The 71,499-nt window shown below is 45.8% G+C and overlaps 3 protein-coding genes across 3 annotated transcripts in view; all 3 read right to left on the reverse strand.

The window, feature by feature from the left end:
* Positions 1–9,752: 9,752 nt before the first annotated feature.
* GOLPH3L (golgi phosphoprotein 3 like) lies at positions 9,753–34,959 on the reverse strand. Its single transcript, XM_077841155.1, has 5 exons — positions 34,850–34,959; positions 33,493–33,694; positions 20,555–20,686; positions 17,980–18,094; positions 9,753–15,912 (listed from the first exon to the last, which is right to left on the reverse strand). The coding sequence occupies exons 2-5, from the start codon at positions 33,673–33,675 to the stop codon at positions 15,485–15,487; spliced, it is 858 nt and encodes a 285-aa protein (XP_077697281.1). The 5' UTR covers positions 33,676–33,694; positions 34,850–34,959; the 3' UTR covers positions 9,753–15,484.
* A 5,197-nt stretch (positions 34,960–40,156) lies between these two features.
* HORMAD1 (HORMA domain containing 1) lies at positions 40,157–58,602 on the reverse strand. Its single transcript, XM_077841367.1, has 14 exons — positions 58,570–58,602; positions 57,151–57,295; positions 56,941–57,004; positions 54,566–54,602; positions 54,031–54,051; positions 53,896–53,922; positions 52,488–52,555; positions 48,398–48,549; positions 47,406–47,662; positions 45,209–45,275; positions 43,621–43,697; positions 42,356–42,439; positions 41,111–41,209; positions 40,157–40,237 (listed from the first exon to the last, which is right to left on the reverse strand). Exons 1-14 carry the CDS (start codon positions 58,600–58,602, stop codon positions 40,157–40,159), a joined length of 1,212 nt encoding a protein of 403 aa, XP_077697493.1.
* A 5,329-nt stretch (positions 58,603–63,931) lies between these two features.
* The window catches only part of LOC144279453 (cathepsin K-like), a 10,047-nt gene continuing 2,479 nt past the window's right edge, over positions 63,932–71,499 (reverse strand). Inside the window, exons 4-7 of the mRNA XM_077840965.1 lie at positions 70,141–70,365; positions 67,780–67,945; positions 65,411–65,516; positions 63,932–64,166 (exon numbers count right to left, since the gene is read on the reverse strand). Coding sequence (XP_077697091.1) covers positions 64,067–64,166; positions 65,411–65,516; positions 67,780–67,945; positions 70,141–70,365 — 597 coding nt within the window. The 3' untranslated portion in view covers positions 63,932–64,066. The remainder of the gene's footprint in view (positions 64,167–65,410; positions 65,517–67,779; positions 67,946–70,140; positions 70,366–71,499) is intronic.

Here is a 71,499-nt window from a genome sequence, read left to right on the forward strand (position 1 = left end):
CACTCAGCCCCGGGCTGGGCACTGCCAGCTGCCTCCATCAAGGCATCTCGCATATGAAGGGCAGCTGAGATTACACAGGGGATTTTGCCATTGTGCTCCAGGGTAGAAGCTGAACAAACACCAGCTGGAGGATGAGTCCTTCCCCCTTTCACGGTATGGGGGTCAAACAGGGCTGTTTCTTAGCAGCTCAGCAAGCCAGGGCTGGTCCCTGGAGGAGATTTGCCTTTTGCACCTGAATTTCAGCTTCCATTCATATATATAAATATATATATTTCCAGCCCTCCTGATTCCAAAGGAAACCTTCTCAATGTGCCTGGTGCAGCCGTGTCTGCCGGAGTCTGCAGAGAGCCTGAAGCAAAAGCTTCGAGGCCGGTGAACGGCCCCATTGGGGTGTGTAAGCTCTGCAGTGCAATGGTGACAATTGCTATGTTTATAGTAACTATTTCACTGCCAATCAAAGCATGCACTTAAGAGGAGGAAAGATCTTATTAAGAAGCTCTCCACAACCTACTAGGGCCCCAGGACAAGGGAGCGCATGGTTTGGGGGTGGAGTATCACTGTTCTCCCCCAGTTTGAGCTCTGGAGAGCGGGGAAGGGTTATACCTCCCTCGAGCCTGGTTTCAATAGTTGCTTCGCCTGGCCCTGTTGCAGCACCGCCTCCCCGCACCCGGTGTGTGTAATGCTACAGATCACTGCTATAGCCCCTTCCAGATGAGGCACTCCGAGGGCTTTATGAACTTTCAGCCCTCTCCCCAGCCCAGCATCTCCGTGATATGTCTGTATAATCATCCCCCCCCCCCCCCCTTTACAGGTGCAGAAACTGAAGCACAGAGAGGTGGAGTGACTTCCTCTGGGTCACACAGAGAATGGGACCCAGAAGTCCTGACTCCCAGTCTACTGCTCTAATTGCTAGATCACATTCCCTTCCCAGAGCTGGGGATAGCAACTGAGTCTTGACAGCCAGCTCCCCTGCTCCAACCACGAACCCTCCCAGAGCTGGGAAAAGAACCCAGGAGTTCTGATTCTAGCCCTCCCCCACCCCACAATCTAACCATTAGACCACATTCCCCTCCTATAGCAGGGATGCGAAACCCAAGTCCCCTGACTCGCCAGCCCATCTGTTCTAATTACCCTTCCATACTTAAAATTAAACTCGGGCATGCTGACTCCCAGGCCTGGTCAATAACCATTTGGCTGAACTCCTGCCAGAGACTAACGCACCTGGGGAAGGGCCCAGTCCTGGAAAGAGACACTCATCTGTATTTCTGTGGGGTACTGCCTGTCTCTGGAGGAGGAAACAGCTGGTTCTTGCCCTGCTGGGCAGGTAAGGAGTGAGCAGACAGTGAGTCCTCATCAAGCCTGACCCCTCTGACCTCCCAGAGCCCAGGCCTCCGAAAAGGGAGGGAGCCCAGGCCCAGCGGAGGGTGGCTTACGCCCACATGGGGCTCAGCTACCATAACAAGGGACGTTGTCATTTGTCTGGTCTGATCTTGGAAGATGTACTCAGCTTTCCCTGCCGGCTTCTGATACTGGTGGCTGCACTGGCTCGCCGGGCTGACGGGAGCTGTCAGCACTCATGCTGCTAATCAAAGCAGAAGGGCCCAGGCTGGAGCAGCATGAGCTAAAATCATCACCCACTAGCCTTTTAACTTGGGACTAAGTTGCAATTAGAGCTTCCTCCTGCAATCAAGGGCGAGTGGTGTGTGCGGCTGGAAATGGGATGGGGAGGGAATTTGTTCATGGCTTGTATTCATCCACTTTGCCGTGGGCTGTGATTCCAGCTCTGCCACTGATTGTCTGGCCTTGGGCAAGTCACTTTCACCTCTCTGTGAAATAGGGATGATACTTATCCACCTTGGCGGGGGGAGCGGCTTATTATGTGTGCCTAGAGGCCCCACCTGAGATCAGGACCCTACTGTGGCTACCTTAATATGACTAATAATGCTCATGCCAAAATGGGGCCCTGATCTCAGCTGGGGACTTTAGGTGCCACCATAATACTATTAACAATGCACACGCACCTAGAGCCCCCCAGATGAGATCAGAGCCCCATTATGGTATGTAAGTAATTAGTAGTACGACAGTAGCATTTCACGGCCCCACTGAGCTACATGCGAGAAGGTGCTTATGGAAGACAGGCAGTGTGGTCTACTGGGTCGGGCACTGGATTAGGATCCAGAAGACCTGGCTTCTATTCCCTTCTCTGCTACTGTCCTGCTAGGAGACCTTGGGCAAGTCACCTCCCCTCTCTGTGCCTCAGTTTCCCCTCCAGTCTTTTGTCTATTCAGACTATGAGTTCTTTGGGGCAGGGACTGTCTATCACTTGTGTCAGTGCAGCACCAGGCATGAAGGGCCCTGATCTCAGTTTGGGTCCCCTAGGTGCTACCCTAGGATGCATCACAGTCAACTGATGGATAATTCAGACTACTGGAGAAGTCTGAGACTCTTGATAGCTGAGGGTGGACAGGGAAAATCAAGGTGAAATAAGCTGAACACATTCTTCGCTGCTGCACTAGCCCCAACCAAGATTGGAGCTAGTTGCTGCACAGACAGATCGGGCATGTGTACACAGCCCGCGAGCCTCCCACCTGGGCCGACAGACTCGGGCTCGTGGCTCTCCAGCTAGCTGTGTACACAGCACTTTGAAGTCACAGCTCCGGCTGGAGCTCAAGCTGTGAAGCCCTCCATCCCCTCATGCTGCAGAGCCCCATCTGCACAGCTAATTATAGCATGAGCCCCAGGCCATCAGCCTAAGCTGGGAGGCTCACTGGCACCATGGGCTGGGTAGGCAGACCCATAGCACCAGGCAGTGCCTGGCCTGAAGAGCTCACAGGCTAAACAGACAAGGTGTGGGAGTGGGAATGGAGCCCCAGCCAAGGGAAGTGACTTGACCAAGGCCACCCAGCAGGTCAGGGGCAAAGCCAGGAATAGAACCCAGGTCTCCTAATGCCTAATCCAGGGCCCTATCCAACAGGCCACACTGCCTCGCCACACGGGGAGCAGGAGAAACCAGGGGCTTCTGCAATGCATTATGGGGGGATGCTCCCTACCTGAGATTCCACTGATGAGTCACTGCTTGCTTCCCCCAGCTAAGGAATCCAAACGGAAAGAGAAAGACAGAAACCAGCTGATAGCCTGAGGGAGCTCCTCACCCTAAGAGCCAGGAGCACCCATGCATCGCTACAGGGGGTGGGAACCCAACAGCATTTCCAGCCCTGGAAATAACCCTACTAATGCTGATAACCAGACATTAACCAGCTCAATGCAGGAAACCGGGCGTATTCTCCACCCTCTCCATGTTTTGTTCTGAAGGTTTTAGGCTACAGGTATCATCTTCAGGCAAAGCCTTTCCTTTCCTGCCAGCAGAGCTCCAGGTCATGCGTAGCGACAGGGCCTGTGGCTTTCCTCTGATTCTCAGCCATGGCAGATGGCTCAAAACAAGACCAAAACATGCACCTTTAGTTAAATTCCTCCCCCCAAGAAGAGATCAAGCAACAAAGAGCACACTCCCCATCCATCTTCCCCTGTGTGATTCAGCCTCTGGGCTAGATCCTGCTCATTTACACTGGTATAAATGTGGAATAACTGCAGTGGGGTCAACTGCAGATTTGCACAGACAGATTTGCCCCCTGCACTAAGGTGAGTAGAGGTGAAATCTGAGTCTCGTGGCCCCTGAATTTGCCCTCCTCACCCGAGTGTCCCAGGGTGTAAAAGGACATTAAGAGCCATTGGAAGCTGTGAGGGGCAGATCCACAGCTGGTGTAAATCAGTGCAGTTACAACAAAGTCAAGGAAACGCTGCGGATTTACAATAGCCACCAGCTGAGGATCTGCCTCTTCATACCAAACCCCAGCCTCCTCTTCCTCATCATCGGGATGCCAGCTGACTGGAGTAGCCAGAGCAGGGCAGGGAGTACACTGAAGCACTGGTAATTGACTGGCTGCTGTCATTTGTCAAGGCCTAAACCCAGCTCCTCTCAGCCTGGCTTCTATCTACACTGCGGGGTAAACCCCACTGGGTCCTCTGGAGCCGCTCCCAGCTGCCAGCCACGTAAGTGCAAGAAGCAGCAGGCCCTAGGGCGGGAAAATTCAGACTCAGAAGGTTAGTTTATGGTTCAAGAGGGAGGTGGAGAAAGCCAGTTTCTGGCCCAGGCACCTGTGACAGGGGATTATGCTCCAGTTTCTGATTCTTCTCGCTAACACCAGGGAAACTCAGTGGATTTCAGTTCAATGGGTCATCTCCCCCACCGGCATGAACTGGCCATAGCGCTATTGAGTCAATGGGCCAGATCCCCAAGCTGGTGTAAATCAGCACAGCACCACTGGAGTCCAGTCACTTCTTTACACCACTGTCACTGAGATCAGACTCTGCCCTGGCTGGGTCTGGGGAAAATGAAAATGATTTTTAAAATCAGAATAATAATAATAAAATCCCATGATTGTATCCACTGCTCCTCTCAGCAACAAACAGGTATTTTATTCAAGTCGTGCATTAGAAATCTGGAATGCCAGCTTACTAGCAGGGTTCTGTGCATAATGTTACAGATTTTTAATGGCTGTCTTGAGCAGGCCTAAGTGTTAACAGGGACATTACACGAATTCACATGGCTCAGGGCACTTGCAGTCCTTGAAAGCGAGAGGTTGCCAGTGTAGTTGCAGTTTTCAACTCACCTCCGTCCCCACTAACTTGTCACCAGCACGTATTACATAGGGAGGAGGATGACGATAGAAGGACTGGGCTGAGACCTGACCAATTAATTGCACAATAAGCCACTGAGGGGGAGGGATAGCTCAGTGGTTTGAGCATTGGCCTGCTAAAACCAGGGTTGTGAGTTCAATCCTTGAGGAGGCCATTAAGGGATCTGGGGCAAAAACTGGGGATTGGTCCTGCTTTGAGCAGGGGGTTGGACTAGATGACCTCCTGAGGTCCCTTCCAACCCTGATAGTCTATGATTCTATGACTGAACATAGCTGCAGACGCAACTATCTGAGTATAGGTTTGCTGTGCTGTCATCTGAGCCTGATCCTAGGATCAGGACGCCTGGGTTCTATCGTGCCATGGGGTCGGTGTGGGATCCTGGTCGATGCATTTCACCTCTATCTAAGGTACTTATCTGACCCTCCTCACCGTAGCCTCTGAGCACCTCAGTGTCTTTGATGTATTTCTTCTCACAACAGGCAGGGCAAGGCTATTATCCCCATTGTACAGATGGGGAAACTGAGGCATAGGGCAACAGCGCGATTTGCGCACGATCACACAGGGAGTCCGTGACAGAGCAAGGAAGTGAAGCGTGGTCTCCCCAGCCAGCTGAGCACCCTAACCGCTGCTTCTTCTTGGGTCCTTGTCACAAACGAGATGTTTTTCCAGAACCATGCACAAGCAACGGCTCTTTCCATTGCTGCGGCAAGCAACTCCTTCGTACAGGTCTTGCCATGGAGTCAGCAAATGAGCAGGCGGTCTGGCCTTCCCTGCACTTGCATGCGTTCGTGGCATTAGACCTTAACCCCTGGGCCCTCTTTGCCATGCAGGTCACTTTCTCCATCCATAGCCCCAGGAGTGCAGTGTTGACTCACAAGTGCTTTGAGATCTATGGGTGAACAAGCCCTCGGCCAATATTAAAATGTGGATGCCTGGAGCCAGACCTCTACATAAACCGTCCACCGCTCCCACTGACAAAACGGGCACCTCTGATCACCCTCAGTAGGTGCCTCATTTTATGCAAATGTTTTCCCAGACCTCCAGTAATTAGACCAAAACACTCATTAAACTTTGTCTCTGCCCAGTTCTCCCCCCACCTAACTTTTGGCATGGTTTTGAAAGGCCATCAGCGCCCCCCAGTGGCAGGCTGAGAGGTAGCAGCATGCCAGCCCTGTATCTGCAGGCCGTTAGTTCTGCTCAGGCATCGAACGTGTGGGAATAAATCGTAATTTAAAAAAACCCAGGCGCAAAGTCTCAGCTGCCGTACGTCCATGAAGCAGGGCTGTTGGCCATGGGGCTGAACCCGTTTACATCCACTGAGGAGCTGCTCTGGGGTTTTTGGTGGTAATGAGGAGCTGTTACTCAATATTGAGTCAATATCAAGTGCCAAAAATTAGGCTCCCAAAGCCATATTTAAGCTCCTAAATTCAGGCGACGCATTTGTAGACACCCAAGATGGAAAACTCGGGCCTAAACTCCCGAAAGAGGCAGCACAATTCACTGAGCTGGGTCTTGAGAGACAGGAGAGCTAGTCCCACTGCTGCCGCCAACCTGCTGGATGATCTTGGGCAAGTCACATCCCTGCCCTTGGTGCCTCAGTTTCCCCACCTGTAAAATGGAGATGATGATACTGACCTCCTTTGAGATCTATGGATGAGAAGCACTGGATAAGAGCAAGGGATTATTATTAAATACCTAGCACTTTTCAGGCCTGATTCTGATTTCATTCACACTGGTGTAAATCAGAAGGGACTCCACTGAAGTCAATACAGTCAGCCTGAGAGGAGAATAAGACCCAATGTATATGCGAGGCAGCTATTAATCCTGTTGTGTGCTGGCTCTTTACCCCACGGTAAGAATATGGGGAAGCCTTACTGGAAGGATGAGACTCCAAATAACCATGTTTATTAACTATGTGCAAATATACCAGACTCAGGGCCTGGCGCCAGGGGGCCATTTGGGCAAGCTAACCTGAATTAATGAAAGGGGTGAATTTGAAGTGGACTAGTTAAGCTGCTGTGTGTGACCACCCTCATTCCAAATTAAAGTGGCCTTAGTTGGGTTTAGCTTCATTCACTTCCAAAATGAATTAAACATTCTGGCCTCTGTAATTTTGAATAACAGCATTCACACAGGAATTTCATGTGATTTAAACCAATCCAAATTCACACCTTTAGTTAATTTGGATTAATTTTCCTAGATGGTCGTGTGTAGATAAACCCCAACTACCTAGGTATGTGGCTGCTCTGGCAGGGTTCTGGTAGGTCCAGCAATGGAAGACAGCAAGACCCTATAGAGGGCTCCCAAACTATTTAAAGGGATATTACCCAATTCTTCAATACTACAAACCCCATTGTAGGGGGTGGGGGCGGGAAATGAGACACGGGACTGAGCATCCACCATTCCCACTATGGTCAATGGGATTTGTGGGTGCCTGAGGTCAGCCCATAAGTGACTAGCCCAGATCGGCAGCATGAGGACTCAGATTCTGAGGTCAGAGGGGAATCTGATCATCCAGTTAGACCTCTTGTAGAGCAGGTTGGAATCACTGGGGAGAACCGTCTGGCATCGGGTGCCTTTTTGGGGCAGAGTCCATAGTTTTGTTCTGTCTGTACAGCACCTAGCACCCTGGTGCATGGCTGGGGTTCCTAGGTGCTACAATAATACAAAAATAATAAAAACTATTTGGCTAACCTAGTGAGGAGGGCTTTAAACTAGGTTCACCGGGGGAAGGAGACCAAAGCCCTGAGGTAAATGGGGACGTGGGATACCGGGAGGAAGCACAAGCAGGAGAGGGCTCCTGCCTCACACTAAGAAGGCAGGACAAACAGCGAGTTATCTCAAGTGCCTATACACAAATGCAAGAAGCCTAGGAAACAAGCAGGGAGAACTGGAAGTCCTGGCACAGTCAAGGAATTATGATGTGATTGGAATAACAGAGACTTAGTGGGGTAACTCACATGACTGGAGTACTGTCATGGATGGATATAAACTGTTCAGAAAGGACAGGAAGGGCACAAAAGGTGGGGGAGTTGTATTGTATGTAAGAGAGCAGTATGACTGCTCAGAGCTCTGGTATGAAACTGCAGAAAAACCCCGAGAGTCTCTGGATTAAGTTTAGAAGTGTGAGCAACAAGGGTGATGTCGTGGTGGGAGTTTGCTATAGACCACCAGACCAGGGGGATGAGGCTTTCTTCCAGCAACTCATGGAAGTTACTAGATCGCAGGCCCTGGTTCTCATGGGAGACTTCAATCACCTGGATATCTGCTGGGAGAGCAATACAGCGGTGTACAGACAATCCAGGAAGTTTTTGGAAAGTGTAGGGGACAATTTCCTGGTGCAAATGCTGGAGGAACCAACAAGGGGCAGAGCTCTTCTGGACCTGCTGCTCACAAACTGGGAAAAATCATGGAGCAGGTCCTCAAGGAACCAAGTCTGAAGCACTTACAGGAGAGGAAAGTGATCAGGAACAGTCAGCAAGGATTCACCAAGGGCAAGTCATGCCCGACTAATTTAATTGCCTTCTATGACAAGATAACGGGCTCTGTGGATGAGGGGAAAGCAGTGGACATGGACTTTAGCAAAGCTTTGGACACGGTCTCCCACAGTATTCTTGCCAGCAAGTTAAAGAAGTATGGGCTGGATGAATGGACTATAAGGTGGGTAGAAAGCTGGCTAGATTATGGGGCTCAACGGATAGTGATCAATGGCTCCATGTCTAGTTGGCAGCTGGTATCAAGTGGAGAGCCCCAGGGGTTGGTCCTCGGGCCGGTTTTGTTCAATATCTTCATAAATGATCTGGAGGATGGTGTGGATTGCACCCTCAGCAAGTTTGCAGATGACATTAAACTGGGAGGAGAGGTAGATATGCTGGAGGGTAGGGATAGGATACAGAGGGCCCTAGGCAAATTAGAGGACTAGGCCAAAAGAAATCTGATGAGGTTCAACAAGGACAAGTGCAGAGTCCTGCACTTAGGACGGAAGAATCCCATGCACCGCTACAGACTAGGGACCAAATGGCTCGGCAGCAGTTCTGCAGAAAAGGACCGAGGGGTTACAGTGGACGAGAAGCTGGATATGAGTCAACTGTGTGCCCTTGTTGCCAAGAAAGCCAATGGCATTTTGGGATGTATAAGTAGGGGCATTGCCAGCAGATCGAGGGACGTGATCGTTCCCCTCTATTCGACATTGGTGAGGCCTCATCTGGAGTACTGTGTACAGTTTTAGGCCCCTCACTACAAGAAGGATGTGGAAAAATTGGAAAACGTTCAGCAGAGGGCAACAAAAATGATTAGGGGACTGGAACACATGACTTATGAGGAGAGGCTGAGGGAACTGGGATGTTTAGTCTGTGGAAGAGAGAATGAGGGGGGATTTGATAGCTGCTTTCAACTACCTGAAAGGGGGTTCCAAAGATGGATCTAGGCTGTTCTCAGTGGTAGCAGATGACAGAATGAGGAGTAATGGTCTCAAGTTGCAGTGTGGAAGGTTTAGGTTGGATATTAGGAAAAACTTTTTCACTAGGAGGGTGGTGAAACACTGGAATACGTTACCTAAGGAGGTGGTGGAACCTCCTTCCTTAGAAGTTTTTAAGGTCAGGCTTGACAAGGCCCTGGCTGGGATGATTTAGTTGGGGATTGGTCCTGCTTTGAGCAGGGGGTTGGACTAGATGACCTCCTGAGGTCCCTTCCAACCCTGATATTCTATGCTTCTATGGTTCATTTCTGCTATTCCTCCTTCCGGTGACACGAAGGCCAGGTAGCTTTCCTGGCCTACATCCCAGCCTAGCAGCACCATCTTCTCCACCTTGCCTTTGTAGCAAGCTTAACCTGAAAAGGAGACCAGCTGTCTCCATGGCCCATCCTTGACTGCTCTGCTAAGACTAGTTTGAAACCTACCTGGGTGTACCAGCAGCAACAGGTCAGGAAACAGGCTGAGACCCAGAAAACTCATTGCACAACGTGCTACTAAACATCACCATTTCTTCATCACCAGAGCGAGTGCCTGCCTTGCTGCTGTGAAAAGTGTGGAGGCCAACAACCAGCCCGACACCAAAATTTAAATGTTTATTATTAAGAGCAGTTTAATCCACAGCAGCTAAACGCTACATCTGAATTACCCCACGAGTCCTTGGTGCTGCAAAGAAACTCATCCACAGTCACGCAATAAAAATGGAACAACAAAGAAGGGGTCAGGGAGAAGCATTAAATTTTGTTTTTTCCCATAGAATTTGAGTTACTATTACGCCTGCAGAGTGAATCTACTACATACGGAAGGATTGTGGCCGTTTAGGGATAGGAGTCACCCAGAATAGTCCCCAGCTGGGGGGGGGGGGGGGGGGGGGCAGAAGCACCCGAGAAAGCAAGAAGGTGTGGATGTAGATGTTAAACTGAAATCAAGTCTGCTTTACACTAGAGCAGAATCGGGAATCTACCGTTGCAATGAACCTACAATTACCATGTTTCGTAGATGAACACTCAGCCAAGAGGAAAAGTTATTTAGGTACAGTTGACTTTATAACACAAGCCAATCAGACCCCTTTGTGTCTAATCTATAGTCACAGTTTTAGGGGTTGGGATTTTTAAAGCACCCGTAGTTAGTGTAAGAGTTCGGTCACCCCTGAAAATTTCACCTTCAGGCCCAGAGCCTGCAATCGGCTCTTTGGGGCAGGGACCAACTCTTCATTCTAGCACCATGGGGTCCAGGTCCATGCCTACAGCCCCTACCTAGGCACGATCACAGTACAATTAACGATCCCCACCTCTTATCTAGCGCTTTTCACCCTCGATCTCACAGCACTTTACAGGTGGGGAAACTGAGGCATGGGGTGACATGACTCTCAAGGTCACCCAGCAGGCCAGTAACAGAGCCAGGAATAGAACCCTGGTTGCCCAACTCCCAATTTGGTGCTTCACCCACTAGGCCACAGACTTCAAGAGCCCCACAGCTCCATCCATATGGATCTGATTGCGAGTTGGGGGCCTTTGCAACTACACATTTTGATGAAGGCAGCCTGGACTCAACAGTCATTTCCCTGCATTTACCATCCCCTCACCAGCTGAAGAGACACCCCACAGCCTAAAACACTAAGTCGTTTCAGAGCTTTCTCCCTCCTGGAGCACTAGTGTAAACTGGGGATGTTTTACAATCCCTCTGCTATTCTGCAAAAGTTCTCTCTCTGCTGCGCAAGAGACCCACGTGAGGAAAACAACGGCCCCAATCCTGCCATTGGACCCATGGGGATGGATCCAAGTCCAGCCCCACGAGCTCCCTGGGTGGATCTCACTGCAGAATCTCAAGGCCAAATTGGGACAAAAAGTCAAAAAAGTGTTTGCAAACTCTGAAAAAACATTTTGGTTTAGGTCAAAGTGTTTCGTTTCCATCTTGACCAATTTTAACTTTTTTTCCCCAAAATTAGAATTTGCGTGTATTTCAAATTGGAAATCGAAAAAAAAAAAAAAAAAACAGAATTTTTTGTTTTAAAATGCCAAAACGTTTAGCAATTGCTGCTACGCCCCCACCAAATCTTTTCGAGGTGGCAAGGTTCCTGGGGAAAATTTTGGTTGACAAAATTGGCATTTTCCAACAAAAAAAAGCATTGTGGAAAAAGTTCCTGACCCAGCGGTAGCGCTCGCACCTTCACTGGAGAGTGTGCGTGTTGTGGCCCAGTTTTTGTTAGATTTTGATGTTAAACCGGTGTCAGCAAAAGCCAGACTGCTTGAAAGAGATGGCCTAAAATAAAATCCTTCTGCTTGCAGTTGCTCAGTCTCTTGCAATATCGTAATCAGTCATTCTCTCTCCGACCTTCATCACCAGAGCAAAAACTTGTAAAGTAAGAATCATTTTAATACAATGCATTCAGGCGTTCATCCATCACTAAGCAGCCCAAAAGGACACAAATCCCAACTTCTCCCCGACTTTGCAGATCACCTTTAACTGCAACGGCACATCCCCTTGCTGGTTTGCAGTTATCCTAAGGAATTACACCCGGATCCCCTGGGGTCGCTTAAAAACCCAAAGGAAGATGCTCAGGTTCTCAGATGTGTGGCTGCACTGGAGGTAAAATTCTAAGCAGAGTTCAGGAGGCTATTTCAGAGGAGAAACAAAAATATATACATGTGGATTATGCATGTGCTCTGCAGGTCTATGACCGAGTCCATGGGATGGGAGCACAGACCTGGATCTATCCTCTATAAAAAGTGAGCGGTGGTCAATCAGGGATATCATTAGCACCTTATTAGGACAACACCACACAGCCATTCTACAGAACCTTCCATCCAAGATAGCATGAGCCAAACCCACCCAGTGTAGTGTTCTCTCTCCCCCGTTAATGGTGGATGGGCCACATACACAGCTGACGAGCCTGCTACACCGCTGGCTAATAGGGCAGGGACTTCTAGCTCAGGCTAGGAGACGCCTGGTTTTAGACACAGAGGTTCCATTCCCGCTGCTGTCACTGCAGCCAGGGGTATGGTATTACAATAGCAAAGCGCCTCACAGCTCCCCGACAGGGTCGGTACAGTGAATATTATCATCCTTCTATTAGAGGGGAGCTTCACAGATTCTAAGGACACGAGGAACCACTGTGATCATCTAGTCTGACCTCCTGTACAACACAGGCCAGAGAACTGCCCCAAAGTCATTCCTAGAGCAGATCCCTTGGAAAAACATCCAACCGCGATTTTAAAAAAAAAATGGCCAGCGACGGAGAACCTGCCTTGACCCTCGGGAAATTGGTCTGATTGTTCATTCCTCCTGCCTCATTGCCAGTTGAAATTTGCGTGGCTTCAACTTCCAGCCATTGGATCGTGTTCGACCTCTCTCTGCTAGAGGGAAGAGCCCATTGTTCAATATTTGTTCCCCATGGAGATGCCGAGGGAGTGTAATCAAGTCACCCCTTACCCTCCTCTTTGCTAAGCTGACTAGACTGAGCTCTGGAGTCTGTCACGATGAGGCAGGTTTTCTAATCCTTTAATCATTCTTGTCGCTCTTCTCTGAACGCTTTCGAGTACATCCACTTCCTTCTTGAACCGTGCACATCACAACCAGAGTCCATACTCCAGTAGCTGTTGCACCAGTGCCAAATGCAGAAGTAAAATAACCTCCCCCCTCGCACTCAAGAAAACTGGGTCCATGGAGGTTACATAGCAACTTACCAAAATCGCAGCGACAGCGTTAGAACCTTAGCTTCTGAAATCCCCGGCCCGTTCTCTAATCTAACCACTAGACCACACTGCTAGCGTAACCCAAAATCGTGACCAGTGCCCTCCACTCCCCAGTCCACATATCCAAAGTTTCTACTGAACAGAAAGCTCAGGATACCTGATCCTGTCTGTGTTTTCCCCATTCCAACTTCACTCTAGTGAATTCGCCCTGCAGAATCTCCTTGGGGGATGGAACGCCGATAGCCCACCTCTTACGGAGAAATGCTCTTTCCCCTTCCGAGGCTGAAGTTCAAGTCATCACTTTGATGCAAACTTCATCCCCCAGTGGCTCTGCTCTCGGTTATGCCCGTGTAAATCCAAGGGGCCAGATTCTTAACCAATGTAGCTTTGCTGACGTCAGCGGAGTTAGGCTAGGCCGATTTGCCCCAGCTGAGAATCTGACCCACTGAGAGCAATGGAGACACTCCACATCTAACAGAGCAAACCATGTCCTGGAGTCTAATACAAGTCAGCTTCACACTGTGCCCCCACCAGGTATCCCCCCCAATGGACCACAGGTTCCAATTAGTGTTACGGTCATGCATGTAGGTCAGGTGCAGTTCTCCTTCCCCCTCCCCTACCCTCCACCCCCCATGCTGTTCACCTCAAAAGCCTGGCTTAGCTGGGGACATTCTGGCTTGGGGCAGCATGCCATGGGGCGGCTAGGACAGTGTCCCTCTATTAGCAGAGAAGAACCTGACTCTGTAAGCAAATATCTGCAGAGCTCACAGCAAACTGAGGACATGAATGAAAGACAACAGGTAGTAAATGCAAAATCTAGACTATCTTTGCTTTGATGATCTCTGCTTGCAAGGCGCTCTGAGTCCAGACCTGTTTATCACCCGTGCTCCTAATACCCGACTAAAGTCAATGAAGAGTCAGCCCAGAATCTTCCTTTCCATTCCCTGTTGCTAACGTGTCTGTTCCTCCTTTGCATTGAGCAGGGAGCACGTGCTGGGAAAGGGATTGATCATCAAAAGGCAGGAAAGAATTTTTCAGGATTAAAAAAAAAAAAAAAAAGAGACAGGGAGGGTCAGTTATAACCAAATTGAGTTGGCCGAATAGCATTCGCTCCCTTTCTCCTCTCAAGATGGAGATTGGTGGGCCTGATCCTGATCTCATTTACATTGGCTTTCCACAGCATAATTCCCTTCTCTCATATACACCCATGCGACTGCAAGCAGAATCAGGCCGGTTGCTTCTAGGCACGGTTGTCCAATTTGGGAAGTTCACGGCCTCGTGGATCTAAGCGCAAGAGCTGGGTTCCCCTCTCACCCCAGTGTAAATCCGGAGTTACTTGGAACTGGCGCAGGTGTAACCCAAATGGAGACCGGATCCTCAGCTGGTGCGAACAGTTGTAGATCCACTGAAGTTGATGGTGCTAGGCTGGCTTATCCCAGCCGAAGACCTGGCCTGTGGACTTAGGCGCTCATTCAGACATAACAGTCAAACTGGAGGTAGCTCAGATTACTCCTTACAGGTCTACGTTGTCACCGGGTAACGCCTCCTCAACCTTTTACTTGGACCCGTCAGCGTAAGAGGCGGATTCCTGCACAAGCGTCCTTTCAACACCCCAGTGGCATCTCACTCCGGACACCAACAAGCTCTGAAAACTCACAGACCTCACCTGGGCTGTGAATCGGGCCCTCCCTGTCCCAGCAGAAATTGAACGGGAAAGGTCATGAAGAAGTTAGCCATGCTGCGGAAAGGGGCAGCTACAGCCCCGTGGTTTCAGAGGCCGTGATACCGATCTCTGACTCCAGTGCGTGCTAGGAGCTGCACCCCTGCAGACTGCAGGATTACACCAGTGCGAGTGTCAGACCAGGTCAGACTCTGCCAGCCTGGTTCTTGGGGACACCTAGGCCCTTTCGCAGTGCTCTGCAGCACAGGTGGGCCCCAACAATGGGGAAACACCCCCCTCTTCCTTAGCTACAGTGGAGCTGGCGTCATGGCTCTTCAATGGCCTTGCCCCCGACCCTGGAGACCAGGAGCATGTCCAGAGTACCCTGCGTAATAGCTATTCCCTGCTTCCCAGGGCCCGCTGGTCGCCATGGGGAGCAGAGCATAATGTAGAGCAGCCTCCGGACTGCTCTAACTTACACCGTGGGGGGGGCCAGGCAAGCCTCAGAACACAGGGAGTGCAAAAGTGGCTTAAAGCCACCCCGTTCGTCAGTGCCTCAAGTGCAGGAATGGAGCAGGCCCCGTCAACTCAAGCTAACCCCTGCCCTCAAAAATCAATGGAGAGTAAAGAAGAGCAGAATCCATCCCAACAGCAATTCTACATCTCCATTCTCCAAAAGGTGATGTGAAACGAGAGAGCCGACTGAGCCGTGAGCCAACCCTCCCCACCCCGGAGACAAAGACCTTCATGTAGCCAAGTGTTTACGAGAAGAGGACATACAACATACAGTCGCTCGTTCTACCAGCACAACAATCCCCAGCCAAGAGAGGTAGGTTGGGGTGGGCACGGACATCAGTGAAACCCAGGTGCCATGTAGAACAGAGTTTGCGCTGGCCCGGCCCAGGGCAGCTCTCCGCCCAAAGGTCCCGCGCTACATCGAACAGGCAAGGCGGTCTGGATTTAGGCTTTGTTAAAGGCCGCCAGGACAGCCCAGATCATCTCCGTGGCACTGGCTTTGGTGGCCTCCACGTCGGGGTCCAAGTCCAAGAGGTCCTTCGACCTGTTCATGGCCGTGTCATACTTGTCGTCCGCCAGCGGGGTGAAAACATTCTCCAGTACGTCCGAGGAGTGGGCCAGCACCAGCAAAGCCAAGGTCCTCCTGTCCATGCGGTGCGGATCGTTCACCCACCGGTCCAGGACACTCTCCTGCAGCTTCTTGAGCAGGCGCTGCTTCTCGGTGGTGTTGGTGACTGGGTGGGTGGTCATGTCGAAGAGCAGGAAGTTCTGCTTCTCCGTGGTCAGGATCCCCTTCTCCACCAGGTTCTTGGCGATGCGCTCCCGCACATTGCGTAGCTGGTACTGCAGCTTGAAGGGGTTCCAGGTCTCGCCTGCGGGTCGGGGAGACGAGGTTTGCTTTTTAGTGGCAAAAATCAAGGCAATAGGTGGGCACCCCCCACGCCACGACATCCCAGGGAGAGCTCGGATACTGCACCTCAGCCACCCCTGCGATGCTGTTCCAGTACTTGGACCCTCCACACCGCTCTACCCAAGTACCGCAATCCTCTTCCTGTCTCGCGCCCCTGCCCAGTTCCCTCAGGACACCTTCAGTTTGATCCATAAGCCCAGACACAACACGTGCCTGCTGATGGGGGGTGGGGGGGGAAAGAGAACAGCAACCTGGAACAGCACCAGCCCTGCCCGCCCCCAGGCAACCTCCCCCATCCCGGAAATCAGCAGCCCCTCCCTGCAGCTCCTACCTGTTCCTCCTGCTGCCTCTCTCCCTGCCTGGCACAGCTCGCTGGCTCAGCTGCCCCACAGGAAGGGGAGGGCCTGGCTGCACCAGGTGACTGAGGAATCTTGCGGGGGGGATGGGGCGGGGGGTGACCTTGCACCCCCCGCCCACGCGTCGCCTCTGCCTAAGCCCCTGTGCTATTCCAGTACCAGGCTCCACACAGTTGAGCTGATGCTCCTCAATACCGACCCACAGCCCACGCACCCCGCTGCTCTTCCAGCCCTGGGCTCCCCACTCAGATCAGCCAATGCCCCTCGATCCTGACCCACAGCCCCACCCGCGACTCCACCCTTCAGAAGCTGCCCGTTTGCCCCAGGGAGAGAATCACGCATTGGAGTGGGAGGATTAAATTACACACTAGGACAAGAAGCAGCGTGTGAGTGTGTGTGTGTGTGGGGGGGACTCTCATGGAAGCCACAGAACTCCAAATTCCCACGGCTCCCTTACGCAGGGTGACTTAATTACGGTGCTCTGGGCGCAAAAGTTCCCACAGCCCTGAGCCACAGGACTAGATTGAGCTAATTTTTTACACGTGGACCAGGCCTAGGCGAGGCCGAGTATTTAGGAGGCAGATCCGCATGGAAGAAAGCACCAACGTTGTTTCGTCCAGGGCAGAACTGCCAGCAAGTAAGAGGAGCACAAACCCACCCATGCAACCTGCCTGGCTGGATTCCAGCCCAATCAGGGACGAGATCAGCCCCGGGCCAGATAAGTCTGAATGTGCCGCGAGGCACTGCCCCGTGAGAGGCGGAGCGCTTGGCCTCTCCAGCATGCTGCACCGCCCTGACTGGTTTAGTCCTTAGGCTGGAGAGGGCAAACTTTTTGGCCTGAGAGCCGCATCGGGGAATAGAAATTGTATGGCGGGCCATGAATGCTCACAAAATTGGGGTTGGTGTGCGGGAGGGGGTGAGGGCGCCAGTTGGGGATACGGGCGCTAGGGTGGGGCCAGAAATGAGGAGTTCAGGGTGCGGGAGAGGACTGTGGGCTGGGGTGGGGAGTGGGCTCTGGTTGGGGGTGCAGGCTCTGGGGATGAGGAGTTTGGGGTGCAGGAGGGTGCTCTAGGCTGGGATCGAGGGGTTGGGAGGGCAGGAGGGGGATCAGGGCTGGGGCAGGAGGTTGGGGTGCAGGGAGAGGCTCAGGAATGCAGGCTGCGGGCAGCGCTTACCTCAAGAGGCTCCCGGAAGCAGCGGCATGTCCCTTCTCCCACTCGGAAACGTGGCCAGGTGGCTCTGTGCGCTGCCCCGTCTGCAGGCACCGCCCCTGCAGCTCCCATTGGCTGCAGTTCCTGGTCAATGGGAGCTGCAGGGGCAGTGCTTGGGGCAGGGACAGTGTGCAAAGCAGAGCCCCCTGGCTGCCCCTATGCATAGGAGCTGAAGTGGGGGGACATGCCGCTGATTCTGGAAGCCATGAGGAGTGGCCCCCTGTCCCTGCTCCCCAGCTGGAGCACTGGAGCGGGGCAAGCCCCAGACCCCGTTCTCCAGCAGGAGCTTGAGGGCCGGATTAAAATGGCTGGTGGGCCGGATCCAACCTGCAGGCCGTAGTGTGCCCACCCCTGCCTTAGGCGATCAAGCAGGAACAAGCCAGGGGGACACAGAAAGTGGCTCATTGCAGAGCAGGCCACCAGGAAGCGGAGGAGGCTCCGTTCGAGACCAGGCCATTGTACCTGTGAGCAGCTCTATCCATGACTGGACTGTCTCTGCAGGCTCTGTGGCTTTGATGTGCTTGAGGGTCTCGTCAAGCAGGACGTCGCCGGTCGGGGTGTCTGACTTTAAGAGCACCTAGGAGGACAAAGAAAGACACACTGCTCGAGGCTGGATCCTGGACTGGTCGCCGTCCCTCTGTCCCAGGACGATCTGTAAGAGCTCGCCAGCCTGACATGGCCTGATCCTGATTTGGCTGGGAGCTTTGAAACTGGTTCTAACGGGAGAAGCCCATGAAGCATCTTTGACCAAGACCAAGGGAGACGCCAGGGCACGTGTAACCCACTGTGCTGTATGGGCTACGTGCCCCACGCTGGGCCCAATCCACAGAGGATAGGACACTGCTACAGACCATGTGACGTTACAAGGGACTCTTAGCCCCACTGAAGCAATGAGGGATTGTCTAGTGGATAGAGCACAGGGCGGGGCATCAGGACACCTAGGTTCTTTTCCCGGCTCTGGAATATCCTCATACAGATTCAGTTAAACCGCGTGCAACTCTGAACACAGGCACGGGGCTCAAAGCCAGCAGACATCAGAGTTACGCCAGACTAATGGAGTTACAACCGTGTGAGTGAAAGGAACATCAGGCCTATGCGCCAAGAGGAAGAATGGTCCAATGGTTAGAGAACCCGGCTCTCCAAAGCTAGAACAGTTCCCTGCTGTGACATTCTATACCTTGGGGGAGCACCCTGTAGCCCCCATATCCCTCAGTTATACGTAATTGTGATTGAGCATATAAATCAAGCTATGTAAGGTATCAGGGGAAAGGTAATGATCTGGTGAAAGTCACTGTTCTATGTCATTAGTGCATAGGAAGTTATGAGATTTTGTTGTATGGTTGTCAGTAAGACGTGGTGTAAGTTGGGGAATCAGCCTGATATTAGCTCCCTAGAGACAACAGCAAGGAAAGTAACCAGCCAAAGCGCCCGGGTGCGTGTCAAACAACTATCAATAGCCTTGTCCAGCAAGGGAGTTACAGTGCAATGACTCACCTGCATGAGGCCACACCATGGGAATTGTTCAACCTGGCCTGGGGACTCAGCAATGCCCACCAGACATGCCTGGACTTGTGTTCTCCAAGCATGTGGACTGAGGGTATAAAACAGAACACAGGGGCCCCGTGCTTGGCCTTTCTCCTTCCCCCACCTATGCTGCAAGCAACAAGGACACTCAGAAGACTCCAACAGAGGAGACTGGGCCAGATTTAAGGGACAAACTTGTATATTACGGACTACAATATCCAGTGGGGGGAGAAAACCTGCTTAATTTAGATTTTACCCAGTCTAATAGGGTTGAGAGTTTAGACTGCATGCTTATATATTTTATTTTAGTAACCATTCTGACTTTTTGCCTATAACTTATAATCACTTAAAAATCTATCCTTTGTAGTCAATAAATGTGTTTAACTGTTTATCTTTGCCAGTGTGTTTGCCTGAAGGGTTTGGTAAGGGTGTTTGCTCAGGTTTACAAAGGCTGGGGTATATCCACTTTCCACTGATGAAGTGGTGAACCATTTAATAAATTTGCACTGCTCATCTTGAGCAGTGCAAGACAGTAAATTCCTGAGGTGCTGGAAGCTGGGGGGATTTGGCTGGCGCCTTTCTCTGTGTGATTCATGAGTGGCTCTGGGAGCATTCATGCAATCTAGCTGGGTGTGGGGCTCCACATGCTGTTGTGCTGAGTGATCACAGCACCTGGAGGGTTTTGCTGCTTGTCACTAGCAAAGCATTGTGAGAGACAGCCCAGGCTGGAGAGTTCAGGGGGCACAGCGGTCTCTCAGTCCCAGGCTGCACCCCGGGGATCCCATCACGCCTGCTCTGCCACAGACTCCTTGGCCCAGTCACTTCACCGCTCTGTGCCTCAGTTTTCCCATCTCTGTACTGGGGATGACAGCCCTGCCCTGCCCCCCAGGGATGCATGAGGATAAATGCATGAATAACTGAGTGCTCAGGCGTTACGGAGACAGAGACCACAGGCGCACCTGAGACATCCATCTGGACGTAAGCTGCCATTCTCCGCGCAAACAGTCGTTATTCCGGAGGCATGGGAAGGAGAGAGATGCCTCCCCACGTCCCTCCAGACAACGACAGGCCTGGCTCATTCCCCACATCTGACCCAACTGCCTACCTCGCGGCCTCCCCGTCCCGGCCTCTCTGTTGCGTTCTTCCTCCACACCCACAGACCGGACGCGGGGCCCAATCCACACAGCGCCCCCGCCCCTACCCCGCTGTGAATCCAGAGTTACTCCGTCGCTTTCCACGGAGCAACTTCAGATTTACCCCTGCGGCGCTGATCAGAGCCAGCGTAAATGGGCTGGATTCTCCATTGCCCCGTGCCGTCGTTGACACGGGCGCAGAACACTCCCAAGGTGGGATGGCGGCGTTCTGTAGCCACGTCACGCTGGGCTGCAGGGCAGTGGGGAATCGGGCCCCATGGGTCTGAAAAGGTAGCAGGAGGGGATCTCCCCAAGGCTAAGGGCCATGTCCTCCTTGTTGGCCCGACAGGCAGAGACCAACCCCCCCCCGGGCAGGGTACCTTTCTGTCCAGCAGCCTCTTCTTCCTCATGGTGAGCGGCTCCAGCTGGATGCGTCCGCGCAGCGCTAACTCGATGAGAATGCCGCCACGCAGGCCCGAGGAGATGCAGTCGTTCCAGAAGGACGTATAGCCCTGAGGAGGGGAGGAACGCCACCAGCTTAGAGACAGAGGAACCCTCGTGGGACGGAGTCGTCAAGAGGTTGCTACAGCTTCTTTGTGTCCCACCCACCCCTCCGAGGAACTGAAGGCAGCTCAAGGCCCTTCGCTTCTACCAGCTAGTGATAATAGCACCACCGAGCCCTTTCCATCAGCAGATCTCGGAGCCCTGGGGGTGAGGATCAGCAGCCCCATTTTACGGAGGGGGGAAACTGAGGCACAGAGCCGGGAAACGACTTGCCCGCAGGTCACCCAGCAGGCCAGCGGCAGAGCCAGTCCAGCTCCAGCTACGGAGCGGCAAAGGCCTGCCCTTTGGAGCAGGAGGGTCCAAGTTCTAACCCCGCTGCCCCTACAGCATGGGAACCACTGCAGTGTTCGTTCCCCAGGGGGCCAGGTGGTGCAGCTGGGATGCTCTTTGCTTCGAGAGCCCTCAGGAGCGCGCGGAGTCAATAGGAAAGACAGAACAGCCAGCGGTTCTGAAACGCCAGGGCCCCTCTCCCAGCGAAAGCCCAGTCTGTCCAGCCTGCAATTGTCTGAAAGCAGCTTTTTTCGTATGATGGCACCAGAGCAATGCTAGGCACCCCCCCAAAATGGACAACGGGGCCTGATTTTCAGAGATGCCGAGCACCTGCAAATCCAGCTTATTCACACCCCTGAGCGATGTCACTTATACCGACGTAAGCTATAGCTTGTACATAGCCTAGCAAAGGCCAGATCTGCTCAGTTAACGAGACTTGGCCAGCACAGCGTTCAAGGGTTGGGCCAGCAATCTGTCGTTTGCCTCACAGAGCCGATCCTTCCAATATCAACCTTGAGCAGCACATCACATGCCCTTCGCCAGCTGGCTCGGGTTCCAGCAGCACCTACTTCCTGCTTCGCAGAGCAAATGACCGCTGTAATGCGGCTTTCTTCTAGCACGTCCAGGTGTTTGTTGTTTGCAGAGTGGACGGGAAGTTTGCGTCAGCCCCGGCCTCGGACACCTAGCCTAGGAGTTGAGTAAGAGTTTTGAAAACGAATCTGACTGCAGCCCACACTGGCCTGCCAAACCGGCTCAGAGCAGAGCCCTGCAGCAGTACTGGACTATGACTCAGGACTCCTGGGTTCTATTCCCACTCTGCTACTGAGCTGTCAGATGACCTTGGGCAAATCACTTTGCCTCTGTTCCCCTTCCCACCTAGTCGGTACATATCAAGGATGGTCTCATACTATGCGAACAGGGCCTTGATCTCAGGGGAGCTACTGTAACATAAATAAGTTTCATGCTTCTGCAATTCTGGGACTAGTCAACATTTGAGAGAGGGGTTTGTGAGCAAACACCCCACCGTGGAAAAGAGTTGAGAGACAGATGTTAAGGTTTCCGTCGCCTCTGGATGTGACCCTATAGAGAATTTTATTCGCCACAATAGGGAAAAAAAAAATATCAAATAAACCCACTACAGAGCACAAGTCTCAGTGCAGTTCTATAGGTTTGAAAGAGTTAGGACCGGTAGGAAATTCTACAGGACCTTTTTCCCATAAGGGACATTGCTTTCAGCATGGTGAGGGGAGGGGGGAGAAGACAACGAGAGAGAGACACAGAGTATCTAACTGTAATGGTGTCATTGCTTGGCCCCGTTTGCCTGCCCCCCGCCAATTCTTCCCCATCCGCATTAAACCCATGGGGAAACATGCCAGAAACACACCATCCACCCTTTTCATGATGAACTAGAACTGGGTCAGCGGCTGGCACGAGAACTAACCAAGGAGCAGTAACTGTTTTCCATCAAACTAGCTTTCCCAGAGCTTAACGAGATTTCTGAATAATGAGGCCGCTCAGGAAAACATTAAAGCCCTGACAACTTCAGACATGCATGCCGAACAATTAGCTGTAATCAGAAATTGCTTGTAAGCCCTGTCGTAAGAGCGCTCCTGGCTGTCTGCAGCTTTATCTTTAAGCCCAAGGTGTACATCTTTGAAGAGACTTCCAGGAAGGTTTAGATAACAGCACTCTCCCTAGTGTCCTGCCCGGATTGCACTCTGGTTAATTACATTCTGCCTGCTTAAATCCACCAAGTCCATTACTTGCTCGCTTGGGATGGGAACTTCTGAAATTGTTGGGCAGCGTGGCGGCATGCTGTTAAACAGCTGTCGCCTTCCACCCTAGAAGTGGCTGCATTTCGATCACGGGGCGGGGCGGGGGGAGCGCTCGAGGGGCCAGATCCTCTGCTCAAGTAAACTGACGCAGCTCTATTGAAATCAGTGTGGCTCCACTGATTTACACCAGCTGAGGATCTGGTTCTGTGTATCGGTTTATAGTCACTCTCTCAGTTCTCTAATGCACTCCATCACCAACCCTCCATACATTATAGCTATGAGACACAGTCATTCAGACTGTACAAAATTCACCCTTTTCAGCACCAAGTTCCATGCACCCGCCAGAGCCCTACTCGGAGTGGGTAAGTGATGCAAAGGCCTCTACACCAGGGCACATTTCAGCCTAGCTCAAGGGGTGTTGAATAATGTCCCGTCCTCCCCAATTTAATAGCAAAGGGCCCGATCCTGAGACGCATCAAACACCTGCCACTCATCCTGTCTTCAGCATCATAATTAGAGTAGGACCTAGAGTCACCAGCCAGATCCTGGCCCTTTTGCGGAAGGTGATGTACGGACACTTAGGGAGAGAGAATCCTTGCCTGGAACAGGTCAAAGGGGGCAGGAAGAGAAACAGAGGGACCTTGCCTCCCTGCTCCCAGTCCAGTGTTCTACCCACTAGATGATACCATTACACCAGATCGCTTCGGATCAGACCCAGCCTTAAAAGTTTAGTGTCAACTGAACAGAGGAGTATGGGAAATGCAATATACCATAGTCACACTATAACACAGACACAGGGAAAAGGCCCATGAACAAGACATCCTGAACTCTGAATCCTTAGTCGCCTGTCTTCCAAAAGCTAAGACACTGCTCACAGAAGTCACCAAGGGAGAAGTGTCAAAAAAATCAAGAGGAATTTTCTTTCACTACCTCTAGCTGAGGAGACAGATCAGCTGAGCACAATGAGGGAAATCAAATATTTTAAAACCAGCCAGGTCACTGTTTTCTGGGAGACCCATCCAAATCCCGCAAAGTGTCTTGGTTGCAGTCCCTGACCCACAAAGGCCCCAATCCTGCAGATAGATTCATAGGTTCAACAGCCAGAAGGCACCGTGGTGATCCCTAGTCTGAGCTCCTGCACGGCACAGGCCAGAGAACTGCCCCAAAATAATTCCTAGAGCAGAGCTTTTGGAAAAAACATCCAACAAAGATTTAAAAATGGGCAGATATTTGTGCGCGTGCTTCACCTGCGGCAATGAGCCTGATCCTAACCACAGATGTCAACAGGAGCTTTGCCATAGACTTCAACAGATATTGCACCAATCCCTAAAGCTGAACAAGCACATAAAAGTATTTGCAGAACCGGGGGCAGGAGGTGTAAGGCCTGAAACAGCATCTAACCAGCTTTCAGGCCTCTCAGCTCCAAATGGATCATTAGGGAAAGATGAATAAGCCCCACAGATGCCAAGTTTTGAGGATTAGAAATGGAATAATAATTTTTAAAAAGTATACAGATTTAAAAAAAAAAAAAAAAAAAAAGCACCGTTCTGCAGCCTACAAAGGGTTAATCCATAACTCCAAACATCTATTTATACAGCAAGCCTTGACACATGCACTGGGTGTGTTTGGCAGGGCAGAACAATCAAACAATAAAATAAAAAGTGAACCTTTATTTGCTTTCTTCATTTCCTTGTGGCAAGGGATCAAACAAAGCAGGAATCAAGAGTTCAGAGGATCTGCTGGGTGCTTTCTACAAAAGAAACTCTCCTTTTAACCACGCAAGTTTTTGCTCTCCAGAAAAGGGTTTCAAGTTCACCCTTTCTTTTTAAAGCAGGATATTTGCAACCTTTAGAATTCTGTCCAGATTTGGTTTCAGATTATAAATGCCAGACTGATTGCCTACCCCCAGATGGATTGGATCTGTGACAAAGAGATCTAGTGAAGCTGGAAGAAAACGAAATGGTGTCATGGGGCTTCCAGACAGAAAATGGGCAACATTTTATTTCTCCTACCACCAACCTCTCCCTCCTGGTTTTGGTCAAAACTTTCCCCTAAACTTTAGGCTGCATCTTTATCGTCCCTCAAGGACTCCATATGAAGCTGGAGCACTTTAAAGGCAAAGAGATGGTTGTTCTTCCTGCTGGCACATCAGATTCAACCAGGATCTGAAAGTCAAGCTGGGTTCTTTCAACTCTGGTCAAAGTGGACCCTCTATATTCTTAGCCTAGCATGAGACACACCCAAAATATGATTCAGAAGTATCCTGTGTGCTGAATACACTTCAAAACAAGGGCTGGCCAGAAAACAAGAATTCTATTTCAGGAAATATTGAGGTTTTGACATTTGTTTCCATTCCGATGAGGAATAAAACCAAGATCTTGCAAATTTGATTTTTGGGGCGGGGGGGGGGGGGGGAAAGAAGAGAGAAATGACAGCAGAATAGCCAACTGCCTAGTGATTACGGCACTCACTTAGGATATGAGAGACCCAGGTTCAAGTCCCTGGTCCAAATCAAGCAGAGCAGGAATTTAAACCTGGGTCTTCCACATCTGCAGTGCATCCCCCAATCTCCAGATTACTGGCCATTCTAGAATCTCTCTACTTCACTCTCTCTCACGCGCATACACACACAAACGTTGACCAGAAATTCCATCGTGGATCCCAGAAACGTTCCTGACAAACGTTTCATCCAAACCAATACGTTTCCTCAAAAAGTTTTGGTTTTCACAAATGGGCATTTTGTGACGAAAACCATTTTGCTGAAAAGTTCCCGACGGGCTCAACTCAGAGCATTTTAACCAAAAGTGGGTAACTTTTAGTCTCCATTTTGTACAAATAGGGAAACCGAGGTGCACAGTGGGGAAGTGACTTGCTCAATGCCACGCAATGAGTTAGTCGCAGAGCAGGGCATAGAAAACAGGTGTCAGAGAATCACAGAACTGGAAGGGACCTAGAGAGGTCATCTAGTCCAGTCCCCTGCACTCAAGGCAGGACTAAGTATTATCTAGACCAGGGGTGGGCAAACTTTTTGGCCTGAGGGCCACATCGGCGTTGCGAAACTGTACAGAGGGCCGGGTAGGGAAGGCTGTGCCTCCCCAAACAGCCTGGCCCTGCCTCCTATCCGCCCCCTCCCACTTCCCGCCCCCCTCAGAACCTCCGACCTATCCAACCCCCCCTGCTCCTTGTCCCCTGACCGCCCCCTCCTGGGACCCCACTCCCTAGGACCCCACCCCCTATCCAAACCCCCGGCTCCCTGTCTCCTGACTGCCCCGACCCTTATCCACACTCCTGCCCCCTGACAGCCCCCCCGGGACTCCACTCCCTATCCAACTGCTCCCTGTCCCCAGACTGCGTCCCGGGACTCCCTGCCCCATATCCAACCCCCGCCCCCGGTCCCCAACCTCCTTACGATGCTGCTCAAAGCAGCAGGAGCTCACAGCCCCACCGCCCGCGCTGCCGAGAGGAGCAGCGGGCCAGAGCGCTGGCTGCGCGGCATGCTGGGGCTGCGGGGGAGGGGCGACAGTGGGGGAGGGACCGGGGGTAGTCTCCCCAGCCGGGAGCTCAGGGGCCGGGCAGGACGGTCCCGCGGCTGGATGTGGCCCCCGGGCCGTAGTTTGCCCACTTCTGATCTAGACCATCCCTGACAGGCGTTTGTCCAACCTGCTCTTAAAATCCTCCCTGGGCAATTTATTCCAGTCAGTGGCGTAGCTGGGGTGGGGGTGGGGGAGCGGCCGCTCCCCCACTGAGCACAAGTGGCGCCTTGTCAAGGCGTTGGCGCCTTTTAAATGTTCCCCTGCTGCGGCGCTTTTACTCAGCTGGCAGCGCTCCGGGTCTTCGGCGGCGGGACCTTCACTCGCTCCGGGTCTTTGGCGGCACCTCGGCGGCGGGACCTTCAGTGCCGAAGACACCCGGAGCGAGTGAGGGCCTGCCACCGGCGCGCTGCTGGGTCCAACCTAAACTCAGGACTCTTAGGCGGGTGCCAGGGCTGCTGGAGCACACGGTTTCTGCCTTTTCTTTGAGAATGAGGAGAAGACTATCGAGGCGCAACATACAAAACACAGAACGGTCTGATCCATCGCCAGGGGGTCCCCTTTTCATCACATTGTAGAAAGCTGCTTGCAAGAGCTTATCAGCGTCAGAGCTACAGTCTAGCCCACCCCACTGGCACTTGGGTTCCGGGAATATTTATAGGGTGGGGTGGGTGAGAACCACCTGCACCAGCCAATTTAAAAACAGGAAGGAGGAAGAATTTCACAGCAAGAAGTCCCCCCCACCCAGCCCAATGGCATTGTTAGCTGCCTAGGACTTGGCCCCTTTCTGATTCATCTTCCAGCCATTCTATAAAACATTAACTCAAGAGACAATGCCACATCCCTACAGAACAGTAGTGTTGCAAGAACCAGTTTGAATGAGCCATTAATTAGGAAAGACCAGCTCCGGTTTTCATCCCTGACATCAGAGGAGAGGATAACAGAGTTTCTTAAGACTGGTCTACACTAGAAAATTAGCTCAACCCAGCAACTGGGCTCGGGGCTGTGAAAAACCCACACCTTTGAGCAATGGGGTGAAGACAGCTAAAGGGCTTGGTACACTTGCGAGTTAGAGCGCATTAAAGCAGCCCCGGGCACCCTAGCTTGCTACCCGTCCACACTGGCAAGGCACGTAGGGCTACAGCGCTGCTGGTACTCCACCTCGGCGAGAAGATTAACACTTGCTGCGCCTTGGCTGAAACACCCGGGGGTCAGCCTGGATGAGGTGTTGCATTACTGTGCTTTGATCAGCCTCCAGAAATGTCCCATAATCCACTTAAGTCAAGTGGCCACTCTTCTCACTGTTTTGGAATCGCTGCAGGAATGCGCATATGCCCTTTGAAAGCTCTGTTTCTGACAGCCAGTTGCTTATCTGCTCCGAGACAAAGCAACCATTAGTGTGGAATGCTGCGTGTGAGAGAGCGAGGGGGGTCTGCTGCTGTCTGAACTTACAAGACAGCATGCTGACATGCTCTCAGCCCCCCCAAAAACCCACTTTCTCTCCCCCTACATACACATAACACACTCCCTGTCACACTCCACCCCCCCTCCCCTGCATTTGAAAAGCATGTTGCAGCCACTTGCATGCTGGGATAGCTACCACAATACACTGCTCTCTATGGCTGTTGCAAGAGCTCCTAATGTGACCTGGTGCCCAGGATCACAATGCCCAGGAACACTCATCAACGCTGAAAGAGATCCTGTCCTGCAAATGTTGTGGATATTAAGGTATGTGCTTCGACAATATTTCCCAGCCTAGGCACAGTTGGACAGCAGGGTCAAAAGACTGATTTATTTAACGCAGAATCCCCTTTATGTATTAAGGACCCCAGGTCCATCTAGATTACACTAGACAGTCCCATTTTGTAAGGGGGCGAGGGGAAAGAGCAATCCAAGTTAAAAAAAGGGGGGGGGGGGAGGATTATGGGTTCATGATTCAAAAACGGTTCAGAACCTGGTTTAAAGATACCTACATCAAGCTGAAGCTAAAGGATTTGGTACCAAAAGAGTTAAAAAGAATGAAAGGTCACTGCACTGCTCAAATTACATTTGTACCTGAGTGGCTCTCAAATATTTACGAGGTTATCCCCAACATCCGGCTTATCACCCTGCTTGCCTACAACGTCCTCCCTGCTTGCTTACAACTTGCCTACAACATCCTACTCAGATTAGCAACCCCGAGATTTTATTGGTGCTATTGAACCAGAGGCAGTGTCACCGTTTGATCAGGTAGCGCCTCATATCAGCACCGCCTGCTCACGTATACAGCACTGGCAGCAGGCCCATGTCCGCGAGCCACGTGTAACTGAGATATTGCAAAACCAGGATATCCCCGCAGCTTGATTTCCAGAAGCTGACTGCTGCTGAAGTTACCGGGAACAGCGGGTGCTCAGCACCTCTGAAAATTAGCCCCCTTGTTTTACAGGGGCTCAGTTTGGAGGACCCAGGAGGCAGTATGACCTAGTGGATAGGGCACCGGAGTAGGACTCAGGAGACCTGGGTTTTGTTGCTGGCTCTGCCACTGGCCTGACCCTGGCAAGTCACCTCCCCCGCTCTGTGCCTCAGTTTCCCCATCCATAAAATGGGGAGAATGATCCTGACCTCCTTTAATACCTAGGGTTGAGAAGCATTATGGAAGAGCTAGGGGTTATTATTTCAGTGCTGAGAGCAATGCATTACACCCAACAAACTCTGAAAATATACTCTCTTCAGGCTAGGAGGAAGGATGGCCTAATGGTGAGTGTGCTAGCCTGGAATTCAGGAGACCTGGTTTCAATTTCCTGCTCTGCCACACACTCCCTGTGTGACTCTGGTCGAGTCCCTTAGCCACTCTGTGCTTCAGTTTTCCCAGCTGTACAATGGGAATAACAGCGCTGCCCTGCCTCGTGGTGGGTGCATGATGAGGGGATCAGATATTACGGTGATGGGGCCAGATAAGTACCTGAGACATCAAGAAGAATCGATCCAAGGGAGCAGACAACTCAGTAACAGGGTTTGCAACTGTTCACTTCTAGGTCAGCAGCTTACTCTGGGGAGCGTCAAATGGCAAACCTAGTTCCCAGATGTTAAGCCGGAACGGAGCTTGGCTGTGTCTCAGTCCAGTCCCTGGTAGCCCAGTTGTCCACGTCACAGAAAGCCATCCCCACAACTGGCCATCTCCGTAGAGGGGCCAAGAACCGACTCCCCTCCAGATCAGGGTCAAGACACGCGGGCAGGGAAGCTGGTTGTCCATGTTGCATTTGCCCTTCTAACCGAAGGGCTGTTAAATCAGCACCTTTCACCTCTTGGGAACCAATAAAACAGTAGCCGAAAGGCCGCAGCAATGACAGCCTGAAGACGGACGTATCAGTCCGGCAGAACAACCCACCTGAAATGCAGCCACAAAGAGCCACCCCTCGAGACTTGTGAGCAGAGAGACATGTGTCCAGCAGAGGAATCCATGGCTGTTTTACTCAGGGAATGAGAAGAGCTATGGAAGGACACTGCCGGCACAAGGACAAATGGGAATCAAATGGGCAAGAGTAAATGTAAAAGGTTTGTAACCATGAGAAGAAGGAGGTGCTGGAACAGCTTCCCAGGAGGACCGGAGAGGGCAGAGGGAAGACACAAACAACCTAGCTAGTAAAAAGAAAAGGAGTACTTGTGGCACCTTAGAGACTAACAAATTTATTTGAGCATAAGCTTTCATGAGCTACAGCTCACTTCATTGGATGCATGCAGTGGAAAGTGAGCTGTCGCTCACGAAAGCTTATGCTCAAATAAATTTGTTAGTCTCTAAGGTGCCACAAGTCCTCCTTTTCTTTTTGCGGATACAGACTAACACGGCTGCTACTCTGAAACCTAGCTAGTGTGAAGACGGAGCCTGATAGGTTTATAAGTGGGAACACACGATGTGGTTGCCTGTGATAGAAGGGATGACAATAGCTAGGAGACCCCTTCCAGTCCCGTGCCCCAGGTGAATACCCAAATTCAACAAAGATGTATGCATCTCACTCAGCGGTGATTTTCGAGTCTCATGTAACTGGTACTTTTTAAAAATAAATATATAAAATAAAAAAGCAGCTTCCTTTCAAGTAATAGAGGGGAAAAAAAATATTTCCAGCCCTCGGGGCTGCAGAGAGATGCCTGAAAAAGTCAGAAGATTTTTAAGACAATCTTGATTTCAGGTGGGCCTGACTCATGATTTTTGCACACTTAGGGCTGGCAACATGGTACATACTCAACCTTACCCACACGAGTAACCCCACGGATTTCAAATGCAAATTTAGGCACAAGGACAGGATCTTGGCCTCAGAGTCTAAGCCCCACAGGGCGGGGAACTGTATTTAACTAGGTGCCTGTACAGCACCAAAACACAACGGGGACCCGATTTTGTTTGACAGAGCTGGAAACGGAACCCAGGAGTCCCGATCCCCAGTCTCTTGCCCGACCCCCTGTGCAAACCGAAAGTCAACCCGCGCCACTGGTTGGAACAGTCTCAGACATCTGGTTACCACGTTAGCAGCCACAAACACAGACAGCCCTTCTCAGGAGCATTGCAGCCAGAAGTTCCAAAGCGTTCCTTTCAAAGACACTGCACCGCCCCATTCCATAGCAAGAAGCCGCTCCCAGCGGCGCTGAACACAAAGGGTACAGCCTAATGATTTTAAATGGCACCTGACTGCAGGCAGGCAGAAGAGATCTGTTGCTTCAGTGAGATGAACTACTAAAGTACTGAATACCTTGTGCTAGAATCGCTACAGATCCAGGTGAAGGGGTGCACGAGGGTCACCCTGACCAGTAGATCTCACAGCAGAGGGGAAGCTGTCTAGCAGCTGGCTTTCGTCATCATGATTTAGTTATATTTAAGGCCCTACTTGAATCGTGGGATGATTATCAAATAATTGTTGCTGAGTCGCCGACAAGACATGGAAAAAAAAAAAAATCAGGGAAAAATAATAATGGAACGTTATTAATTGAGGACATTTGGATAAGCCAGAGAAGCCCTATTTGTTTAAGAAGTATTGCTGGAACAATATAAACCCTCAAGTATTATGTTATGCCTGCTAATTTTTTTTTGGATAACCAGACATTTTGCTGCAGCTATATTACAGTCATTAATGCACAGGGCTGACAGCCCGAGCCCCGGCCACTATCAGCTCAGACACATGGAGTGGTACTGTACTAATGGGGGAAAAACGTGTGTGTTGCAAACCTCAGAATGTGTGCAAAAACCGTGGGACTGTGCAAAGTAAGCTAATTAAAATCAAACCTGCTGTGGAAGTCTAATATTGCGGGATCCGCAATATCACAAATTAAGTAGGGCCTTGGTTATATTACAATAGCATCTAGAGGCCTCACTGTGTGGGCTCTGTACAGCCACACAGTGAGAGACAGTCCCTGCCCCAGAAAAGCTTATCATCAAACAATATTTAATTATTTGTATTGTGATAGCACTTAGAGGCCAGATCCCCAGTGTATAAGACAGGTAAAGGGTGGGAGAAAATGCCATTATCCCTGTTTTACAGATGGGAAACTGCAGCACAGAGAGATTAAGTGATTTGCCCAAAGGTCACACAGGGAATCTGTGGCAGAGCCAGAGCTCGAGGCACTTCCGAGTCCCAGCCCAGTGGCTTAACCCCAAGACCAAATTTCCTTTCTGACATTGCTCTGGTATCGCAAAGATTACAGACAAAATGATGGAAGGAAACTTTCAGGAAGACAGAGCTACCCATTTGCACACAAACAAACCTCCCACCTGTAGTTTCAAAGTTGTTGGATTCTTTTCTTCACTTATGTGCTAAAAATACACCACCACCACCAACCTCTGACCACTGTTTCTGTGTGCTGCTAAACAGCTGCTGAGTTACATCCCAGAGGGGTTTTTCGATAATGGAAACATTTTTTTCCTGCAGTTATATGGACATTTTAATCCTGCTTTAGGGCCAGAACTTGCAACCTTTTCCTCCCATCAGGGTCAGGCTTTGTTAGTGTCATATATTTAAGGGGCCTTGCTTGTCAAATGAAAATAACTCCCCCCAGCCCAAGAAAATCCTGTACCGTGCAGGTTTGCACATTTCCACCTGCAATATAGATTCGATTTTGCTTCGGTCGCGACGGAGACGCGTGTCTGTTCTTTGTAAGTACTACGGAGTGTTCAACAGCTGTTGGGATCCTGCTTGGCATAGATATGAGGCGTTATAATGCAGGAGGAAAGAAGAACGCCTGTGCACTGGGGCAAGGAATTCACTTTTCAGAGACCATTAGGAGAAAGCCAAGAATTAATGGGTCCAATTTCCTGTTGCCCAAGGGCCCCTTTGTGCAAATGAGGTTGGCACAGAGGGTCTGCAAAGCCGGTATTAACAAACAACCCTGGTGCAGGTAGCCGCTGAACCTGGCATAGAGCCAGATGTGCCTCTGAAGCAGCCCAGTGTACAAGGTGGGTTGTTCTGCTGAAGAGTGTGGGCGAACCAGAGACAGGAGGGGGCCTGACTAGGGTGGACGGGTAGGTTGGCAAATCTATGTGCCATTTAGGGCAGCCCTAGCCTTTGCTGAGGCTGCACTGGCCCCTTAATAGGTGTAAATTGCCTCTCACCTGTTCATGCGCAGGGATGAATCCGCCCACTGTATTGGGAGCATAATCCAGCCCCACTCTCTCCAAAAGGCTCACAGCTTTCTTGCCTATGGACCCTGCCACAAGTGCCTTGTGCAAAAACAGCTGAGAGGCATTTTGCTTCTTTATGCCAGGCCACCTTTACTTCCTAAACAAAGCACCGATACAATGAGCAGGCCCAAAAGGGTCAGGCAGGAAGCAGGCAAAGAACCAATCACGATGCCAAAATGCCACAAGACCCTCCCACTGCCAGGCAGTAGAGCTGCAGCAGATCTGCCCCGTGGAAGATCATCTAGCCAGCCTCTGGGGCCCAAGAGAAAGAGCTGGGGATCCACCAGCCTCGTCATCATATCCCCGGCACAGCCGTGCCTTGTTTTGGCACTGGGCTTGATGCCACTCAGAGGGTGCTTATGCACCCCTTTGCTCAGAGGAACTGCACTGGTTCTGCTTCAAAAGGGCCTCTGGATCCACAAAGGGGGCAGGTATCGCCCCCTTCAGCACTTTCCCACAAGCAAAGCCAGGAGCAGTTGCTTCCATCCATGGCACTGCCCATGTAACTACAACGCTGGCAGCCAGAGACCCGTTACCTCCTTATCCTTCAGTCCCAGGAGCAGCACCTCCTCCATGAGGGTTAGGCGGATATCTTTGGAGTCACCAGACTCCTCCTCATCCAGGTGTCTGTCTTTTGAGTCGTCATCCTCGCCCTCCAGCCTCTTGTCGGCGTTCTTGCCCACGTCAGCACGCCGCCCTCTGTGAATGAGCGTCGTCATCCTTTCCCACAACTAGGAGCTAGCAAGGGTAACGAAAGGAAGTGTTAATGGGTGCACAGGTTCCAGAAAGGATGGCTTAAAGGCACTAAATTACACGGAACCAAAGGCTAGAATCCCAGCCAGGACAGCCCTGCCCCTTTACAAGGGGAATATTCTTAGTCCAACACTGCTGAGCAGCATTTACAACGCAGGAGTGGCTGCATTGCACTGGTGCTGTGTGTTTAAAAGGCCAGATTATGCGGGAACAAAATCTCCGAGCAGGCAACAGAACATTTGGCAAGCAGACAAGGTCTGTCCCACCTAGAATGGGAAGAGGCTAGGGGTCGCCTTTCTACATCCACTGATGGCCTGGTATCTGCACAGACCTTGGACCCATCTGGAGACTTAGGTCTTCACATAGATTTTCATCCTTCCTAGTCTCATGGAGCCAGGCTGTTGTGGCTTGGCTGCTTATGGCTTTCGCTGGAGTCCCCCACCTCTCTTGGGAAGGGATAAATGTAATCAGTAATCCCTGCAGGAGAGGGGGAAATGGGGGTACACCAGAGGGGCTTCCTACCTTGGCCTAATCCTGCCAGTACCCCAAACCCCCAGCTCACACCTCTACAGTTTCTAGGGCCAGAAGGGAACGCGCTCACCCTCTCCCCTGCCCACCTCCATTTCACATATAAGGGGCTTTTGCTTTCCACAGCTGAGGGGACCCCATGGCCCAGTTTCTTAGGCGAGTTAGGGTAGGAAGGTTTCAGAGTAGCAGCCATGTTAGCCTGTATCTGCAAAAATGAACAGGAGTACTTGTGGCACCTTAGAGACTATTTGTTAGTCTCTAAGGTGCCACAAGTACTCCTGTTCTTTTTAGGGTAGGAAGGAGCTATAGAAAATGAACTGGGTTCAGGCACTGAACTTAAAGAGGTAAAGAAGGAGATGTTCCCAGCAGCCCCTTTCCATGCTGGGGGTGGGGGCGGTGTCCTAGGGAAGAGACACAGTCACCCGCCGCACGCTCACACACACACTTCCCACTACCTCTGCCAGGAAAACTTAAATTCCAGCAGGGGAAAAAATAATTTAAGAAGGGAAAAATCCTCCCCATGAAATTTACAAATTAAAGGAGACCACTGTGAAATTTACAAGTGAAATTCCCAAGTATTTAACCCTCGTTGGTGATTTTCCCCAGTCTTACCTGTGACTCTAATCTCCTCTTCTGGGAGGCCTCGTCCACTCCCCCCTTCCCCTCTGCTTTGCCTGGTATTAAACTTCTGAGCCCAGAGAAAATAGAAACTTTACTTCCTGGTTGAGCTGGAGCAGGGGGGAGGAAACACATCAGCTTCCCAACCCTGGGTAACCTATCCTGGTGTTTGTTAATACCCAATCAGAGGCTGTTCCTCCAATAGGGATTGCAGAGGGGTGGGTCCCTGCTGGTACAGACAAACTTGTAGGCTGGGACTGCTTTCTTTCTTTTTCTTTGTTGACAGCTGAGGACACCAATAAGACGATGTGGGGGGGAGGGGGGGAAATGGTGGTAGCTTGTTCAGCCCCCCCAACGCCACCGACCAATGGCAGATGCAGAAATCACCCCCCTGAAGACTGGAGTCATAGAGGTGTATTGTTGTGAAGCCTGGTAGGATTGTGTTGTCTTGTGTGTGCAGCACGTGTGCTGGGTTACCTTGCATTGTGTGTGGTGAAGTGGTGCAGTATTGCCTCGTATTCTGCACTGACAGGTTTCAGAGGAGCAGCCGTGAGAGTCTGTGTCCGCAAAAAGAACAGGAGGACTTGTGGCACCTTAGAGACTCACCAATTTATTTGAGCATGAGCTTTCGTGAGCTACATCCGATGCATCCGATGAAGGGAGCTGTAGTGCACGAAAGCTTATGCTCAAATAAATTGGTGAGTCTCTAAGGTGCCACAAGTCCTCCTGTTCTTTTTTGTATTCTGTGCTGTGCAACAGAAGAATATTGCATGGTATCTGACGTGGAGCGGCTTTGCCTGGTATTGTACCATATGTTGTTCGGCCATGCATCCGATGAAGTGAGCTGTAGCTCACGAAAGCTCATGCTCAAATAAATTGGTTAGTCTCTAAGGTGCCACAAGTCCTCCTTTTCTTCAAGGTGCAGGTTGTGCAGCACCGAATTGTTATCACATAGTTTCCCCAGCCCTGCAGTGTAGCATTGTGCTGGACAATACAGATAACAGCCAGGCAGTCCTGCGTTATTTTGTAACAGTTCTGTTGTGTAGGTGTGCCGTGGTATTGCACCATCTGTGTCACAGCCATGCAATATTGCACAGCATCTGCTAGGCAGCTGTGCAATGCTGTTATCGTATTGTATGTCATGCCGCTGTGCAATATTTTAGCATATTGTATATTGAACGACATGTAGAATGCTGGGCAGCTACACCGTGATGTATTGCATTTGTCATCCAGCATTTTGATCATAGCGTTTATCTGCATTTCACTACATTTCAGCCGCGCAGTATTCAATGGAAAGCTTCTGTTCTGAAATCATGTGGACAGCAGAACGAGAGGCAGAAAGGGGAGTCTTGGCTGTAAAAAATGTTCGGGAGATAAAACTTGTTTAAGCCGTCTACAAAATTTGCAAAGTCTGAGGCTATGCAACAATAGCTGTTCGTCAGTTAAATCCCAGTCATCTAGCTCACTCCACTGAAATATGAATGAATGTGCTGTCAGGAATGTACAAATCCCTTTGCAAATTATTGACAAATCCATGTCCACAGGAATATAGAAAACTAAAGCAAAATTCTGCTGTATGGTAAATTACAACTAGTTGGCTATTTAAAATGGGCCATCTTTTCAGTAGTTTTCAGCATCAAAACACAAATGTGTTTTAAAGTATTTTCCTTTCTTGGTCCCAGAGCTCATTCATAAGCATAATAATATGGCAAGAGGGAGAACCCCCTTCTGTAGGAACTCTTGGGAAAAATTATTTGAGTGAAGCACAGGACTCTGTATGAGTCCACTAGGAACTTTGCTCTTCCTATCAATTACATGTGGAAGGCACTCAGATAGAAAGCTGGTAGGAGGCAGTGGAAAACCCTGGAGGTCTGGGGGTAGTTTTTATTACATAAATATGGGCACTAAAGTGTGATTATTTGCAGGAATTTGGAGAACTCCACTTTCAGGGCCTGTTTGATGACTGAGAACAGTATATGGGGAGGAAGGATTAAAGACTGAATGTTGCACTGTCTTGTCACTCTCTCGCTCTTGTAATGCTTTGGGAATAGGACCATGTGAAGAAACCCCATGATGGCATATCATGGGGTAGAGGGGAGCTGAGACCCAGCTAGGGTTACCCCCAGACACAGAAGTGTAAAGGGAAGAGCCCTGTTTCAGGGGCATCAGCTCCCACCCTCTCCCCACGTGAGCTGGGGTACAAAAGAAACTGAGGGGCCACCCAGAAGCTCAGCTGGAGGGATCAGAGACCAGCAGTACCTAGGAATGATCCCCTCCCTTCCATCCATCCCCTTGATCTCCCCACTTCAGTCTCACTGCCCCTGCTCCCCTTTTCATTTGACCCTTGTCCTGTTGCCCCCTCTTCCTCTCTAACTAATTCCCTCTCAACAACCCTCTTCCACCTTTCAGAAAAGAGAAACCAACAAAAAAAGTATGGCACATTTGTGACCATTGCATCATTCACTCTGCTTGTATGGGACTGTCCTATTCCCCCAACTCTCTGTCTCTCTTGTCAGTTTAGATGATAAGCTCTTTTGGGCATGGTCTCTTACTCTGTTTGTACAGTGCCTAGCAGAGTGGCATCCTGATCTTGGGTGGGGTCCCTAGATGCTACCATAATACACATAATAAATGCAGTGCTGGCTGGATGTCTACCTGCAGCAGTTACTCCTGGAGGAATTCTGCGCCACTGAGCATGCACAGAATTTATGTCCCCCACAGATTTCTTTGCTTCCCCTCAGAAAAATGACTGACAGGGAAGCAAAGGGAAGCCACAAAAGCGGTCATGCGACTCTCCCCAGCAGCATGTTCTGGGTGCCCAGGGAAGCCAGCCAAGAGGTAAATCACTGTGGGGCAGGAGGTGGGACTGGGGAAGAGCTGGCTGGTGGCTCCTACCCTTGCGCTAGGCTCAGCTGCTAGTCGGCCGGCTGGGCTGGGGAGGATGGGACTTTCTCTTCCCCTGAATGGCCTGCGGGGCCGGGTCAGACCCACCCCGAGATTTCTCCTCCAGCTGCAGGAAGCGCTGCACACTCCCCCTCCCGCACTTCCTGCACCCATCACTCCTCAGCTGCAGTGGGAGGGATTCCTATAGAGGGAGCTGCTTCCCCATCCATCCAACCCCCATGCATCCAGACCCCCTCATGCCCTGACCCTCCCCACGATGAGCACCACTCCCCCTGCACCTGGATCACCTTGACAAGCCACCCGCACCCAGATCCGAGCTCCACCCGGCTGCACTTGGATCCCCATCCCACTCCCCCAGCTTCTGGACCCCCCCATAGAGTGCCTTGCTGAGCCCCAATGACCTTCACCTGGACCCCCCTGCAGAGTCCCATTACTGTTGCACCCAGAGGTGCATCTGGCAGGGATGGGAGCGCTGCCATGGATCCATAACTTCTGCACAGTGGACAGCACTGAGAGGCTGCAGGGAGAAGATAGTATAGAATACACCCAATGGCAACCAGGATCACGAGCAGGCTTTTTGCAGACAATGTCTCCAGCCATCACCTCCTCAGATGAACCTGCCCCTCTCTATGCAGCACACAAATGGCACCTTAATTCAGCCCTACACAAGCAACTCTGTTGCAACTCCTGATATATTATGAATACTTGGAATGTGTTCATCTGTGCATACAAATTGCTCTGGTTGAAACAAACAAGGTTTAGCAGGTAATATTTATGCTCTAACATTAAAGCACAAGTCTAAGCTGAAGATGGGTAAGCAGGGGTTCTCCTTTAAAACTGCAGCATAGGTCTGACCTCCAGAGTGGAGCACAGCAGAATTCCTGAGGTGTGACAGGTAAAGTCAGAACACAGGGGAAATGGGAGAATAGGAAAGGAGACAGGGGTATGCTTGTTCGTTTTTATTATTTTCTTATTTCTTTCAGAATGCAAATAATTGTAGGAATCATATTGCATCATTCCACATTATTATGCAAACTCTGTAAAACCGTATTTTTACTATTGTTCTCCATTAAATTGTTCTCAAATACAATGAGATCCTGTGATTATTCATCTTAAAATAAAACATAAATAGAACTACGTAGAGAGGCAATTTTTCTTCAACAGTAAATATTTTATTTGGGCTCTAAAACCGGCAGACTCTAAAACAAGCAAGACACACCAAGTGAAAGTCCTCAGCCTTTATGAACTTTTCATTAAAAAGTCAATTATCTACTCAAATCAAATGTATGGATCATTATATTTTAAAAATATACAGTCACAAATTATTAAGTAACATTGTTTTAATTAGGAAGTAAGATAATAAGATATTCTTAGTTTAAAAGTTAAAATTCAAGGACAGGAATGTTTAGCTATTCACATCTAATCTAAATACAGCAGTAGTTGTTACCTGTATTTATAAAGAGCATTACTCCAGTGAATTTAAAGTTATAAAGAGCAAACCAAAATTATTTTTTGAAAAAACATGCAATGGCATTGTTTCTGACAGCTGCAATTAATCATTTCACATACATAAAAGCTGAGCTGTCTATATTTCAGATATTTAGTTATAGCCTGTTATAATTGGTAATACTGTACTTGGCATAGCTGCCACAATATGATAACACTTAGCTGTTATATATATATATATGTATCTGGCATCAGAGCTGCATATAGATTCCTACATTTCAGTTCAAAATTAGGAACTAAAGAGGTGAATGGTGTTCTTTTTCAAGCTCGGGTAAGATACCAATGGGAGAAATGAACACAATCAGGCCACCTGAAGTTTGCTTCTTAGAGATAATAAAAAAGAGAAGCTATAGTATTATTATAAAATGACTACACAATTTTCCTGACGTAATTCTACCAAAACTCAAAATTCCGGTTGAGATTTTAGTTTTCATGTTCAATCCGTAAGGCATGTTCTGAACAAAAAATTCTTAAGCTTCTGAGTATGGTCCAGGAAAAGACACCAGTGGAAACTTTGCATAGTTTCACTTTTAAGAGTATACATTGTACCACCAATAGGATTTCAGCAAAATCTCTAAAGAAAAGGTGTTATTGAAGGCCTGCGCTAAAAATCTTCTTGCTTAAAAAGTTTTTCTCAGATCAGATGAATGGTTATGCCCTGTCTATCCTTCTAGACTGGAATATAACCCCCTTTAAAAAATAACTTTCAATTTGCAAAAATTGGGGCCTCTCTTGACAGAATTTTTCCTGTATATAAATTCTGTGTTTGACTGCATATAAAAACAAAAAAAGAACCTTAAATTATCTCTAATATTAGCAATACTCATATTAAACACCAAATGAAAGCTATATTGAGCAGAATTCTACATGTAAACAGCAGGGAGGTGATATCTAAAACTGCTCCTTTGGTTCACTAAATTTTCTCCTTTTTGGCACTGCATCTTGACTAGAGGAGAGTTCGTACTGATGAACCTACCAAGAGAAAATAGATTGCATTTCAGATCCCTGTATTTCACAAACCATGGCTCTTTCAGTTGTGTTAGGTATCTTAACATGGAAAAAGAACTTCATAACAAGAATCAACTATATGAAACATAAAGCTGTTCAAAGAATATCTAATCCTTCCAATGACATATGTGCTCACGATTGCAAAGCTTGGGATAATATTTTGATAGTAATCAGTTAAAGTACAAGAACTTTCTCATGTACTATTGAAAGGAGTTTAAAAGTTATTTATGATCTAAGGACAAAGGCTCTTTTGTGACGCTGCTTCAAATGCAAGTAAACTTTTCTTAGAAGTTCCACTTTAACATCTAAAGCTAATGGTAAGTAGGTAGTACACATCATCAACCTGTCAAGACACAGGGTTTGATTCTGATTACACTTACATTAATTTTCACTGATTTAACTCCACTGACTGCAATGGAGTTACTTCTGGTTTATTTAAGTATAAAAGAAGACCAGAATTTGGCCCTCAGTCTTTACTTAATTTGTTGTATTCTTTCTTATCTAAAGTAATAATGTTTGTATATCTCTAACCTTAAATAGTAATAATAATGAAAGGTTTATTTTCACAGACAGATACGGAAGTAGTAACTATGTACTTATCTCCCTTTATTCTGTTTTCCCAATAACAAAAATACTGAATGAGGTTTTGGGGTTGGGATTAGAGAATGCTCATTTAAAACTGTTATAGTGATAAACAGCATCTTGAAAAATCACCAGAGCTTTTTGTTTCATATTATGCATTTTATTTTCCATTTAGAGATATTTAATGCTTGCCACTAAATGCACAAAATATAACAACAAATCATTTTGCTTTCTGCATGCAACTTTAAAACTTACAAGCTTTTCAGACTCAGACCAAGTTCTCTTCTGGGTTTCTTTAGAACAGTTAGCTACTAAAAGATTTTTGCAATGTTCCTGAGCCTGATTTTCACCAACCTTTACAGAAAGAAATTAACTATTAGTTTTAGAAGAAGACTGCAGACAGCTATAAAGCAACACACTGTGGATGCTATTGCTGTTCCCTAACCTGTGTTAAAAATTAATTAAGAGCTTTTCAGACTTGGGACAGGGAAGGCATGATTTTTCTTTATCTTGACATGTAATTTCCTTTCTTGACTGTAAATGATGAAGGCTGTTTCTTTATCTACTGAGACTGACAGCACTTCTCCCAGAACTCTTATGAGGAAAAGTAATCCATATACAAGATCTATTCAGGGGACCAAGGGTGAAGTGGCCATGCAGGCATACTTATGTACCCCCGGTCCACTGTGGAAAGCGTTTCTATACCAGCCCCATACAGGCCAGAGCAGAAGGCTGCAAGGGACTCCAGCCAGTAAGGGGGCCAAAGAATCCATGTTTACATGGATCAAGTGTCCCCCTAAACCTTACAAACTAGTGCAAGGGGCTAAGGATACTATTTCAGCCATAGGCTTATAGCCACTGAGAGAGGAAGGGCACATGGACCACAGAACAGCCCTGTACTATGCCCCTGGGCTGAGGGTGGCTTGAGGTTTTCACCGCCCAAACTCCTGTTCCACTTCTATAAAGCACAAATACTCAGGCACCATGTAGGTGAAGTGGATTTCAAAACTTTAGCTACCACGCATAAGCATGAATACGCAAGTAATAATGTTTTTTTTCAAGATATGTAAAAATCACACATCTGTGATTAGAATTCTGGCCCAGTATTTTATAAGAGATATGGAACAATACATTGGATTAAGTTCTCGCCTAGCATAGGTCTGGCAGAGAACATGGCCAAGCAAAGAATACAAATAAATCCTCATGAATCCCTCTGAAACTATATAATTAAAAACCAAACACTTAAGTAACTTTTAGAAAATAGGCATTCACTTTTTGACATTAGGAATACAAAGGTGTTGTTCATATTCCTAAAATAAAAAGAGCTAAAAAAAAATAATCTGAAGTGAATTCTGGTCCCAAAGAAGTCAAGAGGAGTTGCCATTGACTTAAATGGGACCAGAATTTCAAACCTGGACTGTAAATTGTATTTAAGCACATGATTTCATTCTGTATTTGGACTAGAAAGAGTTTGTTGTTTAAAAAAAAAAGGATACTGACTGTGTTGCTATGAAATATTTTTCCACTTCTTGTCCTGCCCTCTGACACATCAAGTTCAGATGTCTTAACTGCTAACTGATCAACCTAAAATGGAAAATTAGCATTATTTCAACATAAGAATCCTCTTAGAATTAAGAGGCAAATTAGGATACATAGGGCTCAATCATGCAAGATGCCAAGTGCTCGCCTGCCCCAATCCATCACAGTACTTAAGCATGTGCTTAACTTTAAGCACAAGTCATCCTATTGAAGGCATGTGCATAAGTACCAGCGCCTAAATCAGTGCCTCAATTTTTTTCAGTTATAGTCAGTCACTGGCTATTACCAACGGGTCAATTTGAATTTGAGCCTCAAGGATCTGTAAGAGAAGTACTCCTGTTCTGTATTTGCACGTTACTACTCTCAGTGTTGTTTTCAGAGAGTACAATATGAATTGTCACGATTACAATACCCAGATTTACCTTAGACTTCCATCAACATTTCAAAGCAGAGATTTCTACTGAAGCTAAATGACTATTATGAATGTCACATACTTTTATGAAATTAAAGCCAAACAGAAATTTTTCCAGATGGTTCTAAGTGGTTGTTGATGGGAGTTCCCAGCCTAGAGATTCCATTTGACAGTGTTTCCTTGAGTCCATCTCCTCGTATAAAGAGTTGGAGGGTGTTATATTGACAGCAGAATATGAATGGATTCGTATATGTTTTCTAATTAAAATCTATTATACCATCTTTGGACTGTTGCCAGGCTGGGCCTTTTGCTTAGCAAGAGAGACTTGAAATCAGTCACAAATACTTTCATATTTAAAGGTTTGACTACTGCAATTCTTTACTTGCAAATGCAACCAGTAAATAGGTTTGTCAATGTTAAAAAAATAAGTTTCTAGAAGGAAGAGTCTTTATTAACGATGCTTTATGATGATGGAACTCCCTTCCTTTTCTGCTCATATGGCCCAGTCTGTCAGAACTTTAAAACTGAAGAAATAGCTCTTTGCTACTGCTTTTAATTGATTTTTACAATTTTGAACATTTTAGTCATATTTTATTGTAAAACATCTTATTCAGGACAAAATATACATGCATTTTATTGTTAATAATTATAGCTATAGCATACAATAACTTTATGTAGAGAGTCCCCATACATTAAATTAATTGCTCAAGAGGTCTCAAAATTCAAAATGTTAGTCTGAATAATAAAGAAACTTCACAAAACCCTAGGAAAAGTATTTTAGGAGTAAGACAGGAAGAGAATATAGCTTTTATACCTGAGAATGAGAAACAGGTTTATTCTGGCTTTCTTCAGACCTCGTAAGTTCATTTTCTTCACAAGTTAAACTTAATTCTGTGAAAGGTTTGTTAAAACATGTTCTAATATTAACAGCATTTTTACATTTTTTTTTTTAGACATCAGGGTGATATGCATATAATAAATGTGACAGCCAGACAGACAGGATAGCCAGACACTTGGAAAAGGCTCTATTCTGCATGCAAGTAACTATTAACATTAGTGGAAATTACTGTGCCTCATGTCTTTAGCTCACTGGGCCTCATTCTCATTTACACAAAAGCCCCTTTACACTGACAGAGTGCTGTAAAGGGGCATTAGTATAAATGAGAATCAGGCCTACTATCTCCTGTTATTGGAAACAGGCACGTAAAGAGACATACTTATGTCTGTGTAACACAGATTTATACAGAATGCCCTTAGAATCTGTGGGCTTGATTCTGCAAACTTGTACTTATGTAAGTAGTCCTTATTAATAGTCCCAATGAATTCACTCACATTAGTTAGAACGAACTCAGAGATTAAGCATTACGGGGTCTTGCAGTCAAACTGTTGAAAACTCATGACCAGAGCCGACAGGTTTCTGCTGAACTGATTTTATGATTAAAATGTTAGAGCTAAACCTTGCTCCTATCGACTGAAATGGAATCAGGATTTGGCCCTTATGCTTTGTGCCAAGAATTCTGCATCACAAATTTGCAATAACAGGTAGTTGTCTGTTTTACTTCTGTAATGTTTCAGGGGGAAAAGTATTTTTTTAGGTAAAATCTCAAGTGATGTAGTACTCTTCTATTCTAAATATTTAACCTATTTTAACTGATAAGATATAAATAGAACACAGCAAAAATTCAGAATAGAAAAATGAAAAGTGACTTAAAAGAAAGAAGTGACATAAAAGAAAAGCATAGCAAATATATTACTAGTACTGTTGTGGGTTGAGCTAAAGCTTGTTATAATCAGGGCATAACCACCAACTTCATCCAGGTGGCTGAAACAACAGCAGTAGCACCCAAAACACAGGCAAATGGGAAAAAATTGAGTAGAAGCTGAATCATGTGGCCCAAGGGGTTTCAAATGTAAGGACTTAGGTTTTGATTGGTGGAAATGTTTTGTCTAGAGAGAGAGAGAGAGAGAGAGAAGGAGGCAGTGAGACTAGAGACCCAGAAGAAGCAAGAAAGCCAAGCAGACAGTGCAGAAGTGCTGGTAATGTGGCCCGAAGAGAAAGCTATGAGAAAAATCTTTTGGAGGCATAGAGTGCTGGCTGGAAAGGCAAGTTTTGAATAAAAAGCAAAGGAATTGTTTCCTGCTGTTTAATTCCCACAGAGTTCAGGGAAACAGGACTTTATGTATAATGTTTGTAAAGAAACAAGAAAATCTCTGGCTCTATCAATTTCTTCTCCTAATGGAAACAACATATAGAGGCCTGAACTTTGGCTATCCTATGGATCAAAAGGGATAACGGTATTAAACCGAGTGTAGAACTATATGTTACATAGTCTACTTCTCATTTCAGCAACATAGGAACCAGGTAGCAAGAGCTGAGCTGTCCTAAACTGTATATTTATTACCTCCAGCTTTTACAGATGTATTTGCATTTTTCTTAACTTCCATTTTATTATCTGCGACAAAATCTTCCTATGTAAAAAAAGAAAAAGAAAGAAGATATTTTAAAATTTTATATTGGATTCTTAATGGAATAAAAATAATCATATAAAAACATTAAACTGAACTAATTAGAGTTGGCCCTAAACTGCTAGAAGGGCCCACGTCTTCAATCATGGCATCGTGTAATTATTAACACAAAACCTTAACTTAGTGATCAGGACACGCACCATCCACCCAAAATCTTAAAAGCATGTAAATAGGAAGTTAAGGGAAATTTTCTTATATTCCTTGCCACTTTTATATTGCCTACAAAACTGCCAATAACACACTCCAACACTCCATGAGATATTCATTTCCATCTCCAACCAATACCAAATACCAATCTGCACTCATCTTAAAACTTTAATGGCAACCTCTTACACTCCAGTGTTAACAGTTGGGCACATGTGACTGTCATACATTCCATGCCTGTGGGAAGTTAACCTGCCTTGGTTTTTGCTAAGGTTGCTGTCAAATAAAAACTTCGTTGCAACTTTAAATATGGCACAGCTATTTTTCCACAAAAAATAGTTTAGTCTGTGCTCAGGATTACAAATAATAATTCCTCATGTTTAGGCCCAAATCTTGCAAATGGTCATGCATGTAACATTATTCATGTGACTAGTCCAGAGGAGGGCAAACTACGGCAGTTAGGGGTGGAGGGTCCAGGGGCAGTCAGGGAGAAGGGGTGGTTGGATGGTGCAGGGATCCCAGGGGGGGCAGTTAGGAAGGAGAGGGGAGGGTTGGATGGGGCGGTGGGGGGCAGTCAGATGGGGCGGAGGGGTTGGATGGGGCGGTGGGGGGAAGTCAGAGATGGGGGTTCTGGAGGCAGTTAGGGGACAGGGAGAAGGGGTGGTTCGATGGGGCACGGGTCCCGGGGGGCAGTCAGGAAGGAAAAGGGGGGTTGGATGGGGCGGCGGGGGGCAGGAGTCCTGGGGGGGGCCGTCAGGGAACAGGGAGGGTTGGATGGGGCAGGAGTCCCGGGGGGGCCGTCAGGGGGTGAGAAGCAGGGGGGTCGGATAGGGGGCGGGGGCCGGGGCACACCTGGCTGTTTGGGGAGGCACAGCCTCCCCTAACCGGCCCTCCATACAATTTTTGAAACCCGATGTGGCCCTCAGGCCAAAAAGTTTGCCCATCCCTGTCCTGGTCCATTAAGTTCATTTATGTTAATCATGTGCATAAGTGTTTGCAGGATCAACGCCCTACACAGCAAGAAAATCCAAAGTTAGACACAATCTCCCACCTACTACTACGATGCTGCACAAAATTTACCAATGCTAGTAACACTATATGTCAGTTTAGGATATAAAATGAAGTATAATTTGTTCAATTAAAATAACTGGGGAGATGATTTATTGACAATGTAACTGAGTTGGAATTTATCCAGGACACCATGACTATCATATACTCCCTTCCATTTTATGAAACATTGTATGGGATTTCAGATTTAAAAATTTTATTAAAGCTAATGTTAAAAAAATTATATAATACATAGGTTGCAAAAAAAGTGTCTGTACATCTAGGTATAGTGCTTACATTATCCACACCTATAAAGTTAGTTTCTAAAAGTCATATGATACATAGAGTAAATAATCAGCAATAACCCAAATTTAGGTGAATAGATTTAACAATACAGTTTAGATATTAGAATCCGAATACTTGGGTACATCACTCATGAATAGTTGTACAGAGATTTGGTTGTGGAAAGCAAAATATAACAATGAGTGGAGATTGTCCCTCAGTAATTGAGAATTAGGTAGGTTGTCCATTTAGAAAATACAATCCATGAGGAAAGTATTTCAGTTACTTTCCTGATGGCACTTCTCATCGGCAACTAAAGATACTGCAGCCCATCAGCACCATACTGTTGCACTAGTTCAATGTAGATCTCTATTATGAAAATAAAAATAAACTGATTGCTCCAGTTTGAGCAGTAAAATTAAGAAGAGAAAAAATCTAAACGACTGTATGTAATTGTATCTGAATATCTTTGGCAACTGAATGTTTTATTAAAACTTTGCAATAATAACCATTTATATTGTCCATTGACCCTTTCCAAGAGAGTTCAAATTGTAAAACATTTTAGATATAAATAGCATGTAGCAAGGTCTGAGCCCTTACATTTATTTGCTGGTCCTGTTCTTCTGGATCATCTTTGTCTAGTCTGATTAATTGCGTAGGCACCTTAGAGTCTCCTTGCTTTAGCATGTTTTTATCAATATTTTCCATTCGTTCTTTCTCAGTTGTCACTTTAACTTTCAGCATATGAAAAGGGGTTGGCACCTCACCCACATTTAGGTAAATAGGCTCTCCCTCAAATATCATTGTGTCACAATCACCCTCTTTAAAACCAGGAGGCTGGTAATCAGGTGGTGTAACTGCAGAAAATAATTCAGGAAATATGCTGTTATAGGATGAAGTGTGTTCTTACTCTTGGGGAAAAAAATTTATATGTATTTGAATGAAACAGATTTTTTTTTCCTTTGAACAAAGAGCATTACCCCAAACCACAGTCTTTTTATTTATTTTGTTCCATATTCAGTTTGTACTAAATAAAACCTATTTTTCTACACAATAGAAAAGAATCTGATTAGAACATTCAATATGCACAAAAAGATAACCTCAAAAAAACAATTACTGGTATAAAACTGATATATTTAAAAAATTTAAGTTACAAAAACCATTTAAGCGGTATACAAAACTAGGTCTAACTTTCCCATCAAGAGTTTGGCCCTTATTTAATCTTTGAAATACACTCCTGTGTTTTCCTTAATAAAAATGCATCATGTTCAGAATGCTTCTGAAAATTTCACACAGTCAAATTTCTCACTGTTTTAATTTCCAAATGAACATACTGAGCTGCAGTTTTTAAATATCGAAGGTGAAATCTTGACTCCACTGAAGTCAATGGCAAATCTCCCAATAATTTCAATATGGCCAGGATTTTACCGCAATAACTCTGAAAATTCAGGACTATGCAGAGGTAAACATATATGAGAAAGCTAACATCTGTTTACCTTTAACATTCATAAAAATTATATGAAATGCTGTTTCAATCATTTTTAAATATTTATTTATACACTAGATAAATCAAGATAATGTGGAAACAGTACCTTCATCATAATAAAAAAGCTTCATAGTCAAGCAGATATCATTAGGTAAAGGGCCCAGATTCTGCATCAGAACATAAATCTTACGAATGAGGAGAATACTTGCTTTCTTGGTGTCTGTACATGTGATGTTGGAATCATTTCCTTTATTCTTACTAGGAATGAACAAAGTATTCAGATCTTTTATGGGAACGAAATTGTTTCTAATGTTATAAATATACTGTTAATTACTTATAAGTTACTATAAATATTTCAGGCAAGTGAATATCACACTATTAGCTAGGTAAATCTTCGTAAAGTAAATTAGACTTGTGCATTCTCAGCACATCTTAGGATCAAGTCCTAAATCAGGGGCTTCAGCTAGTTATGAAACCCACTACTGTACTTTATTAGAGAGAAAAGGCAGGTGAAAGAAAATCTTTTATTGGACCAATTTCTGTTGGAGAGAGAAACAAGCTTCGAGCCACACAGAGCTTTTCTTCAGGTCAGGGAAAGTTACTCTAAGTCAGTGTCACTGCAAAATGCAGGGTGGAACAGATTGCTTAGCATGAGTAGTTAGCACTCTGACTGCACACCACTAGTTGTCACCTCCCCCAGCCCCACTGAAACTCATTTGGGGTATCCTCAACTACAACCCATACTCAATGGGGATCCCATCCTGAAAGAAATCTTTCTTGAAGCCGCACTTCTGGCCTTCAAACTACCCCCCCAACCTCTCCAAGCTCAACAGAAGCAAGCTCCCCACAGACCAATACACACCAACTCAAAGCGGCACCAGACTCTGCCAGAAGAACAGATGCAAAACCTGCAAATGTATCTCCACTGCTACAAGGATCAACACCCCCCACAACACAGACCCCTACACATGCCTATCACAATACTAGATGTGGTATACTTCATCCAGTGCACTAAATGCCCCAAAAACAACTATGTGCATGAAACCAGACAATCACTATGCTGTCAAATGAACTCACATGGAATGATAAAAGACAAAAACACCGTATCACCTGTGGGTGAACAGTTGTCATAAAGTGATCACTCTATATCCGACTAGGGCTGTCAAACAATTAAAAAAATTAATTGCGATTAATCGTGTGATTAAAAAACTAATTGTGATTAATCGCATTGTTAAACAATAATATAATACCATTTATTTAAATATTTTTGGATGTTTTCTACATTTTCAAATATATTGATTTCAATTACAACATAGAATACAAAGCGTACAGTGCTCACTTAATATTTATTTTTGATTACAAATCAAAATCGGGTGGGATCTGAGTTACTACAGAAAATTCTTTCCTGGGTATCTGGCTGGTGAATCTTGCCCATATGCTCGGGGTTTAGCTAATCGCCATATTTGGGGTCGGGAAGGAATTTTCCTCTAGGGCAGATTGGAAGAAGCCCTGGAAGTTTTTCGCCTTCCTCTGTAGCATGGGGCACGGCTCACTTACTGGAGGATTCTCTGCTCCTTGAAGTCTTTAAACCACGATTTGAGGACTTCAATAGCTCAGACATAGGTGAGAGGTTTTTCACAGGAGTGGGTGGGTGAGATTCTGTAGCCTGCGTTGTGCAGAAGGTTGGACTAGATGATCATAATGGTCCCTTCTGACCTTAGTATCTATTAATCTATGTCCCTTCATGCTTCAACCACCATTCCAGGGGACATGCGTCCATGCTGACGGTGGGTTCTACTCAATAACAATCCAAAGCAGTGCGGACCGACCCATGTTCATTTTCATCATCTGAGTCAGATGCCACCAGCAGAAGGCTGATTTCCTTTTTTGGTGGTTCGGGTTCTGTAGTTTCCACATCAGAGTGTTGCTCTTTTAAGACTTCTGAAAGCATGCTCCACACTCCATCCCGATCAGATTATGGAAGGTACTTGAGATTCTTAAATCTTAGGTCAAGTGCTTTAGCTATCTTTAGAAATATCACATTAGTACCTTCTTTGCGTTTGTCAAATCTGCAGTGAAAGTGTTCTTAAAATGAACCACATGTGCTGGGTCATCATCTGAGACTGCTATAACATGAAATATATGGCAGAATGCAGGGGAAACAGAGCAGGGGACATACAATTCCTCCTCAAGGAGTTCAGTAACAGATTTAATTAACACATTATTTTTTTAACAAGAGTCATCAGCATGGAAGCATGTCCTCTGGAATGGTGGCCAAAGCACAAAAGGGCAAATGAACGTTTAGTATATCTGGCATGTAAATACCTTGCAACGCTGGCTACAAAAGTAGAAGCGTTGCCAGCAGATCGAGGGAAGTGATTATTCCCCTCTATTTGGCACTGGTGAGCCCATATCTGGAGTACTGCATCTAGTTTTGGGCTCTCCAATACAGAGAGGATATGGACAAATTGGAGAGAGTTCAGCGGGGGCAACGGAAATATTAGGGAGCTGGGGCATATGACTTATGAGGAGAGGCTGAGGGAACTGGGATTATTTAGTCTGCAGAAGAGAAGAGTGACAGGGGATTTGATAGCAGCCTTCAGCTACCTGAAGGGGGGTTCCAAAGCAGATGGAGCTCGGCTGTTCTCGGTGGTGGCAGATGACAGAACAAGGAGCGATGGTCTCAAGTTGCAGTGGGGAAGATCTAGGTTGGATATTAGGAAAAACTATTTCACTAGGAGGGTGGTGAAGCACTGGAATGGGTTACCTAGAGAGGTGGTGGAATCTCTATCCTTAGAGGTTTTTAAGGCCCGGCTTGACAAAGCCCTGGGTGGGATGATTTAGTTGGGGTCGGTCCTACGTTGAAAAGGGGATTGGACTAGATGACCTCCTGAGGTCTCTTCCAACCCAAACTTCTGTGATTCTAAGAAGAGGGCAGCATTATCTCCTGTAAATGTAAACAAACTTGTTTGCCTTAGCGATTGGCTGAACAAGGAGGAGGATGAGTGGACCTGTAGGCTCTTGTTGGGAACACTGGGGCATGGCCACTAGGTAACTCGAGGGGATGGAAGACCACGAGTGTCGATGAAGCCCCCTTGCACTAGGCCCCGGTGTCCTTGGCCCCCCCTCCTGCCTGGAGGCACTCGCAGCAGCTCTGCGTACTAGGCCCAAGTGTCCTTGGCCCCCCTGCCTGGAGGCACACACAGCAGTTATGCTGAGAATCTGCAACAGTATGTTGCAGAGTCAGACTGCCTGAAACTAAGCAAGGCCAAACAGGGGAGATATGGAAGAACAATGCTGAATAAAGCAGCTTTATGTATAGTTTAACAAATGATACAGAGAATCAGGGAACTAGCTGGGAACTGGATTGGCTGGCTATATGGATACTTGGGGCAGCTTGCTATTGGATAAGTATGCTGGGAAAAAGGATGTATAAAAGCCTGTGTAACTTCCTGCTCTGTTGTGCAGGATTTGAGATTTTATTCTCCCTGTACCTTTTTGCAGCTGCAAATAAACTTTTCTGCTTCTCCACCCTGTTGTGATTATTGGGTGTAGCACACCGGGTAACGAACCACTCAAGCTGTTGTTCAGCCTCTCGGCACTGGGTGCCGGCAACACTCTGAAGTTTTACATTGTTTTGTTTTTGTACACTTTTTGATTTCAATTACAACACAGAATACAATATATATATGAACATGTAGAAAAACATCCAAAATATTTAATAAATTTCAATTGGCATTCTATTGTTTAACAGTGTGATTAAAACTGCAATTAATTGTGATTAATTTTTTTACTTAATCGCGAGTTAACTGCGATTGACAGCCCTACTTTCTACATTTTTAATTATTTGTCTTAATATATGGAAATTCCTAAATCTAGACAGCACTTTTTAAAAGTACTAACCCCAAACTATCTCTGTGTGTGCACACTTGTGTAGGGGAAACCAGAAAAGGGCAGACAGAGGGCACTGTGAAATCCGTACATTAACTAGCGTACTAAGTAATATATCCTGCTAAAATGGTAATGTACCTTCAAGATAGGTACATCTGGAAAGTATGTTTCCTTACTGAACTTAATCTTAAGATTCAGCTTCCAAAATCAAACAACCAGTAAGAAATTACACCAATATGTTAGCTCAACCTATTCTAGAAAGATATTGTTAATTGCATAGCAGAGAGAAACCAGGAGGACAATACCTGGTGAAATCCATTACCGGCCCATTGTTGGTGTATTTGAATTTGAACTGATAACATTCTGTAACTGTCTAAACACAAAACACAGTAATTATGGATCTAACACATACAGTATCAATTGTTAAGAAGTGAAATACGATATTGTTTCCTGTTTCCGGAAATATACTAGCCTTGCTTGCTTTTTAAACTGATGTCTACATGTCAAGCAAAAGTTATAATCCATCGTTACAATGACATTTCCATGGATTATAGCAGTGGTTTTCAACCTATTTATCATTGTGGGCCACACTGTTACCTTGGCCACAGGTTGAGAACCACAGCGCGCCCCCAAACCTGCCCAGCAGACCCCAATGCCCCAGCCTGCCTACAGACCCCTCTGCAGAGTGGGACCAGGAGCAGGCCCCAGGCGTGGGGCCGCAGGGCAGCCCCTACCCCCCTGACGCCGCCACGCAGCAGCCCTGAACCCGGACCCCGCTTGGCAACAGGACAGGGCAGCCCCGAACCCGGACCCCACCACATGGGGCAGGGCGGCCTGGCAGCCCTGACCCTGGACTCCACTGTGCAGGGCAGTGCAGCCAGGATCCCGGGCATGGGGGCTGGGACCCCGGATCCCACTGGGCAGCCAGGGCTCTGGACCCCGTCGTGTCAGGTGGTGGAGCAGCCTGCAACCCAGACACCATGGGTCCAGCGGCCTTTAGCACACAGCTGGACCACAGCTGTGTGCTAATTGGGCTACATGCAGCCCGCAGGTTGAATACCACTGGATTATAGCTCTCTAATGTCATAATGAATCATTCTGACTCTTTTTATGCACGGCTTATTTATACAATTGTCGCCATCAAATAAAATCAATGTCAGTAGTCTCGTCCTGCAGTCAAAAATTAAAAGAACAAACACAAGTTTGAGCTGAAGTTTTTTAAAGAAAATTTTCAGTTCAAATTCTGTAATATTCTTAGTCACTGTCCAACAAATTTCATATACACCATACAGCACTAGGGTGACACCCAGTGGCTAATAAGATTATGTTTTGCTTGAAAGAATTCATGGAATTTACTGTAAAGAATTAAAAAGAAACTCCTGAGCTGTAGCTCACAAAAGCTTATGCTCAAATAAATTTGTTAGTCTCTAAGGTGCAACAAGTACTTTTCTTCTTATGGGCAGTTAATTCCATAATTGTTCACTATGGGATTTTTTGCACTTTCCTTTGAAGTGTCTGGTGCTGGTTACTGTCAGAGACAAGATACTGGACTAGATATCAAGTATGGCAATTCTTGTGTTAGGATATAACTTCTTTAGATAAATAATAGAGTGCACTTGGACGAAATGTGAAATATTCTATCTGCCTGTATATGCAAATTTTAATGTGAATGTTACTATCATCAGTCAACCTTAAATATTATATTAAGCTTACCTGAGGGTCTTCTGCATGGGTGTAGACCTATATTTTAAAAATAAATAATATAAATATGAGAATAAAATAAAATAAATACAGTGTATATAAATATACTTATTTTGAAAATTGTGTAAACATTTTAAAGATACTTACTGCTAGGACAACCATTCTTAGCTGTTTAAAATATAATTAAGGAAAGAAAAACAACAAATAAATTAAAATAATCCTGCATACCAATTTATAGTGCAGATTCAAAAAAACAAAATAACAAGTGGAAATTAGGACTCTGGTTTAGGAAAACATGTTTACATCCATCTCTGTGTAACAAAGGATATATGCATGTGCTTAACTTTAAGCAGATGCTTAAGTACCATTGACTTCAGTGCTTTGCTGAATAGGAATGCTTTCCTGAATCAGGGCATCAGAAATTTTTCCAAAGCCATATATCAGTTATCTAGTGCCAAATCCTCAGATGGTATAAACTGGGCAGAAGTCTTTACCACCAAGACTTATGGATCACATCCTGTGAGATGCTGAGCACCTGGAACTGCCATTAATTGTCACATCTGGCTAAACTGAAGTTATTTTGTAAACAATAGCCCCAAAACCACAAGAGGCAGCTATTAGAAGTATACAAATACACGTTACAGTATATTAAAATATAACAAAATTATACTGGAAGACTTACATATTTTTTCTGCAAAGCATCATAGCATCCTAACATCCTGCAAAAATCAAATAATATTGTCTATCTACTACTAATTACCATTTTTATTTGCTTCTGATTACATAAAAATTCCCACAAAACAAAAAGAAATTGTGTCAAACCAACCTGATAGCTTTCTTTGACAGGGTAACAAACCTTGTGGATGGGGGGAAGCAGTAGACGTGGTATATCTTGACTTTAGTAAAGCTTTTGATAGTGTCTCCCATGACCTTCTCATAAACAAACTAGGGAAATGCAACCTAGATGGAGCTACTATAAGGTGGGTGCAAAACTGGTTGGAAAACCGTTCCCAGAGAGTAGTTATCAGTGGTTCACAGTCAGGCTGGAAGGACATAATGAGTGGGGTCCTGCAAGGATCAGTTCTGGGTCTGGTTCTGTTCAATATCTTCATCAATGATTTAGATAATGGCATACAGAGTACACTTATAAAGTCTGTGGACAATACCAAGCTGGGAGGAGTTGCAAGTGCTCTGGAGGACAGAATTAAAATACAAAATGATCTGGACAAACTAGAGAAATGGTCTGAAGTAAATAGGATGAAATTCAATAAGGATAAATGCAAAGTACTCCATTTAGAAGGAACAATCAGTTGCACACATACAAAATGGGAAATGACTGCCTCGGAAGGAGTACTGCGGAAAGGGATCTGGGGGTCATAGTGGACCACAAGCTAAATATGAGTCAACAGTGTAACGCTGTTGCAAAAAAAGCAAATTCGCAGGAGTGTTGTAAGCAAAAACACAAGAAGTAATTCTTCTGCTCTACTCCACTCTGATTAGGCCTCAACTGGAGTATTGTGTCCAGTTCTGGGCACCACATTTCAGGAAGAATGTGGACAAATTGGAGAGTCCAGAGAAGAGCAACAAAAATGATTAAAGGTCTAGAAAACATGACCTATGAAGGAAGATTGAAAAAATTGGGTTTGTTTAGTCTGGAAAAGAAAAGAGTGAGAGGGGACATGATTACAGTTTTCAAGTATGTAAAAGGTTGTTACAAGGAGGAGGAAGAAAAATTGTTTTTCTTAACCTCTGAGGATAGGACAAGAAGTAATGGGCTTAAATTACAGCAAGGGAGGTTTAGGTTGGACATTAGGAAAAACTTTCTGTCAGGGTGGTTAAGCACTGGATTGCCTAGGGAGGTTGTGGAACCTCTATCATTGGAGATTTTTAAGAGCAGGTTAGACAAGAACCTGTCAGGAATTGTCTAGATAATTAGTCCTGCCACAAGTGCAGGGGACTGGACTAGATGACCTCTCAAGATCCCTTCCAGTTCTATATTTCTATGAAAATGAAATTCTTGGGTTTGTACTTCTTAATTTTACCACTACAAAAGTAATTTTTCATCCTGTTGATAATAGGCCACTTTAATTGAATTGTCTCTACGCCCTACTTGGTAAGACAACTCCCATCTTTTCATATAATACTATATAGATCTTCCTACTGTATTTTCCACTCCATGCATCTGAAGAAGTGGGTTTTAGCCCACGAAAGCTTATGCCCAAATAAATTTGTTGGTCTATAAGGTGCCACAAGTACTCCTCGTTGTTTTTGCTGATACAGACTAACACGGCTACCACTCTGAAACCAGTCTTATATACAAGATACTTACTAATACATATTCAGCTACAGATTTTTAAAAGCTGAACTCTTCTTTTTTGTCAAGCTTGAGAACATAATCCTCAAATTTAAAAGTTACAAAAATACAATAGATGTAATGTTAATGAAAATATTGTATCCCAACTTCGACCACTAAAGAATGAGGGCACTTTGGGCAGTCATTTATACCAGTGAAAATATTCTGATTTGATAGCATTTTACATCCACGTTGTACTGAAGAAAATGACTACAACATAAGATGCAGAGCAACAAAGAAACAGGTCCTGAGAGAACTGTGAGAACAGGCAACAGTGGAAATAGGGACACACATTCTTGGCATGAAAATAATTTTTGCATTAACTTGTTTTACCCCAGTTCAGCAGAATGCTTATGGATGTGCGTAACTTAAAATGTTAATCATCCCATTGGCATCAAAAAGACTACTCGCATGTTTCAGGTCACAAACATGCTTAAATACCTTGCTAATATGAGTCCCAAGATTGTAAATCTTTCCATAAAACCAAATGTTCAAGTTAAGCCCATTACATGGTACTGAAATGTATAAATTCTGATTTTTCAATGTGCAAAGTCTGTATACCAAAACAGTATATACTAAGCATTAAATACATCAAATGACCATTACTCACTAACAGTGAGCGAACAATTTTTCTTTGACTAGAGAGCTAATTTTGAGATTTGACACATTATAATACTGTTATGTATGCTATAGAATCTACGTACCATTTCACCAACTGAGTGGACCCAGGACAGTTCTTGTCTTCCCTCAAAATTTTGACACAGAGGTCTGAAACAAACAAACAAATTTTAGTTAGAAATGTACAGATACAACACTAAAAAAATTACGTTAGCTTAAATAAGCTCTCTAAAATTATTTGTCACAAAAACAGAGAAATATCTTAGGTCAAAGGAATCTGAGAAACAGTATGTTACCATCTAGATATCTTGTTCCATAGGCACATTCTGGAAAAATTCCTCTTAGGTAAGTAATGCAGGATACTGATACTGCTAGGAGTCTCTTCACCAATATCAAAGACTGCTGTTCAGTACATATTTTATTAGGAAATGTTACTGCACTCTAAAATGTAAAGAGAAAGAGAGGGGAATAAATCTCCAGTATGCAGGGGGTTTTATTTTCATTCACTTGCCTTTCAAATATTGAAAACAAATAAAATGTTTTCTCACTAGCCAAATGTACACAGGTCTACTAATTTTATTTTATTTTAATGTTAAAGGAACTAACATGAAGCATTTTTCAACAAATAATCTCCATCTTTCTCTTGTTCACCTCCCTTGTTGAACATCATCTATGTTATGCTATGAGTCAACAGTGTGCCCTTGTTGCCAAGAAGGCTAACAGCATTTTGGGTCGTATAAGTAGGAGCATTGTCAGCAGATCGAGGGACATGATCATTCTCCTCTATTCAGCATTGGTGAGGCCTTATCTGGAGTACGGTGTCCAGTTTTGGGCCCCACACTACAAGAAGGATATGGAAAAATTGGAAAACGTTCAGCGGAGGGCAACAAAAATGATTAGGGGGCTGGAGCACATGATTTATGAGGAGAGGCTGAGGGAACTGGGATTATTTAGTGTGCAGAAGAGAAGAATGAGGGAGGATTTGACAGCTGCTTTCAGCTACCTGAAAGGGGGTTCCAAAGATGGATCTAGGCTGTTCTCAGTGGTAGCAGATGACAGAATGAGGAATAATGGTCTCAAGTTGCAGTGGCGGAGATTTAGGTTGGATATTAGGAAAAACTTTTTCACTAGGAGGGTGGTGAAGCACTGGAATGGGTTACATAGGGAAGTGGTGGAATCTCCTTCCTTAGAGGTTTTTAAGGTCAGGCTTGACAAAGTCCTGGCTGGGATAATTTAGTTGGGGATTGGTCCTGCTTTGAGCAGGGGGTTGGACTAGATGACCTCCTGAGGTCCCTTCCAAACCTGATATTCTATGATCATCACTATCATATAATGATAGCCTCCAATTGTGTAAAGAGTAACACTTTAACTTTTTGCACTGTAAATAGTTCTATTGACTTGAATGTGAACATTCACTGTTCATAAAGCACATGCTTAACTCTTTGCAAATTGAGGACCATAGTGTTTAACTGAACCCTGTGATGTTTTACAACTGTGCATAGTTCAATGAGACTACTTATGGCAATAAGAACTGCTCCTGAATAACTTCTGTTTATACAGGAACAAATTATATGAATCTGAAATACCTTTTTTCAAGTTTAATTAGCTGCAGGGGTAATTTTGGGCAATAAAACAATCCTAAAAATAATTACTTTGTATTCCTGACTGCTGAAATCAACTGTGCCAAAAATACACTGAAATAAATTGAACCATACCATAGAATTTCTCTGCATCTGGGCAGTTGCCATATTGTCAGTCTTTTCCTATCTGTTAATAAAATTGGGATGTTAGTTTGCACTCTGATGACACATACACATGTAGATCCTGTCCATTCAGTTTTCAGAACACAGGCCGAGATCCACCAAGGTATTTAGGCTCCTAGGTTCCACTGAAATCAATACAAGTCAGGAGCCTAAATGCAAACCTTTACTTACGTGAACAATTTTTATTCATGTATGTAATCCCATTGATTTAAGTGTGACTACCTACGTGAATAAGGATCACTCATGGGAATAAAGATTTACAGTCTTTAGCCTGGTTTAAGTACACACTTCAGCTGACAGAACTATGTCAGGGGTGCAATGAATGCAGGCAGAATTCCCTAGCATAGACACAGCTATACTGGCAAAATGCACTTTTACCAATATAGCTTGTTTTGCTCAGGGGAGATGATTTTACTAATGGTACAAAATACAGCTGTGCCGGTATAGCTGCATCCACACTAGGTACTATCTACACTAGAAAATTAGATCAACTCAGCTACATCACTCTGGAGTTTGAAAGATCCAAACCTGAGTGACATAGTTAAGCCAATCTAGGTCCCTGTGTAGATACTGCTAGGTTGATGGAAGAATTCTTCAGTGGACCTAGCTACTGCTTCTCAGTGGGGCGCATTAGCTATGCCAACAGGAGAACCCCCTCTGTCAACATAAGTAGTGTCTATGCCAGTGGTTCTCAACCCGTGGCTCACTTGCAGCCCAATCAGCACACAGCTGTGGCCCATGTGACATCCTCAGGGCCACACAGGTGGTATATATATTATGTGGTTGCAGCCCACATAACACACAGACAGCTGCATATATGGCCCACAACGATAAATAGGTTGAGAACCATTGGTCTACGCTGTAATGTTTCAAGTGTGGCCAAGCCCTAGAAGTGCTTTACCAGCATAGTACGCCAGTAAAGGGCTCCTAGTGTAGTTGTCGCCTTAGGGCTGGTCTACACTTAAAAATTAGATCATCCTAGCTACGTCGCTGAGGCCTGTGAAACATTCCACATCCTAAGCTGGGGTGGACAAACTTTTTGGTCCGAGGGCCACATCTGGGTATGGAAATTGTATGGCGGGCCATGAATGCTCTCAAAATTGGGGGTTGGGGTGCGGGGGGGGGGGGTATCCGGCTGGGGGTGCGGGCTCTGGGGTGGGGTTGGGGTGCAGGAGGGTGCTCTGCACTAGGACCAAGGGGTTTGGAGGATGTAAGGGGGATCAGGGCTAGGGCAGGGGGTTGGGGTGCAGGAGGGGGGAAGGGGTGCAGGCTCTGGGCAGTGCTTACCTCAAGCAACGCCCAGAAGCAGCAGCAGCATGTCCCCCATCCAGCTCCTACACGGAGGCGCAGCCAGGCAGCTCTGCACACTGCCCCGTCCGCAGGCGCCACCCCTGCAGCTCCCATTGGCCACAGTTCCTGGCCAATGGGAGCTGCCGGGGCTGCGCTTGGGGTGGAAGCAACATGCAGAGTCCCCTGGCCGCCCCTATGCCTAGGAGCTGGTGAGGGGGACATGTTGCTGATTCCAGGAGCCACACGGAGTGGGGCAAGTCCTAGGCGGGAGCTTGAGGGCCAGATTAAAATGTCTGGAGGACCGGATGTGACCCTCAGGCTGTAGTTTGCTCACCCCTGCCCTAAGCGCTCTAGGTAGATCAGCATAACCACCCATGCCCAGCCCTGCGCAGGTTGGCAGAATTCTGCCACTGACCTAGCTACCGCCCCTCAGGTAGGTAGATTACCCACACAGATGGGGAGAGCCCATTCCCATCAACATAGGGCACGGCCACACTACGGTGCTACCCGCAGCTGTGCCGCTGTATCTAGGGTGACCAGACAGCAAATGTGAAACGTCAGGACGGTGGTGGGGCATAATAAGAGCCTATATAAGAAAAAGACCCAAAAATCAGGACTATCCCTATAAAATCGGGACATCTGGTCACACTAGCTGTAGTGCAGCCATGCCCTTACGACCTGGGTTTCTGCTTTAAAGGGCTTCTTCGGCGTCAGACGCTGCCCTAGCCAAAACAGAGGGGGAAGAGACTCACTGGCCCAAGGCAGGACTCTGCAGGGCCCAAGGAGCCGGGGTGGGGCAGTGTGGGGAGCCTGAAATTAGAGGAGTTAGGGCCAGTGGGGAAACTGAGACCCATGGGTGCGGGGGGCCGGGGAAACACGGGTCGCACCTCGTTGGAGCAGACGGGAGAATCCGAGCCGCCTCATGGGGCGCAACGCGCCGCGTACGCTGGCCCGGGAAAGACCCGCCCTTGCCTGGCCCGCGCTAGTGCTGCCCAGCGGCTGCCGCTCCCTGAGCCCGCCCGCCCGCGCCGCGCGCACAGTAACCGTCCCCTGCCCCGCCCCCCGCAGGGGCATAGCGCACGTCCCCTTGGCCCGCGCGCCGACCGCTTTCCCGCCTTTTCCTCTCACGCTGTCGAGACGCGCGCGCCTTCCTCGGAACGGGGGCCGTGTGCATCGTAACCGGCTCGCCCCTCCACACACACTCTTTCCTTGCGCCCATCAGGGGGCCGTGTGCAAAGGCTTCAACAGCCTCTTTGCCTTACACCTCAACTGACTTCAGCGCCGCTGATCCCTCCGCGAAGGGCCCTGTGCCAAGAGCCCGCGCTGCCTACCCCAGCTCCTCCCAAAGCTCCCTTCTCACCACGCCCTGGGGCTAGGGTGCAAAGCCTGCCGCCTTTCCCTATGGTACCGTTGTTCCCCCACCTCCACTTTGTGTGGGGCCACGTGCAAAGGCTCGTCGCACCTTCTTCCCCTCACACTTTTGCCTCCCCACTACCCTAGGGTCACATACATAGGCCTGGTCTACACTGAAAAATTAGATTGCCCGAGCTGCATGGCTCCGGGCCGTGAAAAATTTTGCGCCCTGTGCTCTGATTTAAGGTCGCCCTAACCCTCTGGCGCAGCCAGATTAACCACAGCAGTGGGAGAAGCCCTTCCACCCATGTCGGAAGTGCCTATGCTATGGCGCTGCAGGGACACCGCTGTGGTGTGGACAGAGCCAAAGGCTCGTTCTTTTTCTTCTCCTGCTATCGCCTCCATCTGTCTGCCCCGTCGCACCACGTGCAATGGCTCTTCCTCGTGCCCCATTGCCTCCCATCCAGCGCCACTTGCAACACGCTTTCCCCCATGGCCTCCTGCACCCCTCCTAGGGCCATGTCCAAAGACTCCACACCTTTCCCCTTCCCGCTGCTATCCTAGACTTCACAGAGGCTGGCCTGGGGAAGGGAAACTGGGGTTGCAGTTTGCTGGAAGAGGGGGAATCTGAGCCCACTCATGGGGATGTGCGTAAAGCACAGAGCCATTAAAACACCCACACTTGTGTAATGGTATTAGACTCATATTCTGTAATAGTTACAGACTGTAGGACGACAGGATCATAAAAACATTAGATCATATTGGATAGTCCCTCTCATAGGGTGTATACACGATAGGACAGACAGACACAAGTACAGCCTAATAAATATGGCAATTTCTGAGGGAAAGTATTAAGAGAGGAATATATTCCATGTTGTTTTTTCATCGTTCTGCATTTCTTTGCCAGAAATGGAATTGGGGGGTTTTTTAAACTATTTTTGTGACCTGTATTTTGAAAAATATTTATTGTGCAATATTTAAAAAACAATAACATCTAAGTTAAAAATTTAACTAGCCAATTATCAAGCCTTGTCTTTCAGGTTTTGCTTTTATTTAGTAAAAAAGGACAAAAATATCAAAGTTTCCACAAATAAGCACTCTAAGTGTCCTTTACTGTCCTGGTGCTATCTACACAATATTGTACCGACACTGATCACCACAAACTAAAGCTTCTGTGGGAAGTAATGCATGCAAAATCTTACAATCAGCCTTTTAAGTAAGTTTTGAGAAAACATCTTTGATTGTCATTTAACAATACATAATTTTAAATTAATAAAAACCTCATACTGATAGATTATACTCGCTGTTATCCCAGTACAATTCTTGGGGAATTAACATACTAAGACATTAATTACCAAGAAACCCAGGAAGCAGGACAAGGTAGAACACCTAACGTAGGTTCTGAATTATCATGCATGCATCTTTCTGTAATACATCACCTGCCAAGATTATAACATGAGTATTGTCAACCCCAAGCATTCAAAAATGATGAGTCATGCCCCCACCCAAAATCATGAGATGAAAAATACATTTGGGGTGCTTTTTATTTGCCTTCTGGTCTTTGAGCCTGTAGGGTCACTTGTATCACATTTTCAACCTTTTATCCACAACCATGAGCACTAGAAACACATTTTAAAAAATAAAAAGAAGGCTGAGAGTCTCACATAATCACAAAACTCCACGATCTTTGAGAAAAAACACCAACTGTTGTGATACGTGGGATAAAATTTTGAGATTATTTACTGCCAGTAAATCTGGCATTTAACATTGACTTTGATGCCATAGTACATCATATCATTAGGGTTGCCAGCCCTCCAGGATTGTGCTGGAGTCTGCAGGAATTAAAGATTAATCTTTAATTAAAGATTATGTCATGTGGTGAAATCTCCAGGAATTCGTCCAATGCATCATACATCATATCATACATCATGTCCAAGTGTTTTCAGGTGTGTTTTGAGGTTCTTAAAAACCTGAGCATTAAAAAATGGCATTTTTGGCAAATTAAAAAGCAACAGTTTCACTTGCAAAACCTTGAGAAACTTGATTATAGAAAGGTTCTCAAACTTTCTGAACTATCTATCTCGGTAGTTATATGGCCTCCATCATTACAAAAATTAGCATCTATATTCATAGAGTGGACCATACCTTAATAAAGAGATTGTTTTGAGGACACATCTCCTTCAATTTGTGAAAACATGCCCCACCTCCACTCCTGTTTGTGACACTAATAGCAATTGCCTACATAGGAAAGTAATATTAGATGCTTTCCTAATATGTTTTTAACTTCTTTTAACGAAACAAGGAGAACCAGTATCATGTGACTAGTTGGCTGAAGTAGTTGGTGTAGATGATTTTCTGAAAGCAACTCTAGGCTGGTTAGGGAACATGAAAGCAATATGTCAAGAGGGCTATAACTAGCACTCATGAAGTTTTATAGCAAGCAAAAAGAAAAGGAGTACTTGTGGCACCTTAGAGACTAACCAATTTATTTGAGCATAAGCTTTCGTGAGCTACAGCTCACATAAATTGGTTAGTCTCTAAGGTGCCACAAGTACTCCTTTTCTTTTTGCGAATACAGACTAAACACGGCTGTTACTCTGAAACCTGTCATATAGCAAGCAGTGATTCTTCTTACAGTAGTTTTTTGTTCTTGCATTTAACAGGTCTTTTGGGGTCCATCAAGTTTGTATGATTCAAGACAGGACTTATTTATTGAAGACTACAGTTCTTTGGGGAACTCAGAACAAAATGAATTTAAAAGCATGTTTGACTCTTCATTCCTGCCCACCAGGATTAAGTCTATTTTTCACATCAGTGGATAGCTGGCAAATGAAGCTATTCCACAAAGGTTGCCTCTGTTTTTTGCCATCCGGATATAACCTTGATCACCCCATCTGGTTCCCCAGCTGCAGAAGAGAAACAAAAAATATATGTGTTTTTATATATAATGTTAAATCTTAATACAGGTTCCCTGGTATTTTTTGTTTTGGGAGGGGGGGTCCTATCGACTTTTTATAGTATAACCATCTTAGCAGGGCAAATCTTGTTACTGCTGTTCCTGACACAAAATTTAATTGTTACAGTTCCTTTTCAGTTGTGGCTGAGTGGAAACTAGAGATGCAGAGCACTTTTACAGATCAGAGTCTGAATGTTTTATAAAAGGAGAGGTCTCCATGAAAAGCAAGATTTTAAATTAAGCATAAATAAGCCTTAGCAAAAATAAAAGTGAGCTCCTAGAACTCAGAATGCAGCACTTCTCTGAAACCATTGCACACTAGAAGTGTATTATAAATAATAAGAAATACAAATAAGCATACCCAGAATTCACTTTGCAGACAGGGATGTATCAATAAACACATAATTGTTATCTTTGTCAGAACACAGATACCCTGTTAAAGCTCAATAGTTGGGTAATGGTAATAAGCTCACATTCACACTCAAAGAAAGACTAAAAATGGGGAAAAGACTTCCACAACCTTTTTGAAAAGAGTACCGGGCATGCCCATTAGTTTCATAATTATTATCTGTCTGGTTTGCATTTGAGAATTTTGCAGAATTATCTCATATTTTACTTCAGACCCACACAATGTATTTATTTCCTCTTTGCAGGCCACTAGTCCAGCAATACATCAACATTATTACGCATTGGAAATCATTTAAAAAACATAATGTCAGAGTTCAGGGCCAAAATCTAGGTCTATAATAAATCATATGAATACATGTTTTTGTAATTGAAAAAGTTCAGTGAAATTTCAAGTAAAATTAAATGTATACACTTGTCTTCTGGAATGAACTATTCCTCTCTGTTTTTGAAACTCAAAGTCTTTAACCTTGTGCTGGTCCATGAGAATCAGAAAGCAAAACTGATTAGAGAAAGGGAATGAAATTAACTAAACTAGTTTGTGTCAAGCTGCCTGTCATGTGCAAAACCTAAACAGAATTAATAGTGAAAAGTAAATTAGAATTTTAAAATATTCTTTTATTTTTAATAATCAGAGATATGGCTAACAGAACAGTTAAAGACTTTTAAAACATATTTTATTTATTTTGATGCTGTCCTTGTAAAGTACTAAACCAATTCTTTAAGATGAAATTATATTTTAAAGAATTTTTAGTAAAGGTATTTTAATTAAAGAAAACTCATCCTTACCTGTTTTTGACGAGCCAGTATGGCACACCTTTGTCCACACAATATCCCACAACAAGAACGGCATGGTTTAAACGTGAGGAACTGCATTCTGAGTCGTAGTACACACCTGAAAATGTTTTATTTATTTATTTATGAAACAGCAGTGCCCAGAAGCCCCAATCAGGAGCATTGTGCTCCTGTGATAGGCATTGTATAAACGCATAGGAAGACAAAGTCTCTGTCCCAAAGAGGTTACAGTCTAAAGCCCCAATTCTGCAATGAGTTCCTCACAAGTACAAAGGTACACCCATGTGGAGCTCATTGCTGGACTGTGGCCTAATTTAAAACAAGAGCTAATGAATGAGTATATAACTGTAGGACAGAAGTGGGGAGGGAGGACAAGGGTGACAGTTCAAAAAAACCAATGGTTGCATAGGTTAACTATATATACCACTTAAGGTTTCTAAATCATTTAAAAGAGAGATGTAAAAATGATATAAAACAGAATAAAGATACAATTGGCAAATCTGCATTTGATTTTGAAACCGTTTTCCTAAAACAGGTAACAGGTCAATGGGTTGCTGTTTTGGAAACCTGAACCTCACAGGTACAGGATATACTGTTTCACCAATGCTGTAAATGGAGGTAGCCTCATCACTTAGTCTAATCAAAAACAATTTGGGAATCTGACCCTGTAATCCTTTCTTATGTGAAGTTGATGGATCTACTTCTAAATCGGCTTTGCAGGACCAGATGTTAAGATGAATTTTTTTAAGTTCCCAAGCTTCTCTCACTGCTGGAGCACACACAGGAAGACGATTGATTGGTTTCCTTACATCTTTTCCTCAAGTCAGAGAGCCCCTAGTATATCAGCAGAATTATTTCTAAGTAGGATGTTTCCTCACCCCCAATAATTTAATAGAGTCATAGATTCCAAGGCCAGAAGGAATCACTGTGATTATCTAGTCTGACTTCTTGTATAACACAGGTTGTAAAACTTCCTCAGAATAATTCCTAGGGCATATCTTTAAAAAAAAAAAATCCAATCTTGATTTAAAAATGGTCCATGATGAAGAATCCACCATGACCCTTGATAAGTTGTTCCAATAGTTAATTACACTCACTTAAAAATGCATGTCTTCTTTCCAGTCTGAATTTGTCTAGCTTCATCTTCTAGTCATTGGATCTTGTTATACCTTTTCCTGCTAGTTTGAATAGCCCATTATTAAATGTTTATTCCCCATGTAGATATTTACAGAATGTAATCAACTCACCCCTTAAATTTTCCAGGGCTGCTCTTCGACCCTGAATCAGCAAACCACTTACTAGCATGTACTTCACTTTAGGCATGTGAGCAGTGTGACAGACTGACATGTATAAACTTTATTGAATTAAGTTAAACCTTACTGAATTATGTTTAACATATTTGGAGTTGTATTAAAAATGCAAATATGTATGCACTATTGTGGGATTGTATGGAACTTCAAAATACTTTTTGGAATACTACTTGTAAAGTGAATTTCCTAGACTGTACTTGAGAGGAGGGAAATGCAAATTATCCCCTCCTGAGCTTGCCTATTGAAGCTACACCCTGGGGAGAGACCAGTTACCTACTCTTGGAAACTCCAGATGAAGGACACTGCACCTTATAAAAAGTGGACTAAACACATTATGAGAGCACTTGTTCTGAGCTGAAGCTGTGATGAACTTGTAGCCCAAGGAATCCACTTGGGTCAGAATCTGAGTGACTGCTTCTGCCAGAATCTATGTTAAGGTTGTTGGGGTGAATTCTGGTGATCTTATTAATATGCATGTAGGTTCTTTTATTGTTTTTTATGTGTTTTCTCTGTAATGCTTTTTACTGTAAGAATAAAATAGGCTTGCATAGGAAGAACTGTGTGGTACTTATAACTTTTGACAATCATTCTGTTATCAAGAAGTAGGTGCCTTAGGTGCCACAAGTACTCCTTTTCTTTTTGCAGATACAGACTAACACGGCTGCTACTCTGAAATTCTGTTATCAGTCTCTGAAGAGAAAGCAAGCAGGTATGGTTGGGGAGCCTATTTCTTCTGGGAATAATTAAGTGAAGGCAGGGAACTGTGTGCATCCTGGAAATAACCCAGTAAGAAGGGAGAGAGACATGTGTCTGCACCCAAGAGAGGCAATGGCTGGGGAGCTGGAAGCCTGAGAATGGTACCCTTGCTAGACCATTGAGGAAAAATACAGATGCAGTTGCCCTGAACCGTGACAATTAGTTCTGTTCATTTCAGTGGAGCTATTCACATGCTTGAAGTTAGGTTTGTGTTTTGTTGATTCAGGGTCTTTGTCTCTAATTTTGTTAAGAACTATTTAGGTTTCAGAAAATACAGGGAAAGAGAAAACTGCTTACCACTGTGGTATTGATGGAAGGATCTCAAACTTGCATCTATAGCAACAGATACTGGTCCCACTGAAGCCACTGTCCTTTCAAGATAAGTTTCATTTCCCTTAGGTATGCTTTTATAGCTGACACAGGTGGCAGCCCGTCCAGAAGTTTTATAACGGCAATTCTTGTTCTGTAGAAGGTGGCAGACAGAGATATAAGGGCACAATAAGTATGGCAGGTAAGTTAATGCCAAGTTATATTATCATCTTCATTAATTAACAGAATCCTGTAACAGCCCAGAGGTATATAACATACTGGTTTATTCAGATCTGTTTGTGTGTTTTAGTTCCTTTCCAGTAATTTAGCTCATCCCAGAAAATAGAACTTACTTTTTCACTGTACACAGCGAGTGAGGTAATATCTTTTATTGGACCAACTTCTGTTGGTGAAAGAAACAAACTTTTGAGCCACACAGAGCTCTTCTCCAGGTCTGGGAAAGGTAATTAGAATGTCACAGCTAAATACATGGTGAAAGAGATTGTTAAGGATAGGGAGTTAACACATGAAGAGGAAGTGGGCAATTAACAATTTATAATGGGACCAACACAGCTACAACACCACTGCGAACAACTTGTTCACTGTACACACATGTACTAGCTTGACACACTCCATCCAGTAAATGCCAGTACAGAATATATGTATTAGCCAATATATTACAAAATTATCTGACTCTGTGGTATGCTGGTATATGAAATGGCACCATTATTTCCAGGGCCCCATGTACAGGATGGATATAAATTCTGATTCAGTGGCATGGTTTCCTACTATCTGTGGCACTTACACTGAAAATGTTGCCACAAATACAGGTAACATTCAAAATGTGGTGTTTGATACAATTTAATTAAATAAACAATGTCAACTTCAAAACAATCGCTCTTCTGTCCGAATTGTTTTAAACCCGTTGTTACAAAAGGTAACACCTGAAATGGCTATAATTGTAAAAGATTTCAGAAAAAAAGATTTTTTTCTATTTTACAGTTTGTTTGCTTTGCACATTTGTCAGCTCTTTATGTGTAGTCTGTTTCACAGTTTGCCCTGTATAGTCAGTTACCCCTGTTGTTTGTGTGAATCTTTCACAGAGCAACAAGACTGACAAAAAGCATTTTTAAAAAATAGGAAAATGATTGCAAAACCACAAAAATTGGCAGGTGGCCTCATGCAGCTAGCTTATCTGATCTTATCATTATATTAAATTGAATAGAATTCAGGTAGATGATGCTCCTTTAAATATGAAAATATACTAGACAATAGTACAATATCCCTGGTGTTTATTTAAATATTAAATTCAATCTTATTGATTTTCCAGTGCTTTGCACCAAGCTTGTTTCTGCTCTCACATGAGTTTTAAACAAGAGTAACTCTCCTGACTTCAGTGAATTTACTGTTGGTTTACACCAGGGCAACGTAGAGCAGTATCATGCCTGTCTTCTGTAGTCATCTATACCTGTGCAAAGTCAGTATTAAGTTGGCAAACAATTCTACCAGATCAAAAGGACATCACTGTAGACCCAATTTGCATTGACTTCGAACAGTTGCAAATGACTACACAAGGTGCAAGGCAATGGAAAATGAGGTCCAGTTTATTTGGCTCCCCCACTGCATTTTCAGTTTTCAGTATGCAACAGTGTTTGGTTTTTTTAAATTAATATCACATAATTGCATGGTAGAAGTTGTCAATAGGAAGCTGGAAGTGTTGGCAGCTGGCTAGTGAACAGCTTTGGGGTTTGGACACTCCAAAAGTTGTGGGAAACAGTTGAAGATTGTGAAAAAAGCATATTAGCTACATATGTTTGCTAAAATAATCAACAGTGAAATAGTTAATGCTTATTTAAATTGCCATAATTATGAATGAAGTGGTTCACACTTCTCTGGGAATTGTTCTTTCAAGCACTCTGCAGACTCAGGAAGACAACACGGTATTAGGATTACACTTGGGTCCTGTTTGGAAGGTTTTTATAAACATATAGAATTTTTTTGTTGTTGTTGTTAAATGAAAGTTTATATTCTGGAACCCAGATCTGTGGTAAGGAATGGATTCTGCTGCAAATTTTGCAGCCACAAAATTGTGGAATATTCAAGGCCCTAATTTTTTCTAGATGATGTTAAAAAAAGACATCACTGTGTGTTTAAATTGAGTTAAAATATGCAGCAAGCAAGAAGGAAAAAACCCAAATATATTAATATGTTAATATAACCATAGTATAAAGTAGAGGTTTGAGTCCTCCCCCTGATTTGTCTTTTAGATAAAACAGTTTATGGTAAAATACAGACTTTTCCAATGTTTTTCCTCCCCAAAGAAACACCTCTGGCTAAGGTGATACTCACCTGACCTTCATATGGATATGACGTTTCTGAGTCAATGCCACGGTTGTTCATAACATATCTGAAAGCTTTAGTCATAAAGCCTCCATTGCAACCATGGTTGCCATATCTCCAGGAGCAGTCTACTAGGTTCTGGGGACTAAGTGACACCAAACGCCCTGTTTTCTTCTTCAGTTGTCCTTCCAAGGCCCCCACAGCACTGAAAGCCCAACAAGAACCACAAGATCCCTGTGGCACATTGTAAGGTTCAACAACAACAAAAAAGGAGAAACGTTATGGCAGGTGTCATTCATAGCTTAATTATACATTTAAGACAGCAACACTGGGGTAACTCCACCGGCATTATTCCTGATTTACAGCAGCATAAGTGAGAGAAGAGTGAGGGACACAATGCAGTTGTGAGATAGGTATCTTTAACGGACTGAGAAGTAAATATAGCTAGTCTACTTGCAATTCTTGGAGACATATAGCTTCCATAAAATGAGTTTGATAACAATTTTTGCTAACCCAACCCATGAAGCAGTATGAATTGGATACATTAAGTATTGGAATGATAAGTCTTAGTTGAAAATGGGTTATGCAGCTTTTCAGATGACAGTTAAAATCCAGTCAATGGCAACAGTGACATTTTTTTTTCTGTGCAATGGCTATTCAGTGTCTTATGTGAATTGGGCCAGATTCCCCAGGTTCTTTTGCAGCACAAAGTGGCCTTAAACCAGCCAGAGATTTTCAACAAAGAATTCTCCTTGTGTAGGAGGAATGTCTGCTGATGAAGAGCTGGATGGTATAGCTGCCTCCCCAACCCCATGAAAGGGGCAAGAGGCAGCGTAGTGGAGCTGAACTCCAGTATGGCTAATGATCCTATGCATAAAGGGTCTTATTCCTACAGTGCCATCCTTTACACAACAGCATAAATTAGAGCAGGATCCAGCAGTCCTGATTCAAGGTGGCACAACTATCTCCCTGCAACCACCACTCTTCACTACATTCAAGCACTGCTCGGGTGTAGTGCAAATCAGTGCCATTGAGTTTAGTGACCTCGGTCCAGTTCCTAGCTGATAGGTGTTCACCCCACAAAAAACACTTCCATGTTTGATACTGAGATCAACCATCCCCTCTCCTTTCAGATCAGGGCTGATGCATGTTGGTAGGAGGTCAGCAGGGGAGAAGCTTGCATTGCCATTGCCTATGCCGTACTCTGTCTTCTCTGTATAAGAGCAAAGAATTTAATTCTCTGCTTTTGTTAATGACTCTTTTCACCTACATTAATGCTAAAGTTATTTAAAAAATAAATTAAATTGAATGAACAACTTCAAAGGAAGAGGCATGTTTTTTGCATAAAATAAATTACATGTTGACATG

Source organism: Eretmochelys imbricata, chromosome 24, assembly GCF_965152235.1.
Source record: "Eretmochelys imbricata isolate rEreImb1 chromosome 24, rEreImb1.hap1, whole genome shotgun sequence".
Lineage (NCBI taxonomy): Eukaryota > Metazoa > Chordata > Testudines > Cheloniidae > Eretmochelys > Eretmochelys imbricata.

Coding starts and splice junctions, on each gene's coding strand:
- GOLPH3L (XM_077841155.1), bottom strand. CDS start 33,675: ATGACGACGCTCATTCACAGAGGGCGGCGTGCTGACGTGGGCAAGAAC. Junction 18,095..20,554: donor AGAGGCTGCTGGACAGAAAG/GTACCCTGCCCG, acceptor TTGTCCTCCTAG/GTGCTCTTAAAGTCAGACAC. Junction 15,913..17,979: donor ATGGATAGAGCTGCTCACAG/GTACAATGGCCT, acceptor CCCGACCCGCAG/GCGAGACCTGGAACCCCTTC.
- HORMAD1 (XM_077841367.1), bottom strand. CDS start 58,602: ATGGCAACTGCCCAGATGCAGAGAAATTCTATG. Junction 43,698..45,208: donor TACATCTGTAAAAGCTGGAG/GTAATAAATATA, acceptor AACCTTTCACAG/AATTAAGTTTAACTTGTGAA. Junction 40,238..41,110: donor GGTCTGAGTCTGAAAAGCTT/GTAAGTTTTAAA, acceptor TTCTCTTGGTAG/GTTCATCAGTACGAACTCTC.